Source organism: Temnothorax americanus, unplaced genomic scaffold, assembly GCF_048541705.1.
Source record: "Temnothorax americanus isolate GAGA-0224 unplaced genomic scaffold, ASM4854170v1 Scaffold32, whole genome shotgun sequence".
Lineage (NCBI taxonomy): Eukaryota > Metazoa > Arthropoda > Insecta > Hymenoptera > Formicidae > Temnothorax > Temnothorax americanus.
The window spans coordinates 288,344-343,706 of NW_027509464.1; the positions used below are offsets into that span (position 1 = coordinate 288,344).

Genomic DNA, 55,363 nt, shown 5'->3' on the forward strand with positions numbered 1-55,363 from the left:
TACTGCTATATGTGGTTATCGCTCGCAGATGATATAAATGTTATCAGCGAATAAACTTGTTTTTCATTCAATGGAACAATAAAGCTTATTCATTAAATTTCGGTAAAGTGTTAGTATGTAGGATGAGCAAAGCTCGAATAGATAATAATGAGATATATCAATTTTCTTTCTTTCCCCCTCTCGTTTTTATCCAACAGCCATCGCACGATAAATACACACTATGCATGTAGGTTCCCTTTGATTTTTTTTTTTTTATACAAATTAAAAATTAAAGCCGATTAGAGCCATTAGTGAGAACAGGCCACGCGATGCAAAATTGATCTCACCCCGAAACAGACGACTCCAACAACCGGTTTAAATTTCGTAGAAGGCAAAAATTGGCGGGGATGCGACTACAAAAGAAATCGATATACGCGCAATGGCGCCAAACCAACCAGAACTCGGAAGCCGCCGTTTCGTCCGCGCTAAAAGGCATCACGTTTGTTCCCGCCCATGGAACCCGGCCGATCTACGTCAAAAATGCTGCGACATCCGCGCCTCGTTCGGCCTCATCCCGTATTTTGATCGCGCAAACTACGACGCTGATCATCTTCATGACACCCACCACCCACCACAGTACCACACCGCGTGCGACGGTCTCTATACAGCGTAACGAGGAGCGCCCGTTGCGAGGCTCATGCCGTACATATAAGTACACCAACGGGAGAGATATAGCTCGTGCGGGAGCTAGCCAACGTTATTTCCGAGTCAGTCTACGGCCGTTGCTGGTTGCGGTACGCCGACGTGTTCTGCAACGTTCTGCCGCCACTGCGGTTCCTCCGTCACCCAGCAGTGTGATCGTGCAGATTGACGAACCGCGGGTTCGACAACGTGAGTTATTCGCGTATAACTTCGATAACATACCGTAATTTTCCAGCAATAGTGAAAAATCGGAGCAAAATTGAAGCATTATTCCAGCAAGACGTCGGGACCGTTAAACGTTAAATCGATCATTCGCGATGCAGAATCATCGGGCCACTTCCGGAGCGTTCTTATCTACGGACTTTGGCATTCAGTTCCGCAATATATTTATCTTAAAATGCTTGTGAGTGCGAGCCAGTAATTTTCCAGTCGCAAATAATCCAAGTTCTGAGAATTTGAGAAACTACATTTCGGACATTGCAAGTGAATAACTATTTTTTTTTCAACTTCAACTGAATTCGAACAGAATTTAAGAGCTAGTTGGGAAGACAAAGTTGAAATTTAATGCGCGAAAAGACAAAGGAATTAAAGAATTTGCAGGCAAAGGAAGGAGTGTAAAACTTGTGGAACCTTGCATCTTTTGCGCAATGCAAATTTTGATAAACAATTAAAAAATATTGTAAATAAAAAAAACAAGATAATGTGCGGTCGTGCATAGGATACGTTACGAAAACAACGAACTTTGTGCTGACTGTTGATTAACGTTTTCATTTCTTATTTTTCCTTCTTACCCACGCTCTTCTTACGTTTTACTTATTGCTTATCTTAATACTAATTTTGCACACGCAACTCGTAATGAATAAAGAAAATGTGTCAAAACGAGTGTGAAATTCAGTATTGTTAAAAGGAAAAGTGGTCCGGAATGGCGTTCGAATTTAACCCTAGCTCGCCACATTCCGGTCCAGTGGATCGCCGAACGTTTTTCGGTTTTCTAGTTTTCACCAAATAACATAATTTTCTAGTTTCCTTACAATAAGTTCAGTTTAAATTCAAATCATTTTCTTGACCTGATATTATCACATAAACATTTTATTTAGAGCCTGTATTTCCAATTTCAAGCTACAATACAAGCTTAAAAATATTAATTAGAATGAAAATGACAATGCAGACCGGAGTGTGAAGAATTAAGAACTCGAAAATATAAGTTTGGCTGGTTATGGTTAAAAACGTAGAAAAAATCGTGAAGGAATTTGAAGCGCAGTTCCACGAAATATGCTGCCGCACGTCAGACGTCGAAAACGCGTGCACCAACAATTCTTCACGACGCCGCCGTGTGATTTTCGCGTGCACGTGCGTTACGCGGAAACAGACTTTCCTGAAACCGCACAATGCGCGGCGGTAAAACCGGAAGAGAGCACGGTCGTTGCAGCCGGCAGGGTTGCGGCCGCGACACGGGATCGGGAGGACGACGACGTCACGTCGTTGCCCTCGCCGGTCATAGCGGATCGTAAATAAATCAGGCCCTTTGATCGCGGTGCGTGACTAAGCCTGACAGTGGAATAAACTCGGCGGAAGGCCGAGTTATTCAACGCGGCTCGTAAAACACAGTCGTATTGTACACCCGTCGAGATAATTCTCGCATCCGGTGTATAGGGCTGTTGCTCTTCGACAGCTTCGAAGCTTCGAAATTAACTTCGAACCTTCGAAGTTTAAGCAAGTATCTTCGAAGCTTCGAAGTTTTGAAAAATATATTCGACAAGCGACATATAATTGCATAAATTTTATTCAGATTTGGTCATATAATTTTATAAATTTTATGTGTGTTTATTGTAGTACTATTACGATTTTGATTCTACGAAGCTATGAAATTTCGATCTTCGAAGATTTTAATGCGCATGTCAAACTTTCAAATCTCTGAGGCTTCGAGTATCGAAGCCTTCGAAGCAAATCACCAGCCCTAATTCGGAGTGCGGAATAAAAACGGGACGGAAAAAACACGATCTCGTGAACATTTTTATAAATGTCCATTTCCATCAATGCAGATTAATTTTGGTGGATTTTTATCTTTTTTTCTGGTTCTAAGAATTAAAAAAGAAGGTAAAAAGTAAGTTCGAGATTAGAGTTAATCTAGATTGCTAGAAGTGAATCCACATTATCGAGCCAAACCGCGAACCGAGTCCCGAACCGAATCTCGAGCAGAACTTGCAGACGAACCTCAAATCGAACTCCATCGTGAACCGCGAACATGAGTTAAAATTTTTTCAAGTTAAATCTCGTATTGAAATTTATAATAAAATTTATATAAATTCTTAATACATGTATGCAAAATGCATATTTATATTTACAATCGTATTTTTTAACATTGCAATATATATATTATAAATTTATTGCGTATTTATCACAGGTTTAGAGTATGTTTATGCAATATTAATTCTAAATTTTGTTTTATGGTTTAAAAAGAAATTAAATTTTGAATACAGAAAAATAATAAAAGCACATATACATATATTCACTCACCCCTTTTCCTGTTTCCATACTTTTTTTATTTTTGCTTTTTTTTTTTGCAGAGATGCCAATATAATGTCGTCATCTATTTGTCACTATCACATGTCACTATCACATTCGAGTTCTTTACTTATTTCTTCTTATAAAAAAAGTATGAAAACAGGAAAAGACGACTAAATATGTGTATACATATGCGTGCTTTTATTATTTTCTTGTATTCAAAGCTTAATTCCTTTTCAAACCATAAAACTATATATTTAGAGTGGTTACAACTATATTTAATATTGCATAAACACATACTCTAAATCTATGATAAATACGCAATAAATTTATAATATATATTGCAACGTTAAAAATACGATTGTAAATATAAATATGCATTTTTTTAATTGTTATAATGTTCGGGATTTTTAGCGTCCCGTATATAATAATCTTCTATTTATCATAATCACTAATTAATTTTAAACATTTTTTATCAGACCATTCCATTTTGTCTATCAGTAGACGTGTAGACTGCACATACGTGGATAGAATCAAATACAGCGACTGGGCAATTACTCACGTTATCTTTCATCGTTCATTTTTTGTTTTTTGTCATTATTTGTCTAGCTCGAAGCTTAACTACCAGTCTACCACCCGACAAAGCGTGTAATCTGATCATAAATAGCTATTATATAATAGCTATTTATATAGCTATTTATGATCAGATTACACGCTTTGTCGGGTGGTAGACTGGTAGTTATGCTTCGAGCTATACAAATAATCACAATAAACAAAAAATGGATTATAAAAGTTAACGTTAGTTATTGCCCAGTCGCAGTATGGGATTCTATCCACGTAGGTGCAGTCTACACATCTACTGATAGACAAAATGGAATGGTCTGATAAAAAATGTTTAAAATTAATTAGTGATTATGATAAATAGAAGATTATTATATACGGGACGCTAAAAATCCCGAACATTATAACAATTAAAAAAATGCATATTTATATTTACAATCGTATTTTTAACGTTGCAATATATATTATAAATTTATTGCGTATTTATCATAGATTTAGAGTATGTGTTTATGCAATATTAAATATAGTTGTAACCACTCTAAATATATAGTTTTATGGTTTGAAAAGGAATTAAGCTTTGAATACAAGAAAATAATAAAAGCACGCATATGTATACACATATTTAGTCGTCTTTTCCTGTTTTCATACTTTTTTTATAAGAAGAAATAAGTAAAGAACTCGAATGTGATAGTGACATGTGATAGTGACAAATAGATGACGACATTATATTGGCATCTCTGCAAAAAGAAAAAGCAAAAATAAAAAAAGTATGGAAACAGGAAAAGAGGTGAGTGAATATATGTATATGTGCTTTTATTATTTTTCTGTATTCAAAACTTAATTCTTTTCAAACCAGTAAAACAAAATTTAGAATTAATATTGCATAAACACATACTCTAAACCTGTGATAAATACGCAATAAATTTATAATATATATATTGCAATGTTAAAAAATACGATTGTAAATATAAATATGCATTTTGCATACATGTATTAAGAATTTATATAAATTTTATTATAAATTTCAATACGAGATTTAACTCCAAAAAATTTTAACTCATGTTCGCGGTTCGCGATGAAGTTCGATTTGAGGTTCGTCTGCAAGTTCTGCTCGAGATTCGGTTCGGGACTCGGTTCGCGGTTTGGCTCGATAATGTGGACCCTCCTTTAGACGCACAATTTCGTAATTGCGTCGTACACAACGTCGTACGCGAGGCGACTACGTCACCGAATGTCGGCGTCGGTGTCCCATATAAATAAGTTGTACCGATTTTGTAAGGGATAGAAGAAAATAAGTTTTATGTCAGGAGCGTCTTCCAAGAGCCAATTATTCGACGTCTCCTTGACCTTCATTTCTAAATCCAGCTAGACACATTATCGTCTCTGACGAGAGCGCGAGGGCACGCGCGCGCGCGCATTCTCGTATGTGTGTTTATTAGTCGTAATTCACCGACGGACGTCGCGGATGCTCGATCGAACATCGAACACTCACACGGCTGAAGTTCAATGCGCCGCATAAGATTTCCGTAGTGGCGCATCGCGCATGCGTGTCATGTAAAATTCTGGAACGACTATCGTTCACCTTGGTTGTTTATTACGTACGTTCTATAATACACGTGGCGATTCACACGTGGCGATTCACGTCTAAGGGCCACGTGTAATCGTCGTCGGAGATTTCAAAAGAAATGCAAAAAAGATGAGAAAAAAATAGAGAAGAAAAAAACGGTCTGTTTCCTTTATGAAAGAAGACTTCCAGGAACATTCTAAATGCTGTAAAACACACATGTTGTCATAACTCGCGAATATGACGAAACGCAGAGCTACGAACAATTCTTTTGACCTATCAAAAGAAGAACATATTAAGATACCTAGACAGCACGCATGTCTAAAATCGAAATATATAAGACTTGAAGATATTTTAAAGATGTCTTAAAGATGCTCTCCGGATATTTGCAAGTGTCATTTTTTTCTGCACAATGTAAAATTGGTAACCACGCTTTCGAGCGCGCGAAACTTCATTGTCCTCTTTTCTTCTTCTTTGAATTTACGTTGACACTTATTTTTCTGTTCGTTTGCTTTCAGTTAAAATCATTTCTTTCCGCCCGCATCGTTTCCCCGTCGATGCCGAACGACTCGTTGTACCGCAAAAAAAGTATCGCGTGATGACAGCTGCCAGCTGAAGATAAACGTTCTCGAGAACTCCGGTGTGGGAAAATCGTCATGGACCTTACTCCAGAAAACAACCTAAATGGAACCGATAACGGCGTCCACGAGAGTGCGAAAGATGCCTTCAACAATGGCAACGGCACTACATGTATGTCGTATCTCTCCAAAATGGCTGCGGTGGATATTGAATTCAATGATGTGACATTTTCAGTGCCGAGCTCTCGGAAAGGTAATAAATCTTTTTTTCTAAAGGGGATGCTGGATTGACGGCCGAACTTTCTCGATGTCGATAATGTCAACATTTCTAATTTTGTTTTTTCTATAACTGTCTTTGTCTAACGAAATGACATCTGTCCTTGTTCGATTGCTGCGCCATCTCTCGCTACACGCAACTTTTTGGACCATTTTTGTAATAATGTGAGAACAGATGTGCAAAGAGATGTACAAAGCCGCGCGTTTTCAGTTCAAACTTCATAAGAAAAAGTATAAAGAGTATCGAAAAGTTGCTCTTTAAATATGTATATATTGTATATGCAAAGCTGAGTATTTAATGGTTAAGCCAGAATAGTTTCGTATAAGTTTCGTTACGTGCGGAATAGTCAATAGCCAACGCGGTATAGTCTTCTTTTTTTAGGAATCCAGTAATCAATCACGTTTCAAGATTAATACATGATTGGCATGATTAATGCTGAAGGTCTTACGTTATTTACTTTATAAGGTTGAATTTTTTTTGCATGCGCGAAATCTTTATATTTTCATAACGCAATATACTCTTCTTTTTTGGAATTTGATAACCAATCACACTTTAAAAATATCGTAAACTAATAGATAGATTTATTGAATTTCAGCTATACAAAGCCATGAAATAAACTTGGTTTACAATATACCTTAAACACACTCATACCAACTTTTTTAACTTAACGCGTAACACTGTTAATTCCTTAATCTATACTTTTTTAATTTTTTCTGAAAAAACCACCCCTTAAACCCTACACGCCTAAACCCATTATTTGCACGTTAAACTCACAACTTAAACTCATGCAGTAATACTTGATCTAGTCCGCTTCGGCAGTATCAAGCCAAGAAACGAATATTATTCACCTATACACACACACACACATACCTTCTTACCGCAACGCGCAACACTAATATTCCCTATATTTCTTTTATTTCGAAATTCTTCCCAAATCTCCTTTAGACTCATATCTCGCTTTGTCTCTAAAATAACATTCCTTACATCCTAAAACTTATAAAACTTGAATTCTAAATCAATGCATATTTTCTATAAACTTAATAATCCAAAACCTAATTCTCTCTTTTTCTTTATCCTTACCTTTACCTTAATATTACGACCATTTTCCTGTTTTTCAATCACATCTTAATATATTAATAATTATTTACCTTTACCTTCAAATATTAACGTAACTCTCTCATCTTACAATACATATAATAAACTTGACTAATAACAAATCTCTTGCTACCTAACTAATGCTATCCTATGTCCCCAGCTTTTCCAAACTTATCACACCTCCCTATATGCACCTACCCCTCCTCTTCTTTTTCTTCCAATATATTATCTTCTTAATCTTCCTGATCTTTTAGATTCATTTCTAATTTAACTCGAATCACTTCTATGCCCTCGGATCGCTCCATTCCTCTTCCTTATTTGCCAAATTTTTCGACACTGCTCCTCCTTCACTCCTAGTAAATTGCCTCCCAGCTCTTCTTCTCTCGTTCCCACCGAAGCAACATTTATTTCCTTCTCGCATGCGCGTTCTCTAGTTATCTTCCCATGCCTCCTATCTACCGTTGCATAATTAATATACCTGAATTCGCCTCCGTGTCATCCAAAGATTCTAATATTTCCAGAAAACTGCTGCGTCCTTTCAACTGTAACGTTCATACCTCCTAATTTTTTCTCCTTCCGCATTTCCTCTTCTCTTCTTCTTCTCTTCTTCTTCTTCCTTTCCATATCTCACTAAGCCTTGCGTGTCCTTTTAACTAATTTTCCTATTTCCATCTTCTTTTACCTTTTCTTTCCTACAACGCAGACAAGCTTCGCCAATCCTTGTTCCAGGAATACGCCAATAGCTTTCCTATAACTTTCTTTTTTTCATCTCATCTCTTCTTCATCGTTGGCTTAACCTTTCCTCAGCTATGCTTATCTTCTTTTACTTTCCATTTCCTAGAACACCTCTAGGCCCGCCCATCCTTGTGTCCTAGCTTTATTTTACCTTTCTTCTTTCTATCTCCATTGACCCGGAACTCGAGATTTTTGACTGCTTTTACTTCTTCCTTCTTCAATAATCCTCTTCACATTTAATCCTCCCTTGTTTCGTATAGCTTCTTCTATAACAGCGCTTTTTTCACCTACCTCTTGTCCTCTCCTCTGTTTTCTATCCTCTATCTCTTCTATCTCTTATTCTTATTCTTGATCCTATATTTCCTAGTCTAAAATTTGTCCCAATCTAAGATTTACATGTGTTCTGAGTTCAACCTGTCATCTTTTCAACTATCTTCTTAACCTATACTTAATTTACGGTCGAAGGCTCCTTAGCTAATCATTTACCATACAACCCTTATGAAAAAGTAGTACTAGTTTTAATACTGGAAAAAGTATTGGTGAAAGTACTGAAAACATAAGTACTCAAAGTACTACTAAATTTGACCATACTGACTTTGTCAGTACTCCTTCCCAGTACTCATTCAGTACTCATCCAATACTCATTTAGTACTTCCTCCAGTACTTTCTCCAGTACTCCCCCAGTACTCCCTGCAGTACTTTCTTCAGTACTCCCCCAGTACTCCCCCCAATACTCTCTCCAGTACTCTTTTAGTACCCATTGAATACTCGTGGAATACTAACGTATGGCACAGGCGCAGTACTTGCGCAGTACTTTCCAAGTAAAACAGAAAGTTAAGATTGTAGGCTTAGAGTTTAGGAACTCTTGCCTTAGGCGACTAGCGCCCGAAAATATCTGATTTGGTCCCGTAGGGGGTCTCCTCTTATACAAATCGGTGCAGAATCTTGAACTCGAGAGAATGCTTGGGCGAGGCGACGCCTAGCGGCGTCGAAGCGAACTGCCCATTTTACTAGTGTTGCCGCGCGGGCGTGTATCACTGGTGGCGTGACCGCCACACAGATAATATCAAAATAACGTCATATTGACAGTTTAGTGTGTTAATTTAGTATTTTATTAATTTAGTATTTTTAAGATACGTGTTACGAAAAAGTAGTACTAGCAATCAGTATCTGAGTGATCAGTACTCGTAGTATTGACAGTATTAGTATATTAATACTCATGAATATTGCAGAATGGTCAGTACTGTGCCTATTACTTCTAACAGTACTGGCAGTACTATCATGATAATACTCCGAATATTAATCTGATAAAGTACTGACCACTTCAATACTTTGAAGTACTAATAAGTATTATTGCTTGTAGTACTGCCAATACTGTAAGCACTGACAGACACAGTACTGACCATTTTGCAGTATTCATGAGTATTAACATACTAATACTCTCAATACTACAAGTACGGATCACTCAGTACTGAGTACTGATTGCTAGTACTACTTTTTCGTAAGGGAATCTTCTTTACAATCATCGATCGAAACCTTCCTTATTTTACCTACATTACCTTTACCGCCTTTTCCGCCTAACTGATTCGTCACCATAACCTCTTCCTACCACGTTCGCTAAACATTTCTATACTACTTTTTTCTACTTGCATTCTACTATCTCTCTTCATTCTCATCGCATCCCCTACTTACACCCTATCTTTCCATTATCCCTACTTGCTACATACTAATCTTTAAACCCAGAAACAAAGCTAAAATCGCACAACGCACTTTCACCGCTACCATTCACACACGCGCCATCTAACCAAGTCCTCGTAAACTAATACATATTTAGTAGATAATTAATAAATAGATAATTAAAGATCTTAAATTATTTAATACTTGATAAGAATTGTTTCTTGTCTGCGGGATAAATAGTTTCGCGACGCGGCATAGTTTTTTTTTCTGGGAATCTGGTAATCACCGATTATATTCCTACAATTACTGATAAAATAAAAAGTAAATTTCAAGAGATAAATAACACATGACAATGCGTTATGCAATATAGGTAAAAGAAAATTGTTGCAAAGTATTGTTTTGCGCAAAGGTATTTATTCTGTACCCTAAAGCAATCTCAGATTGCGATTTATATACCACAGACAATAATAATCGAAACATTCGATTGCATTCATTATATCATTAGAACAATTATTTCTAATAAGAGTGTACTAATTATAAGAAACGCTGACGGCCATACTTCCCGAAGTGATATGCTTCATATTAATATAAACATTTATATATATATATATATAAAAACGGCAATCTATTCTAATTAAAGAATAGCATCTCGCAATTCATGCACTTTACAGCAACATTTCAGGCATGCAGTATTTGTTTTATATTTGCCAAATTGCTATTATCTCGCGTTGTATATTTTTTTGTAAATTGCAATTGCTTAAAACTATGTTTCGCAACTCGTGTACGAATCATCGCGTCACAATTGTAATAATAAAATATCACTACTTATTACTTTGTTTTTTATCAGGAAAAATGAACTGAATGTCATTGTTTTCGATAATATGATGATTGAAATGTATGAGAGATATGTAATCGGGAGATATTGCGTAGCAAGTATTACATAGTATTATCAAACTATATAATTACAGATAGCTGCCTGTCAATTAATTGATGAATGATTTGCCTGAACAAAGTACAGCGCAATTTTCAATTTGCAATAAAAAAGAATTTTCATGCTCTACATCGGCGAGCACGTCTAGTTTTAGCAATTTTTTCAAAATCAATATTGCAATATTTCTTAATTATTAATTAAACATTGGCGAGAATATTAAAGAATAAATGTAATTTTCTGCAGAATATAAACTTAAACTCCTTTGCCGCAAGTTTAAATTATTTCAAAAAATAACCCTTCTGCAATGATGGACATATAAATAATTACCTGAAAATTCTTACTGTCCTGTTACTGTCTATGAATTAATGCTATGATAGATTAACGCGTTTCGATAATCCATTTCGAATATTTAAAAATATAGAATTCTCGATCAATGTCATAACTGAAAAAGAAAAGCAAAAACAAGTACGCACATTGAATTGCCACGTTAGCTTGATTATAATTTCAAAGGTCGCCAGAACAAAAGTCAAGTCAGTCGTTTCAATAAAGACGCCGGCAGGTGAACAAACGGCATCCTTGATAAAGTGAGATAGACAATCATAATTTACATTGTAAATGTATTTTAGGTCATGTATCGCATAAGGAACGCACATTGCTTGCGTCACGGCGATGCTTGATTTTTTTTTAACAAAACAATAAACTTCGTGTGTTACAAAAAGTATAATAAAGAGGTATAGGAGCATACAAGTCAACCATGTCGAAAAAAAGGAATGCGTAAGTTTTACAATCTGTTTTTAATGTTAGTTTCAGACTCTACACGTGGTGCTTTTACCTATTAGAAGTTAGCCCTCCACTTTTAGAATTAACATATTTTCACGGTTGTGCTGAATTGTGCTAGGTTTGTGCTATATTGTGCTCGAATATTATAACCATAATATGAAAAATACAAAAGAAAATTTTAAAAAACGAATTTTTAGGTCAGCCCCCTACTTTTTGTTTTTTTCAATTTTTTCGATTGTGCTGAGTTGTGCTAACACACATTGTGCTAAAATATTATTTAAAAAAAATAATAACAAAAAAAGTTACGATAAAAAAATCAGCCCCCCACTTTTCGTTTTTTTCAATTTTTTTGATTGTGCTGAGTTGTGCTAAGTTGTGCTAACATTGTGCTAAAATATTATTAAAAAAAAAATAATAACAAAAAAAGTTACAATAAAAAAATCATTTTTGGATATAATTTATTTTTTTATCGTAACTCTTTCTGTTATTATTTTTTTAAAATAATATTTTAGCACAATGTGTTAGCACAACTTAGCACAGCTCAGCACAATCGAAAAAATTGAAAAAAAACGAAAAGTTGGGGGCTGACCTAAAAGTTCGTTTTTTTTAATTTTCTTTCGTATTTTTCATATTATGGTTATAATATTCCAGTACAATATAGCACAAACCTAGCACAATTCAGCACAACCGTGAAAATATGTTAATTCTAAAAGTGGGGGGCTAACTTCTAATAGGTGGCGCTTTTACTATCGTATATTACTATAGAAGAACGCAATTTGATCTTTAATCGCATTTTTGTTCCAAACTCATAAAAAATACTTCAGTTGTTCAGTTGAGTTATGCTAACAATAAATAGCCAAGTTAATTGCATTTTTTGCTACCATTCTTTTATTAGATTTTTTGCGATATCGTAATTCGATTACTTGTTTACAATCGGATTCGTGTCCTGATATAATCGCAGATCGTGTAAATTTAGCTGCATTGGACATCATTAACTTAAAGATATGACATACAGTAGCCCAATGGAGATACAACAGCTCGATTAGGTTAAAGTGGCGGTCTATCGAAATTCAATATTAATTTAATATTAATTCAGTATTATATATATATATATATATATATATATATATATATAAATTCATTTCTCTCAGATTCAGTATTCGATTCATTTCCCTCAGATTAATTGATAGAAATGACTGATTGAAGTTATTTTTAATCGCGGCGTTTATATAGCGCGTACATTGTACAAAATTATCTCTAAGCATATCACTAACAAGACAAGAAGTTAACTTTTCCGTTAGAATATTAAGTCGTTAAATCGCGTGCGATTTATCGCAACTTGCGCAAGAAAAGGAATTGCAGCCTTGAGATACTTCCATTATGTTGTTATGCATCTAAACCGTTCATTTTCTGACGATTACATCATATCATATACCTAAAACTTAGTCAGTCAAAAGAAGACCAATTAAAACGAATCATCTCCTTGACCGCGTTATTTTCAAATCCGCGGTTGGATAAAATTTTCAAACCAATCTAATCGAATTTAACCCACGCGAAGAAAAGTAATAGGAAAAATAATAAGATACTTATTTTTTTTCTTAGATGTCTTTTCCTATATCACATTGCAGTCAATTAAACCATCTGATATAAAATTTTCAATTCTCCCACTTCATTTCGCTCAGCCATTTTACCGAATCTCATTATTTATAGATTGATTTTGTGCTTATATTTTTTTGGCTTCTGTTTACATTCGTTTATTTTTACGTTCACTATATTACGATCTGTCAATTTAAGTTCTCTTTTTTTTTCCTATCCACCTTCCGATTAAACTGTTTTTATATTTTTTTTCCACAGCAGCTTTGCTGGCGTCTCATTCTTTTTATGTTTACAGATTTTCCATTTTTTTTAATGCTCTTGGTAATTATCCGGAATCAAGTCTCATCATATGTAACTTAGTTGTATTAAAAAATATATATGTTTTTTCCAAGCAGCTACACGTCGAGTAGTTAACTATGCAGACTTTGTTGAGGGGGATCGACTTGAAAGATATCACATTAGATATGTTGTAAAATCAAGACACGTACCACTACGTGGTTTCGTCGGTATTCCGCTTGCTCGAGTGAAGAATGTAAATTTTCATTTGTTTTCCATTCAACTCTTGCTCTCAAGAGTTTCTTGTTCCTCTCCTGAAGATTCCACGTTTTTCAGAAAAAGCGTGGTAAAGTCGATGCCTACAGGCACTTCATTGACGCCCCTTTTCCGCGATGCTGATTTATTCTTTCACCGTAGGCTACACTTACCGCTACACCCCACGTACATGTTTACGTATGATGTAATTTATGTCAAGATCATTTCACGCGGAAAATATTCTTGCCGTAATACAGGTATCTTCGCGCAACGAGGCGTGTAATGGAGTAGGTCATATGCGTTAAGTAACATATAGCACGGGCGTGCATTTCAATGATGTTGAATCGATATTTATCTGCATCGACAATTCTCTGGACGGGATGTATCTTAAGGCAATGACTCCTTACTCTCTCGACGTCTAATTAGATATCACGCGAGAACAACCGCGAGCAATGCCATAACTGACGAGTAAAAAATTACTTCGCGTTCGCAGTACAGAGAAATGAATCTATTACTTTAATGACAAAGATATATTGATTCACACTTGCGTCTGTGGCAACCTTTCAACTCGTAAATTTGAGACGTAGGAATTACAGGGAATCTTTTTCGCCCTAAAAATCACATTCGTATGCGATAAAATCGGATTCGTAAAAATGTTGCGAAGATATTATGATATATAGTTTTTCCTTTTGTAAGAAATTCCGCACAACGGTGAGACGTCGCGCCGATTGCGCCGATTGCGGTCTATAATAAAAATCCGTAATGCGATTATAATTTGTAACATTTCGCTTTCTATACAGACGTAATATTCCCGACGTTTCTCTCACAGATATGGTAACCTTCACTTGATCTGCTGTCAATGTAAGATAGCTTTATTAACGAAATATATTATTGCTACAAAAAATGTCATAATATGTCATTACAGCATAATGATTGATTTCAGAAAAAAACATTTGTCTAAATCTTGTTGGAAGAATATAATGTCATAATCTTTTAAAGCAGGGGGTGTAAAAGTTTGTGCCGTAAACGGAAATCTATAAAATATGCTTTGCTACCTTATTTGAGGTTGAAAGAAAAACTTTATACAAGGTTATATATTGTTTTATATAGGATTAGATTAGGTCTGAAAAGTCCCGAGACAGCGAAATATCTTGAAAAATATATATAATTTTTTCAGACAAAAGTAGTAAAACTTAAAAAGATCTATTTACTGGCCTTATGAGTTTGACTTTGGATGGTGTCGCCAAGATCAGTTCGAGATTATCATAAATTTTTTAAACGGGACTCCTTATTTTTTATCATATATTTTTATAGCTCCTCACGAGACCTTTTCAACACAAATTTTAGGATCTACCGTTTCGATGTTATTGAGCTTTTTTATGGTAATATTACGGTGATTGTGTGTGTGTAACTAATAAAAATATAGAATAAAGAAGAAAATAAGTTATAAAGAATATATAGAACAAAATAATAAAAGTTAAATAATAAAGAACAAAAACAAAATTAAGAACCTCGACCTTGGAAGTGCCATCTAAAGTCAAATTTATAAGACTAGTAAATAAACCTTTTTAAACCTTACAACTTTTGTCTAAGAAAATTTTCTATACAACTTATATTTCTCAAGATATTTCGCCGTCCCGGGACGTTTTGGACACCCTGTATAACTATGTATTTAGTATACTGTATAACTTTATACAATTATGTATATCAGGATGGGTGGTAATTTGTAGTACAACCGAGAACAAGGTGATTCTTCGTGCCAAAATAAGTCAAAATTGTACAATAATTTTTTTTCGTACGAGGCTTTGTTTTCGAAATAAACAACTTTGAAAATCTATGAAGTATACACGCACTTAACTATATATCTCGACTAACGGATCTTGCTACAGACTTCTATTCAAGATTTATTAAATCAACGAATTATGGATTGGCCGCGGAAGAGTATCTTTTAGTCCCTAAAATCGTCGGATCTACTCCGCTCGATTTTTATTTACGGTCATGTCAAAAGTTTAATTTACGCCATAAATAGTCAAAATATTGTTGCTCACTTAAGAGAACAAATTGTAGTAGCATTTCAAAAATTACAAGCTCAACCCACCTTGGCAAAAATGCATGAGTCTGTGATTAAAAGAGCACAGCTTTGTATTCAACAAGAAGGCCAACAGTTTCAACAGTTTCTTAAATGAATTTTAAAGTAAGAAATTAAAAGATTTTTTATTATTACCGGTGTCCCCAAACAAAAACACGAACAGAAATAGTAGTATATATAGCAAGACGAACTTCCTTGAATTCTTCCTTAAATCCTTTGGAGCGCTCCGGGAAAGCGCGACGTACGAGTGATCATTGTTCTCGGCGAAGAGCCAGAGGACACATCTCCGTCGCGTTAAAATCTCTCGAAAAATTGTAGAGCAAAGTTCGACGCTCGGTGATACGTTGTGCTATCGAGCGACTATGTATATCTATCGTTAAAACTTTATATTCATAATAATAATGTAAGAAAAAAAAACAAGAATTCTCCAAAGTGATAGTTGCGCGGTTAGTATATCCTACTGATTAGTCTCATGTACTTGATATAATATCTCTAGGCAGTATATAAAGTTTTGCGGGAGTTCTTCTAGAATATAGATAATAAAAATTATTTGAAACTTTAGAGACCAAAGTTATCGCGTAGAAATAGATAATTCTATATATCCTTGTCCGTTTTCGTCATGTTATTCTGCGATTCTCGTCAGTGAAAATACGTATTCCCAAAACGACCGAGTCAGAATCGTCATCCGATCTCTTTTTAGAAAAACGACCGGATGGAATAAGTAGTTGCTTATGTAGTAGTTAGAAGTCGAATTTCTAAAAATCCCTTCTTAGTGGGTGCGTCATGGAAGGAATATACTCCCCGAATTTCATGTTTCTAGGTTTAAGGATTTGGGCTGGGCGTTTGATGAGTCAGTCGGAACATTCGATTATATATATATATATATATATAGATATAGATATAGATAGATAGATAGATAGATAGATAGATGATTAAGGCAAAATCTTGAATTATGTTTTTAAGCACTTGTATGGGTAACCTTTGTAAGCAAAAACCAAGTCGATATCTCATCGGGCCCAAGAGATATTGAGAAAGTCGTGAAAACTCATTTTACCCCTTTTCACCCCCTTAGGAGTCGAATTTCTAAAAATCCCTTCTTAGTGAGTGCTTACGCCATGGAAAAAATATACTCCTCGAATTTCATGTTTCTAGGTTTAGAGGTTTGGGCTGGGCGTTGATGAGTCAATCGGGACATTGAATTATATATATAGGAGATATAATCTCGTACTTACTTATTCGCATTTCCGTTAACACAATATCATATATCATAAAAATACAGATGAGATGTAATTATCTAAAAAACAACGTAATATCTGTTAGAAGATTTTCATAACTTGCAATTAATAACACATTTTTATCGACTGGTTTATTAGAAATAATATCTCTTTCGCAAAAGTTCGAGATATAAACATTGTTAAAAATCATTAAGGAAAATTAGTAATTTAAGATTTACAACGTTATAATTGTTATATTCGAGATAATCGTGAATTGCAAATAGCAATAACAGTATAGATCGCAGTATTTCTCATTATAATCTACATATGTTTTTTACTGATTTAATTGTGAAATGAAAGATAACATAAGTTAAAGATAATACAAAGAGTCAAAGTACCGATAAACTGCATTATGTTAATTATTCGCTAATTGCGCATCTACATAATGAAGCGTCAACAAACATTTTTTTAATCTATACTTCTCTCATTAGTGTTCAGGCGAAGAAGAATAACTGTCAGCTCGTAAATAATTACAATCAATTCCTTTAATACCAATCATTCCTTATGAAGGAGGAAAAGATACTTTAAAACAGAATCGCTAGTGTTCCTTCTTTTTCGCAATTTCATACACATAAGACTTTGGCAATCAAAGCCGTTAATAAAAACAAGTTACGTAGCTCCTACAATCACAGGCACATAGATTTAATATAAGCGATTATCATGAAAACCAAGTGATCAGTGATGTGTAATTATACCGAGAATATCCGGTCAGCTTTTCCACATGCAAATTCCTTCTGTCGAGGAAAATAACGGAAAAATATTGCTGTTTGCAGTATTCTGTTACAGCGAATAAAAACGAGCTGATGATAATTGAATGCGACGCGGATAAAATATAACGCAATGTCGCGTTCGCCAGAGAGATATGTCACGCGCCTTAATTACAAATTTCCTCACGCAATTGCGTGGCAATGATTCACGGACATCTGTTTCACGCTTATACGGCGCGTGTACCAATTGGACCCGAACGATTATCGCTTCCTGCCATCGCGTCGCGATGCACACTATTCGCTCGTGCAGATTGAAAAAACATTTTCGTCGAAAATTACATCGAACGTATCTCAATCTTAGAGAAAAAAAAATTGTCACTATTTCATGTTCAAGTATTCAGCAAAGGACAGTTACTTTAATGAACTAGTGACAGTAAACGTAGTTCTAATACGTTGTTGGTTGCGGCACAGTTGTTACTGTGCCCGTCTGATTTTTATTATATTGGCAATTTTTTCTAATTTTATTATGTTCTTCAATCTTTTCTACCCCTATTTCATATATAATTTTTTAAAGTTTAGTTGATTAGTTCTTGAATTATATATAAGCGAAAGAAATGTGCAAATTTCTAATTTGTACACTTTTTCCTATTACGTTAGCAATTTTTTCTAATTCTATTACATTCTTCAATCTTTTCTACCCCTATTTCATATATAATTCTTTAAAATTGATTAATTCTTGAATTACATACGTTAGAATTTGCTAGGAATACGTAAATACATAGAAGCCTAATACCAAATCTTAAAGTATTATATATGAAATAGGGGTAGAAAAGACTGAAGAATATAATGGAATTAGAAAAGTTGCCAATAATTAATAATAAGCTACCTAATGACGTATTAATCATTACTCTATGATTACTAGTTTCGAAGATATAAGATAACTTCAAAACGTAACGATAGCGCGGTGCGAGGGCGTCTGAAAGCGACATGTACATTTTTCATGATCTCGGTGCGCATCGCTTTACTTGCGGTTGATGCATGAGTCGGCAGTTTCAGGTCAAGAAACCTTCTTTGTGATTCTGCAAAGGATAACGATTGAAGCGTGACTCACGTTTTCGCGAGACGTGTTAGATGCATCGATGGGAACACACGCGCGAGTCGCGGTCGCTTTTTCTTCTGCGCGGAGACAAAGCGAGGGAATGATAGATGGATGCTGACATACTGCCAGTTAAATATGACAGCGCGTGACAAACAAAGAAGAATAGCCGTCTTGTAAAAATCACGCGCAAATTGTATAATTCGATCACGGTCAGCTGCTGCATAATGCAACCGCGTTTGCTGTTTGTGCAGCTCTTCGTGGAGAAGCTAAGACCTTGGACAAACTCACGTGAAATGCTCAAAAATAAAGATAATGAGAGCTTAGCGGTATACATATCGTTATTTCAACTATTTAATAGAGCAACCTGCCGAGGGAAATGACATAAATGAGGCAAATTACTTGAATGCCGACTGCCGACAGTAGAAGAATACATTCATCTGAAGTAAATCAAGCAGAACATTTTTACTGCTTATTTTAGTTTGAAACATATTACACTCATATTATTATTTTTACGTTAATATAAATTACTTTATTTTTATATACAATTATAAATTATCGCACTACGCAAAAACGTAAATATTTCCTCAGTGTTTTCGTTAATCTAATCATATTTACTACAATCAAAGCGCAAGTATACACGTTACAAGTATTTGTGCGTGTGTGTTATGTAGCAGAAAACGATAAGAGAATGACACTTGAGAAATATATGCTAATTTTGTGTTCTTGTTGCGTAACTCAGTTGTTCCGATAACGTCAATAACAAGTAAGACCGTGAACTCGATTATATACGATTAAACGCACAAAGTATACACTGAGAAAAAAGAATACTTGGGCCGATGTTCATTATAGTCGGATCTTATAATATTTCAGACTGTCTTAGTTACAATCTTAAGATATCATTAACCAATCACAGAGCCGTATATTAGCATCTTAAGATATTACTTAAGACGATCTTGAAATAAGATCTATAAATACCGGCTTTAAAAATTTATTTGTGGAATATAAGGTTTATATTTCACAGAAATAAATCTCTTATTTAAATACGGTGAAATATTTTATTTCTAATAAATAAACCATATATTTTATTTTTTTTAATAAGTATTATTTATTGTACATTTCCTCGGCATAAAAATTATTTAATTGCAAATATCGAACTTTTTAAATTTATATAAATCGAGATATTTCTAATTATAATAAATTATATATGTTTATAAAAATACATTATTAGACATAAAAAGATCTAAATGACATGTAATTTTATATGATTATGTACAATAAACATTAGTTTTAAGAGATTTTTATACACGATATGATATAGTCACTGTTTTAATGATCAATCAGCACGAATAAATTATCCAAAGTTGAGTTCTTTATTGCTTGTAATAAAGAATTCCGGTAATATATGCCTATAAAAAGAGAATGTGTCTTCGTGACCGAGTGATACAGATGGTATCGCTAATGAGCTCAAGGAGATGCGCAAAGGTCTCTTTTTCGCTTACCTCATACATCTTATGTAAAGTCAGAGCGATGACACTATAATAGCTTCATCACCTATACATCGCCTTACTAATAAAGTCTATCGACAATTAACTTTTATAGTCGTTTATTAAAATAAGGTTGTTATGGTAATTATCTCCATCCGGCAGTGCGTTGCCTTGCACATCAAATGTTTCCGATACTTTAATCACAAAAAATCGTTGTTATTTGCGTAAAATACCGCTTAACTTTCTGTTAAATTTATAGAATCGAAGATGCTTTTGAGGGGACTCAGCGGACAATTCAAGTCGGGCGAGCTGACGGCGATTCTGGGTCCATCCGGTGCTGGGAAATCGACGCTACTCAACGTTCTCGCGGGATACAAGTCAGTATAATAATCGCAATTTTAATAATTATTTAATCGGATAGCAAATTAAATTGGTTACTGATAATAAAGTTGATAATAAAATTGAGTATAATTGCATGATTAAAAAATTATAGTCGGGATATGCATTTTTATAGTGAATTCTCTTGTAATACTAAGTAATATAAACTAATAATATAAAATACTATAAATTATATTGTAATTATAGAATTTTCAACTATATTTTTTAATCGGTGTAGTCTTATTATTTTTTCCAGTGATCTAACGATCAGGATTTTGTCAATGTAAATGTCAGAATAGTATAACATTGTTTTGGTTTTACATTTTCATTCGGATATAATATTCTTCTCAGATTCATTTACCGGAGATTATACTAACCGGGATTAGTTGTCTATGTCAGCATTCATGCGAGGTTTCATCGGATAAACACTACAGTCTGCAAAAAAACTTTTTTACTAAACTTCAATAATTGTTGACCTTGTTGAATCGACCTGTGACATATCGATTGAATAATCAATGATATTAAAATTAATGCAATGCGTTACTACAAACTGTATCCTAATACAAAAGAAGTGACAAGCGGCAAAAAGTTTTCCAGCGTTTCACAAAAAACGTGCGACGTTTTTCCTTTTCTCTTTCAATATATGTATATGCAAATAAAGTGAAAAAAATCTGCTCCGGTTACAGATGCACGGACATAGGTGGCTCGATAAGTATAAATGGACAACTGCGGGATATGCATGAATTCAAGAAGATGTCGTGTTACATCATGCAAAACGATCTCGTACAACCAAATCTCACAGTTTATGAGGCTATGTCCTTCGCCGCCGACTTAAAGCTCGGCAAAAGGAAATCGAAATGCGACGCTGTAAGTAGAGATCTCGGCCTTTTATATCACAGCTAGGATACTGGAAGACGAACGAATTGAGAAAACGCAATTTAATAACGCAATGCGTCAGACTATTGTAAAACTAAAAGTGGCAAGCGACGACAAATTTTCGGCATGCCATAAAATCATACGATTTTTTTTCTACAGCAATAAAATGGTTTAAAATTCGAAGACAACACGAGAAAGTAATACACAGCGAAATTGCACACAAGTTAATGACGTGTGGATAGATAATTCTTAAAATAAAATAACATATCAGCTATTTTTTATGCAACTCGTGTATAATCATCTCTCCCTCTATCTTCTGCGATTAAGTTTTTTCTTGCAATACTGCTGCGTAATTCTGTGCTGATAATAATGTAGTTTAATTTCAATAATTCGCTCAAAGAAATTTAACCTGAAATGCTAATCCCATGCATTGGAGAACCAATAAACTATTGTTAGCCATATCGTTAAACGTACATCCCACAACTCGTAAAATAACGTATTTTACACTCGTAAACAAAATTTCGATAGAATCGCAATCAGTAAAGGAAAAGAAGCCAAAAAATTTTCCACAAGTCAAATTCGGGAGTGAATCGTAGTATTTGATTACTTTATAAATGTTCTTTTTTTTACGCCTTTACGAGTAAAATTGCGTAACGTCCGGCAGTTCAGTATGTTTTTATGTGTAACATTGAGTGATCAAAAGCGCTTTTTTTTTACGGCGCAAATTGCACGCAAAATAAATCACGAAGATACATTTCGCATAATATCAATAATTGGTTTCAGATAGAGGAAATCTTAAGTACTCTCAGATTAACCGGAACGCGAAATACAATCACAGACAGGCTCTCCGGTGGTGAAAGAAAGAGGCTGTCAATCGCACTAGAGCTCGTAAATAATCCGCCTATCATTTTCCTCGACGAACCGACCACGTAAGTATTAATCGCAATTAGAACTGATTATCTTAATTTCCTAGTTACATATATACCTCAATAACTTATACCATTCATAAGAGGATCATATATGTCAGTTCGTATCATAATAGCTGTCAATATATTATGCGAATATATGATTGATAGATTAAATATCCGACAAATACAGTTCGTATCTGTTGACGCAGTTTCAAACTCTCTACACGGAGATAATTTTCTGTTATATTTTACTGTTAAATTCACTATAAACTTGGGACAATTTGGCAACAAAGGAATTTTTGAAATATACAAAAAATATTTTACAAACAACGTGATAAAAATTACCAAGCAGATTGGTAATTTTTGAAAAATTATTAAAATTTCCTACATATATTTTAGTAAAATTAATCAAACATATTTTATATTTTAATGTAACAAATATTAATATTTTTTATTATGGTAGATATTAATCAGAATAACGCATAAAATTTTTCGTCGTAATATGTTGTCCCACAACTACCATAATCTCAGGGTAAATTCTAAGAAAAAATTATCTCCGTCTATGATTACTTCGAAAAATAAAAGCAATACTTCAAGTATACTCAAACCTGGACGAAATGGATTCCAACCCTTCATGAGTATCTCGAAAAACAAAAGTGTTACCCAAATAGACCTCGAACCTGGATCAAATATGTTATTCGAACCTTTTATGAGTACTTTACTAGAAATTTAATGTGTGAAGCGTAATGTGTGTGTATACACACAAATATCTCTTTATTAGGGGAAAGGGGGCATGAAAGAGCTAGTATTTTTCAAAATATTTAAAAAAAAATATTTAACCTGGCGTTAATGAAATAAAACCGCTTTCTAACTTGAGCGTATTTATTTATCTATAAGATAAATTTAATAAAAATATTATATTTAGTTATTAACAGATTTTTGTCACCTTTTTTTTAAATAGAGAATTTGGCTCTTTCAACAGTTTCAACACAACATGGCTTTGAAAAAGGCATCACCTGTTTCGAGAGAGCCGGGTACTATAAATTACTTAAAAAATATCTGAAAGATAGAAAATATAACATTTCTAATCAAAAACACTTATTAGAAAAAAAAAAATGAAAATTTTCCGTATTGCTATATATGAGTTACGAACTCAACCAGTCAACTTGCACTGACAGCAGTCTTCATTTATCTTACAGAATAATCTTTTGAATGGACACAGCAGTTATATTGTCGTTCTCTCAACACCGGCTCTTTCATAACATTATGTGTCAAAAATCTAACCACAAAATATCTAATAAACCAAAACAAACAAAAGAATTGTAGGTAACTATACGTTTTTAGTTAGGTTAAGTTAGTGTGCATAGCATTCGACTAAAAAAATACTTTTCTCCTAAAAGCTAATCGCAAATAAATATAAAAGACATGAAAATTTAACTCAAAAACTTATCTTTTGTCGTAATAATCTTTCACCTCTCACTATACGGCAATGCCGTTTTGACGTTGACTTGACTGTCAAATGTCTATATATGGATGACGTAGTTTCAGTGTTGCTCAAATTAAAATATTTTAAAATTTTTTGCTACATTCAGTTACTGTGAATGTATAGTCAAATATGCGATGGTTCTTTTAAAACATGGTTCTTTGGTCAGTATTCATGGTCGGATATTATTTCACGATCGTATTTAAAACGGTCTTAAATATAAGATCCGACTATGAATACCGGTCTTTCATACCACTCTCCCCTTACAATTTTACATTATAATTATGATAATATATTCGAATACTACTTATAAAAAATTCTAATTTTTACGATAGAAACTGCTTACAACTTACAAGTACATTTTGAATTCTGCAGGCACTTATTCTAAAATTCGAAACTAACTAATCGGGATTTGATTACTTCATTACATATATATATGTATATACATATGTATACAAGGTGTCCGTCATTAATGTCCAAGCAAATATCTCGAAAAATATGGAAGATATGGAAAAACACTTTAGACCAAAAGAAAATAAGACCAAACAAAATAAAACCAATTTTCAAAAGAATTAATTTTTTAAGGTCACATAAAGATCATTGCCATTTTAAAAAATGGAATTATATGATTTTTTTCATAACATGATTTTTCTAATTACTTTACATATTTATATAAAAGTATTAAAAGGTACATTTACCAAAAAATTGATGGTTTACGAGATATTTCATGTTTTATTCTGGCACATTTTGACATCTATACTATTATTATAAAGCAACAGAGTTTGTAGCTTTTTTTTTGTTTGCTATGATCTCGAAAACCAATGGACCGAATTTTTACTAAAAGTATATGAAATAGGGGTAGAATTTCCCGAGGAGTGTTATAGAGTGTATAGTTTTTTGTTACCGATTTTCTGGAAACCGGTTTTTTTAATTCTTCTAATTTTTTGAGAAATAATTGACCGAATTTTAAAAAATTGTATATGAAACAAGAGTAGAATTTTCCGGGAAGTGCCATAAAGTGTATAATTTTTCGTTACCGATCTTTTTGGAAACCGGTATCAGAAGTTTTTCGAATTTTTTGGGAAATATTTGATAGAATTTTAAAGAATTGTATATAAAACAGGGGTAGAATTTCCCGGGGAGTGCTATAAACTGTATAGTTTTTTGTTACCCATCTTTTTGGGAACCGGTATCTTTTTGGAAATCGATTACGAAATTTTTCTATACTATCTTTACTATTATCTTTACTATTATAATAAAGAGGCAGAGTTTGTTTGTTTGCTTTGATCTCGAAAACCATTTGACCGAATTTTTACCAAAAGTATATAAAATAGGAGTAGAATTTTCCGAGGAGTGTTATAGTTTTTCGTTACCGATCTTTTTGGGAATCGGTATCCAAAATTTTTTTAATTTTTCGGAAATAATTGACCGAATTTTCTTGTGATGTTATTTTTTGACCCGGTATTTATTATTTTTAAGTAGAGACTAAATAAGTTGTTAAATTCATATGTTAAACATTAATAAATTAATCAATATTGAAAGTCGCTTTCGAGAAACAATTGACCAAATTTTCCTGTAATGTTATTTTTTGACCCGGTATATTTATTCGTTTTGAGTAGAGACTAAATAGCAAAAGCTATATACGCATATGAGAGCCATGCATATGAAGTTGCGAGCGAAGCCGCGGGGCATGCTAGTAAAACATAAAGTATCTCGTAAACTATTCATTTTTAGTAACTGTACCTTAACACTTTTAGGTACAGAATAATAAGATGCAATTAATATGTTTTCTTTACAGTAATTGATTCATCTTATTATTCTGTACCTAAAAGTGTTAAGGTACAATTACTAAAAATACATATATATATATATATATATATATATATATGTATACAATGCGCGCGCGCGCGTGTGTGTGTGTGTGTGTGTGTGTGTGTGTGCGTGCGTGCGTGTGCGTGTGTGCGTGTGTGTAAATAACGATAAAAACTGATAAGATAGATAGAGAAACAAATGAATCATACTTCTACTTCCTAAATTCTATCTTGTTGCTGTTCCATCAAGGATTTATTACTCTTTTCTATCATCACGCGAGTGTAATAAATAAGAGAAATTTTGGAGCTATTGTTTTAATTAAACAATGGTTACATATATAACAAAAATCACTGTACAATTGCGAAATGTGTAATGTCACAGTGATGCCTCGGTACCTCGACAACGCGAATATCTGCAACTGCAAAAATCTAAAATGCAGGAGAGAATCGATAATTTATTCTAAATCTATTGTCTAAATACGTATTATTATTCGCTGAATTATTATATCCATTTTTATTGCTATTCAATTATCTACTAATTGCTAATCGGGAATTAAATTTCGATTATGCTAAGATCATTCTGTCGTCTTAACTCTGCTTCGTTGAACTATAAATGCATTCGAAGAAGAAGAAGTAAAAACTGATCTCAAGAGACCGCCTATTTGTCATGAAGCAAAAATTGAAGAATATAAATACATAAATGTTTTATTATTCATCCCATCACGTCTCTCTAACAAGGTTTAAAAAAGCGTCTCGTACGTCAATAGAAATCCGTCGAAAAGCGTTAAAAATCACAAAATCATTAAAATGAATTTTAAAAATCGATTGCAGATAGGATCATCGATTCTCCTTCTTGTAGTTACGGCATGCATGCTAGATGGACGGAACCATGCAGGCGCATAAATATAAGCACACACGCGCATAAAAGAAAATTATTTTACAATAAACGTTCGAGACAGCAAACATTTGCTCGCGGTAAATATTTTTACATCTCACTCGGACTATGTTGATCGCAGATACTAATTATGCACTTTTAACGACGACATCAAAGAAGTCTCGCGTGGAGAGACTCCGCCATCAGATTATTCAGCGATTCATCCGCTCTCGAAGCGTATTGTCATCACAGAAGTGTCAAAAAGAGATATTTTTTTCTTTCTTTCAGTGGACTGGACGAGATCGCTTCTGCCCAGTGCGTTGATGTTCTCCAGAGGTTGGCGCATTTCGGGCGGACTGTCGTGTGCTCGGTGCATACGCCTAGCGCGAGCGCGTTTCAGAAATTCGACCACGTTTACGTCATGACCGACGGACAATGCGTTTACAGGGACACCGCGAGCAACCTAGTGCCTTTCTTGCGAAATGTAGGCCTAGAATGCCCGACACATTACAATCCAGCGGACTTTAGTGAGTTAATTATACACTACTGCAGAGAATTTTCTCTTAGAGTTTACCCTGAAAATCATGATACATAGTTATGGGATAATATCTATGTATTACGAAGAATTTTATGTGCAAACTATTCTGATTAATATCTACCCTAATAAAAATATTATTTATTACAATAAAATATAAAATATGTTTGATTAATTTTACTAAAATATGTAGTAAAATTTCAATAATTTTTCAAAAATTACCAATCTGCTTGGTCATTTTTATTACGTTGTTTGTAAAATTTCTTTTGTATATTTAAAAAATTTCTATCGTTATACACCGATAATATTTGATTGGTTGCCAATTGTCCCAAGTTTGTAGTGAATTTAACGGTAAAATATAACGAAAAATTTTCTCCATATAATCTCGCATAACCACGCATAACTCGAAAACTCTGTCGCCTATGCAATCGCGTTTCTCGCTTCGCGAAGCCACACGTGTGAGATAATGATGGACATCTGAAGGATGAAACTGTAGCCCCATTGGCTAGGCTTTAAATTATACTTCTAAGATTTACAATTTATGATATTATAGTTTTATTATAGTTTTATTTGCATCATTGAGTAAAATGTAGGCGAAAAAAGCATTATCTAAAACTCCGAGACCTCTTTTCATAAATAATGCAAAGAGAAGGATTATAAAAATTAAGAATTAATAATTTAATTTTAAAAAATTAGGAATTAATTAATTATGGATTTATATGTAGTTCGATTTCGATCAAAAACGATTTAATTCCATCGAGCTCCGAAATCTCTTTTCATAAATAATGCAAAGAAGATTATAAGAATAAAAAATTAATAATCTATATATTAATTTTTAGGAATTAGGGATTAATTAATTAAAAATACATAGTTTGATTTGGATAAAAACAATTATGTTAACAAAATTACATTAACGTCGAATATTCATTTCAGTAATAGAGATCGCGTCGGGTGAATATGGTTTCAATTGGATCGACCGGATGGTTACATGTGTCAAGACGAAGCAACCGCTACTTCCGATTCCTCGATCGAAGAGCGAGTTAGACCTCGTCCAAAAGATCCCGAAAATCTCGTGGATCTATCAATTCGGCACGCTAGTGAGGAGAATGATGCTGCAGCTTTATCGAAACAAAGTAAGATCGGCGTATTTTACATATCTCTCCAGAAGCGGGATTCTGTAACTCCTTAACGACAGTTTCAGTATAGTTGCACAGCTTTTTTATCACATATAATACCTGACAGAATCCCGCTACAGGTAGTAAAATCTGTCGAAAATAAATTTTGCAAAGTGTCTGCTATAAATTTTGTCGGTAAAATGTCAGCAGAAATATTATAAAAAGAATCTCTGTCATTTCGCAATGATATATATATTTAAATACGGCTGCTTTATATCCATTTAAATGATAGATTCTGTTTGGTTTCTATTGGCAATCTATTATCAAATTATATTGACTAATAGTAGAACATGAGCTTAATGTAAACGCAATGTGATGCCAATTTGCATCGCAACATTTTATTCAAATCTGCTATAGCAAACTATACTAGCATATTAATTGCTATCATTTTGTTTACTAAGATTAGTAGTATGCTAAGTATCAAGTGATTTGTATTATGAGAGAATCCACTAACGTAAGAAACGATACTGAGTGATCTCGAAGCTATTTTGTAAATGAAAAGAATAAAGTAGACATACACATAGTATATCCGATAAGATATACTTATTGGTCAGAAAATCTCCTCTGAAGACGCGCATAAAGAACAGGTTTCTTTGTGTTCACAGAATTATATATACCTGAAGATATCGCTCCACATCTTTTTGGGGCTAGTGATCGGCGGATTATTTTTTAATATGGGCAACGACGGCTCCAAGGCCCTCTTCAATTACGGCTTTTGCTTCGCGTGCATCATAGTTTTTCTGTACTTACCTATGCTACCGGTGCTGCTGCAGTGTAAGGAAAAATTCTCTGCGCGTAGAAAATTAGAAACGGTGCATAAAAAAAAAATAAAAATCAATGTTCTGACTGATCGGAAATTTTACCTATCAATTTTATGTTCGCGGATATTCCTTTGATACGGAAATCTCGTCATAAGAAAGCACGTTTGTCGTACAATCGAAAAGCATAACACGATTTTATGATATTTGTTTGTCGTATAAAATTGCCATAATTATATTCAAAAATTAAATCTCTTTTTTTTTTTAAAGGCACGATTCGTAAAGACACAGAAACGATTAAAGACATTACTTTTCAAGACATCAGCTCAAAATTGTATTTTATCTCGTTATTTTCTCATTGCAGTTCCTTCAGAAATCCAGATGATGAAACGGGAACACTTCAACAGATGGTACAATTTTAGCGCATATTATTGGGCTTTAACAGTAGTCAGTATACCTTCACAGGTTGGTCTTCTGTAAATTATATAATTTGTCTTTTATATGGTATGGATATTTTATATATCTTCGATGGCGTCCGAATAAAAAATTTTAACTTCCTGGAGAAAAATTGTCCCACGTGAACTATAGCTTCTGGTTTCGTCAATTGTAATTTTTATGGAAAGAATTTAAACTCTCCTTAGCAAAGAGAATTACATCTCATTTTTACTTTAAATCTTGATCCTAATCTGTTTATCTATCCAAACGTTTTAAAAATTATTCTTGGTCTTTTCCCAGATATTTTTCGCTGTTTTATATCTCTCAATGGTTTATCTTATCACGGGGCAACCCTTGGAGTTGCAGAGAACTTCCATGTTTTTCGGCACTTGCTTCGTGTGTGCCTTCATCGCGGAGAGCATAGGACACAACATTGCCAGCGTGTTTAATATCAAGGTACGTTCAAAATTGCAAAAAGAAAGGAGAAACTCTCCTAAGATCCATTGTCCTTTTACAGAATAGTGTATTCACTGGACCCGCGTTAAGTTGTCCCTTGATGCTAATTGCGGTGCAAGATTTTGGTGAGTCAATCGTTCCTCGACCGATCTACCGAACAATTCTAATGTATATGAGTTATATCCGGTACGCATTGGAGGCTCTCACAGCGGCCATATACGGTTTCAATAGACAGAGACTACCTTGTCCAGTGGAAGAAGTTTACTGTCATTTCAGCTCGCCTACAGAACTCATGCGAATCATAGGTAAGAACCTACTGATCGGTTTAGTCGCTCTGGTACCCGTTTTAGGAGGCATTACGCACATCACGCGTTATTTCGATGCTAATCTGTAAATATCCAAAGTGTTTAAGTAAATTTGTCTGTGTTCCAGGTATGAAGACAGTTCCGAATTTCTGGTTGGATTTATCCGCCCTTTTCGTCATCTTATTTATTTCTAAGGGAATCTTATATTATTTGCTGAGGCAAAGGGTGCAACCAAACAAAACTTTCCAGATGCTCCACTTAATAGGAAAATTAATCAAAAGCCATTTCAACATGTGATGCTTAGTTACACATATGTTTCATTTTCGCTCGTATCATGATGTGTCGACATTATACGCGTGCTCTCTAAGTAAATAAAACGCATTCTAGAAATGTGATCTTGAAATGTATTTGCTACGAAGCATAGGTACAAAATTGTCGATACAACGATATGTCGAACGTGATATTAATTATGACTAAAATGAAAAATTAAAGCTAAAATTATAAAAGACAGAAAATAATATAATAGTATAATTTGTAAAAATAAAATAAACAATTATACAATTTTTGCTAAATAAAAAGAAAATAAATTATGTGCTCTTATTTTTGTCATCATACCGTCAAAGCTAGAATATTTCATAAGAATCGCCTCAAGGTAAGTTTTTAGATAAGGTTTTTTTTTATACAAAAATATATAACTATTACAACGTCGAATTCGATTTTGCATAAGACACGTAGAGTTTGCGTTAGAATACCGGTCTAAAATATAGAAAAATTATTCTTTCACTGTAAACGATTATTATAAGAGATCATGATAAGAGATAGCAATGCCATCTAATACCGTTGCTATCAATTGCTATTGCGCATATTCGATTACACGTTTACAAGAATTTGTCTAAGCATCTAGCTTGGCACAATGATAATATGACTATTACTTATCATTAGACACACGTCACATACGTCATACGTCGTAGAGCAATAAGAAAAACGTCTGGCGATAAATATAAATAAACGATGTTAGAAGATCTGACGTGTAGTCATAATCTACGGCCGTTTAATTTAATTCCAGCAAGCTTTCGCGCGTACACTCTTTTATTATTATATACACTATAATTTTAACAATATTTTAAATAGAATGTAATAATATTCTCAATTATAAATGCACTCTTTGAATTAGCGGTAATTACTTCTCAAATTAGAAGCAATTATATCTTAATTGTTTAAATAATAAGAAATGATTATTATTACTTAGATATTTAACGCAATTCATAAAAAGATTATAAAAAGATACATCACAATCACAAAAGTTATTTCTCTAAAATTTATTGTACCAAGCTTAAATTATTTTTTACAAATTATATATATATATATATATATATATATATATATTTTGTATAATATTACATAAATAAACACAAAAATGTTTAGTGTAACGCTTGTGGTTAAGAATATGCACTTTATTAGAAACATTCACGTGGCAGTGGTAAATACAGGTGCGCTTTCATAATGCGGCCGCTCGAAGAACCAGCGACAAGATCAGGTAGAAAATACTGCTGTCCGAACAGACAATGTAAAGAACGGTAAAGATGGTGGTGGTAGTGAAAAAGGTGGGAGCGTTAAGTGCCTTTAATTCCGTTGCTCCCTCGGGTCAGTCTCCACTCTCTCTCTCTCTCTTCGCATAGAACAATTTCTCGCTTCCCAACAGAATGCGCAAGTACAGCATAGCGTCGTGTATTGTCTTGCTTTATCTACTGTGCATCACGCATGGGTGAGTAAAACGATGTATGTACATCTATGATGAAGGCGTCAAAATAAATTGTTTGAAATATTGTGTAAATATCATGTGGCTCATTGGGTCAACACGTTAATTGAAGATAAAGTACATTTGCGTTAGCACCTGCAAACGTACGCACGCAAGTGTCAACAAGTGTTACTAACGCATTTTTCAAAGAATTCTACCGATATCTATCGATATCTACCGATATTCTATTGATATAGCGCACATATCTATAACTTTCAATTATTTTAAATAAGTCACACGCGAGACAAGCTATTCTTTGGCTCAATCAAGAGATCACGTAAGCGTTCTAATTGACCCATTGGACTTTCCTGGTATGCAAGATCTAAATCAATATATATATATATATATATATATATATATATATATATAGATATATAGATAATTTTCAATTTTTAAATATAATTCTAATGATTTAAATTTTAAATAACATTCTACGAATAATTGTATTTGTATAAATTGTAATTTATAATGTACGACTTTTATTTATCTTTAATAGGAAATACTTTAATACAAGAGGGTACAGAAAACAAACGTCCAATGAATTTGACGTCCTGATATTTACTCAGCAATGGCCGTTGACAGCTTGTTTCGTATGGAAAAATAAATCCGACACACGCAGCTGCTCGTTACCCAGGCACGACGAGTGGACCATCCATGGAATTTGGCCCACGAAATATAACACATTAGGCCCACAGTTTTGTAACAAGTCGTTGGAATTTAATCCAAGCGCTATAGCGCCTATAGAAAGTGAATTAAAAGAAAATTGGCTCGATATCCATAAAGGGTCTAAACCTTATTCGTTCTGGAAACACGAATGGGATAAACACGGCACTTGTGCAGTCACGGTAAAAGCTTTAAATAACGAATTTAATTATTTCGAAGCGGGACTAAAATTATTCGACAAGTACAATATGATGGACGTACTTGCGAAAGCAAATATCTTGCCGGGTAACAAATATATGGTACAAGATATGTTGAAAGGAATTCAAAAGATATTGAATACAAGAGGACAAATAATGTGTGTGACTGACGACGTAAGTCCAAAAATTATTTCAAGATAAACGTCGTTTAAATCGTTTTTTTTTCTTTTGTCGGATATAAAAAAAATATAGATATATATAAAAAAATTAACATAATAGTTTTTACTTCAAATGTATACTTTTTTTCCAGAAAACGCATGAGTCATATGTGATCGAGATGAGGCTTTGTTTTGACAAAACATTACAATTGGTAAACTGCGATGGTATATATCATTTCCCTACGAACTGTAGATCCAAAGAGATAATCTATCCTAGTCATGTACCACATTATTATGTGACGCAGACATAACGGTAATATTAAAATCATTATTTATGCATGTGTGTGTGTGTGTGTGTGTGTGTGTGTGTGTGTGTGTGTGTGTGTGTGTGTGTGTGTGTGTGTGTGTGTGTGTGTGTGTGCCTGTGTGTGCCAGCGAGATAAAATTTAATAGAATTATATCACATATACACAATATACAGATCATTTCAAATTTTATGATATAAAAAAATCAACACTAAATCTTTATAGAAGTTAAATAGTATGATTCGAGTTTTTAATCCAAGTTTTAATCAATACACGGAGAGAATTTTTCGTTATATTTTATCGTTAAATTCACTACAAACTTAAGACAACTTGGCAACCAAGAAATTTCTGAAATATACAACAGACATTTTACAAACAATGTGATAAAAATTACCAAGCAGATTGGTAATTTTTGAAAAATTATTAAAATTTCCTAGATATATTTTAGTAAAATTAAACACATTTTATATTTTAATGTAATAGATATTAATATTTTTTATTATGGTAGATATTAATCAAAATAACTCGCATAAAATTCTTCGTAATACATGTTGTCCCACAACTACCATGATTTTCAAGGTAAATTCTAAGAGAAAATTCTCTCTGTGTAGTATTAAAAAAATAACATCGGAAATATAGTTCAGATCGAGATGTTATCATAATTTCTAGATTAAATAATGTTTGTAAGATTTTCAAAGAAACGTGAAAACAAGAAATAGTAGAAACAGAAGGTAGTATCGTTGAAAATTATAAATATTAATACAAGTCTCAAATGTTTCATTATTTAATTTTTAATCGTAACGTTATTTTTTCAATTGCGATAAATTTATAATTTTTGTTAAGAAAAAGCAGACTACAAAGAAATCAGTTTCAGAAATCGAAAAGATTCGTATATCACACACAATGAGTTTGAATCTATCGTTTATAATAAAGAATATCATTATATTAGATTATCATTATCTTATAATTAATCTGTATGATAATATACATTAGTATTTTTTGCTTACAAATTAGGGCATTACTGGCTACATCATTCCACCTTCTTTTGAACGATCACGACTGCTGAGGGTACTAGGCCTGTAAATAAAACAAGAATATACTTTATGCAGTTTCCAGGAAAAATACTTATATATATGATAAATACGCACATCGTAATTACAACCGATACAATTGCTGATACAGTTACAACTTGATGTTATCACATTACGGTTGATAAAATTGCATAAATAATTAAGGGAGGTTACATCCCTTCAAACTAGGTCAAAATTAACGAATTTTTATTGTGGGTAAAATTATGTTTTATTAACACTGCGCGGACACCGTGGGTCTTTTAAGGCGATTTTCACAGTCAATTTTTCATTTATGATTCCTACAAGAATGGCTTCAAAGCACGTATTTTCGGAATAGATGCCGATCGGAATTATTCCGTTTTCCCTAGAAAACACAATAGAAATCTAGGAAATAACTAAACAATTCGGAATCCATTCCGAAAAGTTTGGTACTTTGCATGGTATTTTGGAATACCATCCCCGATAGCACCAATATCCTATAAATATTCATATAACGTCCATAGGCATTCTGGACATAATATGGACATCCATAGGATATTGTGTGCTGTCTGGGATGTATAAGAATTTTCAACGTGTCATTTCTCGCTTCTGATGTTACGATTCCAACATGGCCGCGGCGAGTATCCAGGAGCCTTAAATATCAGTACCAGAAATATCTCAGAAATTAGTGATTTATATAAAGATTTTTTCGATTAAGAACCTCAGCACTCTCGTATGATAACGTAGCGCAACGTAACGTGGGTCAACGCAGGAGAAACGTATCGGTTACAATGTTATACGTTTCTTATGCGTAGACCTACGTTACGTTACGTTACCATATGATAGCCTTGTGCGGAGGCTCTTATTTATTCCTTAGTTTTTTTTATAAATAAAAGAAAACCGATTATTATATAGAATCACATTTTTTGCTACAAATTGTTGCCATTTTTCAAAAAATAAACATTTTCAAAATCGGCTATGACAAAAACTAGTTTTATTCATCTAGTTTAACGGAAATTTTTGTTTTTTGTTTCACATGAAAGAAAACGGAGGTTTCTCTAGTACCGCAAACGCCATTTTTACAAACACCATTCGGAAAAATAGTTGCCAGGACTCAATTTATGATGTTTTTTAATTGAAATTTTCGGGAGATATTCTTTAAAGACCACTCTACAAAACATATATTTTTATTTTTTAATAAAACAATTTTACTCACAATAAAAATACGTTAATTTCTACCTACTTTTAGGCCTGCCAAAGGTATGTAACCCATTAATAGAATTCGTTGCACCGATAAATAATAATAATTATCGCGTATATATGTATATATATGAATATAATAACTAATGTGTGTATATATATATATATATATATATATATATATATACACACACATTAGTTATTATATGTATATATGTATATATATATATATATATATATATATATATATAAAAGAATAAATTATCAATATACAGCATACCTAACACGTCCAATGGCGTATCGTAATCCTCATCTGTAAAGACTTTTTTGGGAAATGTGGTCATTAACTGGAAGGGACCATTACCATCTGTCCTATTCATTTCAATAAACAGTCTTACTGCAGACAATTGTTCCTTACTTCCGAAGCTTTGTGTCAAGGTTTGCCCGTTGGTAAGCCTAAGCTAAATTGCAACTGTTTGAAGAAAACATGGTCTACATATTTTTACATTTCATTCATTATATTTATATTAATACCTGAAGCCTGGTTTCAGTGTAATCCTTCCTATGATGCGCAGACGCAGATGAAGATATTGCGGGTAATGGGGTCGAAATAGTATTAACTGATTGAGCACTGCTTTCAGCAGCTGCTTTAGCTCGCCTTGCTGCTTTGTCGGCTTCGATTTGTGCTCGAACTCTTTGCCTAGCTTCCTTCTCCTCCGCCTTCTCCCGTTTTCTTTGCTCCAGGAGCTTCTGCATCTCTAACTCTTCCAATCTGTTACATATATATATATACACATACGTATATATATGTATATAAATATATAAAATATAGAATTTGCATACAATCTCTGTTATCAATTTCATTATTTTGTCCCTTACTTCTTTCTGGCTTCAGACATCTCCTTTCCCGATCGTATCCTATTCTTTTCCCTTTCAAATGCATTTTTCTTTTCCTGCTCCTCTCTCTCCTTCCTCTTCTGCCTCAACTTCTCCTCCAGCATCTTCAGCTGCTCCCGCTTCTCTTCCTCACTGAGTGGCTTCTTCTCTTCCGTGCTTTCCGAAAATCTATCGTGCCCGGACTTTGTGGCATGGTACTCAACTTCCAAGTTAGATTTGAATAGCTTTCCACATCTGTAAAGATAGTTTTGGAAAAAGACATGTATGCACTCTGGCAAAATTCAGCGATATTCCATAGAAGAGCGTAACGTGTCAATGTCGACGCTTAAGCAAGCGTTCATATTCCACCGTTTAGGAGTCTTATCCTTGCAATTCAACGTACACGTCGCACTTCATAGACTTGGCCGTTTCAGTCGTAGATACCGATTGGCTGCTAGCACCAGCGACGTTGTCCTGTATCGGTGCATCGGCAGGCAACGCCGGGGCACTCTCGCCTACGACGGGTTCTGGCGTGGACTCGGCCTCGTCCGAGTGGGCCAGCAGCCTAAAATGAAAAATCGATAGCGTCACAACGCGACGAGAGTCGTAGCAGCAACGTTCGCGTACCATTCCATCGCCGGCTCCACGCCTTTGTTGCCGGTGATCTCCAAAGCCTTCTCGCTGCAACAAAAACGACGTCGAAACGTCAACGTAGGTTAGGCCCCGACGGCGCGACGTTTATCTACGAACTTACGCCTTGGACATGCTGAAACCCATGTCCACGAGGATGTCTATCACGCCCGACGACATTTCGCGTTGCTCGCTGCCACGTTCGGCGAATGTACCACCTCGAAAAAGCCGTTCACCGCGGAGCACCGCCGTCCAAAAGTTAAATGTCACGTCGAATCGACGCGCTACTTAAAACGCTATGAGACATCAACGCAGGCCCGGAGTCGTTTGCGAGATGGCGACAGTAGATTCAAGAGCACCGATTTCGAATTCGCGATCCGGGCAAATATTGTGAGACTTTTTTGAATCTCGATCGGAATCGTTCAGTCCTTCGTCCTTTCCTAGATTTCTATCGTGTTTTCCCAGAAAAACGGAAAAACTCCGATTTACTGTTCATTCCGAACATTTTCTTCGTACACACTTGGGCAACGGGATTGTTCGGTAACATTTCGCAAGTAACAAACGATACGAAATTGTAATATTGATCAATAACTTTTCGTGAATATCATGGTAGACAATAAAATCCACTCATTTATGACTATTGCTGTATCACAAATGTACAAAAGGATATCTCACAGTAGATGGAACATGAAATGTCGAAAGTTCAAAGAGATCTTTCTACAACGAAGTTTTATTTATATCTAAAACTGGGATTATACACACCTGCGAACTGAACTTCAAGTAAGGACGCAATGCTATTTATTTTTGCTTAAATATCGTTTACATTCAACAAAAACATTCAAGCGCTTTCGCAATACATCTTCGAATCTTCATTGTTAATAAAATACCGGAGAATCAAAATAAACGAGAAGCTAAAGATAAAAAAAATAAAGAAAAATATATGCAGAAAGAATATAATTGTAACAATAGTTTTTAAATAATATAATTGTATCATAAATACATCACACATGTATGAACAAAACAGTCACAATTAATAGTATGGTCTTCGAGAGAGGAATTTACGATTCCGTTCAGCACTGTAACATCTTTAACCAAAACACAATTATCAAATACATTTCGTCAAGCAGCAATTATACTTTCAACAGTATCAAGGACAGACGCGTCAGAGAGCGTGAATCTAGCTCAAATATCTCCATAAAAATACAATGAAAATTCTTGCGAGTGGTCGTGATTAAAAAAAAAAAAGAAAGGAAAAAAACGTTCGCAGATTTGAATTCGTGAAAACGATGGACTAACAAAGAAACCAACGTGACAATGTAACGCGTTTGTTATCAACCTCCGCATTTTTTATCTTCAGAACCGTATAATCAGTCCTATCATACGAGTTTATAAGGACATTCGTTTCTTTTACCCCGGTTTCACGAAACAAAGGCATCTCTCTATAAGAGTTACGGTTAAAATTATAAACGTGTGATAATCTAATATTCCTGCGACGCTTTGTCGCCCTTTCCGGAGCCGCCGGAGCCGGTCTTCTTCGGCAGCAGGACCGCTTGGATGTTAGGCAGGACTCCACCTTGAGCAATGGTCACTCCGGACAACAATTTGTTCAGCTCCTCGTCATTACGAATGGCCAATTGCAAGTGGCGTGGGATTATCCTGTGGAAAAAATAGGCATTTATACACAATTTCAACTTGATACATATTAAATAAACATTAAATACAAAAAAAAGCAACAACGTTACAAGGTATCGCGAGTCAAGATGATATTCATGCTAGCTATTGATATAATCTACAAATTGTTCCATATTCCTATATAATAATAAGGAAAGAACGAGCCTTTTTATTTGTTTATGTTCGAATAAGCTAGGCAATCCACGTTGGCGAAGGTTAAACACAAAATATGCCAACGTCGATCACACAATTTGCAAAAATTCAAACGCAAAGGCAGACTAATAAATAAATATATAGAATTTACGAAAGAGACAATACAGATTCCTTCGAAAACAAACGAGCGTGATATAACGGTCGCGCTTGCGAGCGCATACCGATTCAAGATGAATAACGCCGAAAACGACTCGAGAAGTAATTTTCTTAAAATGAGTCAGTTAACGGCGGTGGATCTACACTCCCTCTGAAATATAGATTCTCGGCCTGGAGCCGAGGCCCGAGGGTGCGAAGAAAACCGAGCGAGACGCAGACACGAGATAGAAACAGGAAGTCGCGATGAGTGAGAGAGACGGAGCGAGAAAGCGCGCCGCGCGCGCGCGCGCGCGACAGAGAAAGAGAGAGCGCGAGAATGAAGAAGAGGAAGGGCTTGCCTAGTCTTTTTGTTGTCCCTGGCGGCATTTCCAGCCAGCTCGAGCACCTCCGCCGCCAGATATTCCATGACGGCGGCGAGATAGACCGGCGCACCGGCGCCGACGCGTTCCGCGTAGTTGCCTTTCCTGAGGAGACGGTGGATCCTCCCCACGGGGAACTGCAGCCCGGCCCTGCTGCTGCGGGTCTTCGCCTTCCCCTTGGTTTTACCTGGAAAAGGGACACACGTCGAGGAATGTCGTCGCCGTCGCCCGGCGTGGCGCGACGCGACGCGGCGCGAGACTCTCCTCCCTTTTCCGGCTTCCCTTTTTGTCGCTTTTCGTCTTTACTTACCGCCTTTGCCGCGTCCAGACATGTCTCGCCGTTAAGTCAAGTCGAGCGCGTTTCCTATTTCCTTAATCCTTGCACGACTGCACGAGGGAGGAACGAGGGAGGGAGCGCGAGATAGTCAGATAGACAGAATGATCAGAATGATGCACGGGACCGCACGCCGACACGTAGACACCGAGCGCTGAAAGCCGAATGAAGCGGCGCGGCCCGCGCAACCGTGACGCTCGTGCGCATGCACGCATGCACGTCGGATATTTTGGCGCTCATTTGCGCGGGAACGGCCGCGCCGACGGCGCCGGCCGCGCGCCGAGCGCCGATCGCGCGCGACGCGACACACTCCCACGTCCCGCCCGAAAGTCCCTGCCTCGCCTAATTGGTTATCTCACTTATCTCGCATCACTAGACACAAACGAGAAATGACGAATGGACGAGAATTCGGCGCGAGTCTGAGAACTCCGGACAGATATATATTCGCGTGAACGCTTCGCCAGAGGTTTCTCTCTGGCTTCGCGAAACATCCCTCTCGGCGCACTAAAGGCGATCGAACTACGATTAATATATCAAGTATAACGCTTATATTTTACTAACATTTTATTTAAATCACCAATTTTTTTTATCATCAGAGAACGACTTTGATCAAACTTTGATTTTAATTCAATCGCGGCATAAATTTAAAGTGAAATTTCTAGCTTATACAGGATGACGCAGGAAATACTTGTACATAAACTTTTGAAACTGAAGTTCTTCACACATAAACAAGAAAAAAATATCATGTATACATATATATATGTCCGGAAATGCCTTATATGAGTTATAATCGGAAGCGCCCAGTCTATCTTTATTGCTCATTACATGTTGAAAAAAGATGGAATATGATGCTTTCAGCACGAAAGCACCCAAAGCGAACGTACGCAGCCTTAATGATGACACATTCGACAAAAACTGACAGAATACATCTACAATAGACGATTTTTGGCGTGACTCTGATATAATTGCAACGTACCAAAGTCAAAAGTGTACCAAATTGCACACCAGCACAAAAATAGCAATTTTGGTATATGTACCAATTAAACCATACCAAACAATCACCAAAAATCGCCTAATAACACATGATTATCCAGACAACACGCATGTCTCAAATCGGGACATATGACGTCTTAGAGAGGTCGATTTGAGACATGCGTGTTATCTGGGTAATGTAATCTTTAGTTCGATTGTTTATCTACTTATAATTCACAACAAATGCTCAAAATGTCTTCCACCTGGTTCAATGCACGTATGAACACGTACGTCGGATCACGGACTGTCGCATCCTTTCAAAGATCTCATGACGGTTGCTGATGGTTTCGCAGGCATCTATGATGCGTTGGTAATAAAAGCATCTCTTTATTTGTAATTCCAGCATAAACTAGGACTTTTAAGTGTCTCCACAGACGAAAATCTAAAATGGATTTAGGTCAGGCAAATGTGCAGGCCTGAAATGTAAATCTTTCGATTATAACTCATAAACCAGGCATTTCTGGACATTATATGACATTTTTTTCTTGTTTATGTGTGAAGAACTCACTCCCAAAGTTTGTACAAGTATTTCTGAATCATCCTGTATAAGGTGGTAATCTCTTAATAATCTTCTTTTCTACACGAAACGACAAAAGAGTGATTCCAGACAACACGCATATGTCTCAAATCGAGAGATATGACATCTTAAAGACGTCATTAAGACGTCTTATCTCCCGATTTGAGACATTATGTTCACTGGGATAATTTTCTTCCCGTTGACAAGGTAATTATTAGGTATTACTTGACTTGAGTATTACTTAGGTATTAATTGCCAGTTAACTTATCTTGTTTGCGACAACATTTCTACCTATATAATTCTTTCTGTGTACCAAACAAGGAATAAATAATTTTAGCCGTGTTAATAGAATGATACAAGAATTACTGAGCAAATGTAATCGCTGGTCGAGTTAATCGGAGCTTGATCGAAGTCGCTCCAACACGTGAGAAGAAAAGCTTAGATTATGGATGACGATTTGTACAATTTTACCGATTGAATTAGTCGCCAATTAATTTAATTCAAGTTTGGTCAAAGTCGCTCGTTTTTTTTTTTTTTAATATACATCTTATCGCTTACGTAAGGATAATTTGTAAATTTCTTACTCGAGTGCTCTACTGCTCTACTACTACGTTTACGCAAGCGTTACCTCTGTAGTAACTTACGATAATTTCACTCGTTTACGCGAAGGAATTATCGTAAGTTACTACAGAAATAACGCTCGCGTAAACGTAGTATATGTAGAGTATAACAAGAACAAGGAAAGGATATTTTAGAGTAGAGAAAACATTTGATTCTCCGACGAGCTTGGAATAAAGGAGATCAAATATACATTTTCAGATGTGTATAAACGTCAATTATTGCGAAATCTGATTTAATCTTGTCCTTGATTGGACACAATCGTAGATTATACATTTAGACAATTGAGTCGGTATAGAATCGAATTAAAAAAATATATATGTGTACAGTTGTCTACAGCGTATAGCATCGAGTCCCTAGCTAAACTAAGATTTATGCAAGACTAGTTAAGAGTCTACAACAGTCCCAGTTTGTATTTATCTGTCCAATTGTCTTATTTTATTATTATTATTTTTTTTTTTAAGATCACGCATGGAACAGCCATTTCCAGAGAAATCTGTCTTTGGCTGTCACGAAGTTAAAGACGACGTTAACGCAAGTAATATTAATTCGTTCCGACAAATTTATATTCAAATCTGTGTGACACAAGGTAACTATTTTAATAGAGTATGACTGTTATAATGCAATCTATCATAATAGTTTAGCTTATGCAGTTAATTACCGGTTTTAAACTGCTACTATCGTTTGCATCTTGCAAATCTCGGAACTTGTAAAACTTATTTGCATTGTCGTGATTATTGGCGTTGCACTTACGCTAGTAGCTTAACAATAACCGTTAACATATTTCGTTTCTTGTCGAAAGTTAGAACCTCCAATCCCATGGCACACAAAGAACGCCGTCGCTCATAACGGAGTAATAATGAGTAACCCAGAGCATGACGCCCTCGAGCGATGGTGCCAGATCCTTTTTGTGCAGAAGTAGTCGTTCGCAGCACTGTATCATCAGATCCGGAGTAATGCTGTCGTCTTTGTTAAGAGCAGCTAAACCTAATTCCGCGATGGTCTTACGATGAAGTTCTCGCTCCACGTGCTTTATGCTACAAATAATAAGGGCACAAATAATAATAAAGTTCTATATTGATCTAAGTCCAATCAGAAATCTAAGATGTCTTACTTATTATAGTGATATAGTCTTTTCATAGCCTCCTCTAAGTTCTCCGTAATAAAATTTACCAAGAGAAAGCTTGGGCACGACGATGGCACGATGAATTGTCCGGTCGGTGATAACATCAAAGGACCTGCCTCGCTTTAAGATATCATAAAACGCGTTGATCTACTTGCACAAGATTTAAAATCATCCACAAGCAGCAATATTTATACTAACGCTTCGATGACAATTTCGTAAGTTGATAGACTAGCCGGCCAAGAACTCGGATACTTTCTTTTGCCACGATAATCAGAGAGCGTAGTCGTGAGTTGTCGCAGCTGTTGTTCATACTGGCCGACCATTACCTTAGGCATGAATTTCCTGCACATATAGAGCACCCTGAGCCTTACCATAACTCAAATAATATGATGTATTACGCACCGTCGACCAACTTTAATGTCGAGAAGTACTTGGGACACTGCTTTTTCAAACGCCGGCAATTTCAACAATACGGCATCATGCTTTCTTACATTCTTTATTAGCTGTAAAAGACGAAGGAGTTTAATATATGTGGAGGTATCGATAGAGATAAGCTATTTTCAACTCACGTCGAGCCAATTGTGCCTGACTTCCCCAGAATTAAGTATAACATTGCCTTCTAAACTGATACCAGTGTCGTTTGCGAACACGAGAGTGCGATTTCTCAATACCTCCATCGATTCCGGATGATGCTCGGCTAACGCTTGAAAGGCTAATAAACAGCCACGATAATGGGCGATATTCCAACCACAGTCCCATATGATATCCTTCAGACCCAACTCGCTGCACAGTACTTTCTCCAATTTCTCCACCTCCTCTCTTACTGGTCTACATGCCTCCAGTTTAACATGTACTTCATTGATGTGTTTGTCCAGATATGCCCTAATCAAAAACATATATAAGAATATAATAGTAATACTTTTGATAGCAATATTTTAAGCATATCCCAATGTTATATTTACTTCAGCGTATCTGGCTCTGCATTAATCTTGCGTTTCATAATAATCGAAGCATAAATAGGATCGTCTTCCAATTCCGAAAAGTCCATCTTTTCTCCAGAATATGCGCGTTGCCAAAATCTGGATTTGTGCTTTGTGACAGGAGGCTTCTGCTCCTTGATTTTGTCGACAAACGTCGTAGGTAGATCGCATGTTTTTAAAATGGAAAGTATCGCTTGTCTCAGATCCTTTTCTTTCAATTGTATTTTAACAAGCGTAAATTTACCAGCCTTTACATCTTTCTCATCTTTCGATCGTAGGTAAAAGGGCAAAGTGGTCGGCCGTATAGGTTGCTTCTGTTGCAGGGTTTCTAAGATTGAACTTAATTGCTTCAGAGAGTTTTCGTTCACTGTCTGTAAATAATAAATTATAGTCAATCACGTGGACAAATACAAATAATACTTTTAATATACTGTTTGCATTAACATATGTAATTAAGGATGGAGATAAGAAAATAATAGTAACAATATATCTGTAGTATGATAGTAAAGTTCGTGAACTCTTGTAACTCACGGTATAATTGCTATATAAAAAAGTCATACCGGATTTGACCCCGTGTGACTTTTTTATTCCCAAAAATAAAGGAAGCATTGAAAGGAACACATTTTGATGACAAATGACATTAAGAGTAACACAACGGTAGCTCTGGAGGCCATTTCACAACAACAGTTCCAAAACTCCTTTGAAAGGTGGACAAGGCATCGGTGTGTATAGCTTTCTGAAGGGACTACTTTGAAGAGAATCACAGTGGTAATTGGCAATAAGATATGTAGCAATTGTACCGTGACGAGTTCGCGAAATTTATTGTAACATTTGGCCAAACTGTTTCCCATGAATCGTATTCATGAGAAAATGCGGTACAAACATCCAAATATTATCTGACATTGTTCGAATATGATAACGGATTGATCACAATCGAATACCGAAGGATAACGATAAGACGTACTAATTTGATTTTCAACTACAAGCATTCAGATTCTTGTTTTGCTATAGGGATAGACTTTGATCAAGTCCTTTTATCTTCTTCGATAAACAATTGTCATTAACAATTGACTTAAGTAATTATCTTGGGGAAACGGAGTGTATAGTATAAAAATATTTCTATTGATATCCATGCTATTTGAAAACGCTACAACTCGAGAAGAAACTGTTTACGAATCTGCATTCACATGATGTTCTTTCGTCAATTCTAATAGAATATGTTAATAAAAGTTAGCTAAGCATTTAAAAAAATATTTTGTGCAAAGAGATATAAACCTACCTAAAAAAAGAATTACAATAACTCATATATAGTTTTAAAAATATCCGCAGTTTTTTACAGAACTCTCCGAGTTCTGATTTAAATTTCTTCTCGCATTTGATAAAAAAAAATTCTCGCGGTTAATGGTTTGTCAGAATTAAATTGTCACTATTGTTACACTCAAAAATATTTACATGTGAGCTATAAGCCGTAATCAACATATTAATTAATCAGACGCGCGCAGGGCTGAGTTTATCGCGTTTAATCGTCCAATTTCCGAAATAGCGTTGGTATACGGAATAAAATACGATTTTAATTTAATTTACACAGAAAGATTAAAGCTGTTGTTAAAGTTGTACAAAATAGTCTGCATTTTATGAATATAAAAATGTTCTCAATCCAATCTGCCATAAGCAAACATCGCGATGATAATAAACACATCGAGACTCAAGAAAATAGGCTTCGCGAGAAAAAACAAATGTTCCGCTCCGCTACTTTTAATTGCAGTTCTCCACCAATTGTTCTAGGTATCCTTTCTCGAACAGGTAGATCTGACAATGAGATACTGAACGTTACTACGTTTTCGTGACGTATATATACGTACGTTTTGCTATCTCTCGATGCGGCCCTGCTCGCGCGCAAACAATTATCGCTTGATAAACGACACAAACATCTGACTGCGTGGCGGCCGCGGCAGGAAATTTATTCCGATTCGAGCAACCTTGCAGTCCTTGCACACAGCACACGCACGTGCGCGTGTCCAATAAAGATCGCCGCACTATTCCGCCATGGACGGGACAGCGCGCGTCGCGCGTTTTCACGCGTCTAAAAATAATGCCGTTCACCGCATTCGCTCGCGCGCTCGCTATCACGCCACGATGACGGTGCTTACCGGAGTATACCGATCGGTTTGTGCGGCGCGACGCTTTTGACAACGGTCACGCGTGCATCTTGCATGTCTCGTGCCCTTGAAGAGAAATGGATGGTCGACGTAACTCGCGGTAAAAGAGAACGCAAAGCAAATAAAAATGTAATAAACATTGGGCGCAAAAGCCATGCCATTCTTTTCCTTTTAGTTATATTTCTGGCAGACGTGTTATCTCTTTAGGTACTCTCTTCCTCTCTCCAATAAGGTGCAGGACAAAAGCCGTGTGGGTGCAGGACAAAAGCTTTCTAAATGTTCGGGAAAGTGTACGATAGCTCGATTGTCTCTCTGGCCGTCTCTTACATCTTATAGATTTTACATTTTAAAAAATATATATAAATGCACGTTCGCGCAGACTCCGATAGAAAGAGAAAGACTGTATGGAATGAATGTGAATGAACTCAGACAGCGTCTTAAGCATCTTAAGGCATTAAGATGCTAAACAGATACGAGATTCTATTTGCTTCTCAGACAGCACGCATGTCCAAAATTAGGACGTAAGACGTCTTTTAGCCATCGTTTCGTAAGATGCTAAGGGCCATTGCACGTAACAAAATTTTAGTCATAATCGTAAAGGCCGTAAGAAAATAGACCACGCACAGTCGATTATTCTCCTTGAGCTCGAAGAATAATCGAGTGTGATATTGGTCTATTTTCTTACGGCCTTACGATTGTGAATAAAACTTTGTTACGTGCAATGGCCTTAATACTCTGTGATTGGTTTAAAAATGACATTTTAAGATTGTACTTAAGATGATCTTAAATATAAGAACCGACTATGAATACCGGCCTACTGCGATGATATCGCGATCTATCCCGATTTCACACAACACTCGTTCTAAAGTAGGGACGTGTGCTTATTTGGATTCGGGCCGATCCTTACTCTTTGCGTGGGATACTGGCCGAATAGGTCGGGATGAACGGTGAAGTAAAACGGCCGCAGCGCGGTGGACACCTCGCCGGTGCTCAGGGCCCTCACTGCGTCCCTCCTGCAAAAGCTGTCAGAAAGAGCTGTCAGTAACGTCAGTTTCCCGGACGGGCTGCCGACGTTTACCACGGTGAGAGGTAAACGCCAGAATTCCGTGGAGTAAATTCCAATTTTTGGGTTTTCCTTACCATCTCCCGAGCGTCGTGCAGTACATCATTCACTCGCTTGCACCCTCCCTCGTCGTCCACGTCGCCGTCGCCGTCGCCGTCGCCGTCGCCGTCGCCCCGGCAGTTATATCGTCGTCGGTGTGTGCGGCTCTCATGTCACGCGGCTGATCACGCAGCGGACGTGAGACTCGTCACGTCACAGATCCTCTCTCTCCCTTTTACCGTTCTTTCCTCTCACCCCTCTCGGTTGATGCTTTCACACGGGTAGATACCTCGCGACGCCTCGCGTTGCTCCGAGAATTTTTTTTTTTTTTTTCCCCCTCAAAACGTAGGAACCGTTCGACGTCAACGGGTGGACGAGCGGGTCGACGAAGACACATTTATAGCACGCACGAGTACGCATTGGTACGCACCAACGCGCACTGGCCGCACTGACTGCGACGCGCCGAGCGCCGACCACGACCGCCGATAATATACAAAAATAATGCGCGCTGCACGACGCCCCCGATGATAAACTCCGGAGTTGCTCCGGACGGACACTCCGGACGGAATTATACACGTTCGGCCTGTGAAATTGTCGATAAGTTAGCCTGAGAATAATAAAGACTTTTTTTATATTAATTATTTGAATATTACTCCTTCAAAAATTTCCTCGACGTACTCCCAATCGTGAAAAGAATTAAGCCACAATAACAAAAATTAAATTAGCGAAATCAAATGCGGATGGTTTTCATATGTATAAAAAAAAAAAATCCACAAGGTAAATGTTTTAAAATTTAAATTTTAAATCTGAATATATATATTTTTATGTTTTACGTTATTCCACTAGTTTGATTGTAGAAGTATATAGGTAGACGATGAAACCAGAGTTGGACGCGCGCACATTTACGCGTAAAATATATGTATAATAATAATTTACATCCGTGTTATCTGTTATGTAATTCATGGATTATCGAACATTCACATTTCGTCAAAAATATCAAAAATTTATATTTTGTTTGCAATTTTATTTTCAGTTATTGTATAATTCGGACACAGTTTTTAGCACGCCGTGAAGAATTAACAAATCAGATCAGCGCAAATAAATAATATTTCTATATTAGTGTAGTTATGTATCTTTTATGTGTGTCACTGTACATTATATAAATAAATTGTAAGTGAAATGCATCTAATATTTAACCTATACTCTAAAACTGTTTATTATTATTTTTTTTTAACTGAAAATATTTATTTAAAAAAATCAGTTAATTAATTAGTTCATTTATAATTTATAATAATTTAATTTATAATAATTTACATTATGCTCATATTGTCTACATGAAAAAGGTACGCGTAAACATATAATATAAACAATACCAATTAACGAATATAGACGGCGAGCACTGACGACCCAGACAGCACGCGTGTCTAAAAAAGATATCTTTAAAATATCTTTACAACGTCTTTTTTAGACAAGCGCGTGCTGTCTAGGGAGCAGCTGTCCTTCTATGCCTGTAAATATAGACTGCGGTCCACTTGACGCTACAAATGCTTTGGAGCGTTCTTCTTTTCTTTCTTTCTTTATTGAAAGAATCAAGAGAAGAGGAATGCTTCGAAGCATTTGTAGCGTCAAGTGGACCGCAGCCATAATTATCCATGTGTAGATGTATGTACGTACATACTCGATGTATAATCTTGAAATTTACTTTTACGTGGCAATAGTAACAAGAGTAAAAGTAATTAATAGCAATAATTGGTATAATTTAATTGTAATGTGTGACTTAATAGTTATATAATTGATAAAACTTTTATATCAAAATGGTGAAGGACTCTTATCGCTTATCGGTGAAGGGAGAGATCTAATCTCGGAGGCCGATTCTATGAAATATAGAATGATACACTATACTTACTATCTCGCGCTGCCCACTCCGTGATTATCGCCTCTCGACGGATTATCAATTTTATCGTCGCGGTTGCGGATTTGCCGAGCGCGCCGCCGCTACGGCAGAGCTGCCCGTGGCCTCACTCGCAAGGTAAAGCTCGTCTACCGACGTGTATGTACATACATACACACCAGAGCTTCTCTCTGTACACACGTATGTATGTACCAACTACCAACATAGACTGACACAGGTCACAGCTGTCCCAGCTAGACAGCGCGTGAGCACCGTCCCAAGCATCTTCGTCAGGATCTTCCGCCTCCTTCTTCCTTGGCTCGTCCTTCGGGCGGACCGCCGCGCCGCGGCGATCTCACGTGGCTCGATCAACGGACGACGGGACGGACCTCGAGGTCCTCGAGTTTAGTCTCCGCGTGAAGGGGCACCGAGGGGTACCGTGCCACCGTGTCGCTTCCCGTTTGTCATGATGGTAAGTAACCTGCGCCGCGCGCCCGCGGTATCTCGTCGACGTCCGTCCCGCGGAAACCTAACCCGCGGGCGGACTCGGGCTCGTCGCCGACGTGGAGAGCCAGTCGCTCGAACATCCGCTTGAAGCTTGAAGAAGAAAAAGGAAAAAAAAAAAAAACGTTTACTTTCAGCGCGGCTCGCGCGCCGCCGTCGCCGTCGTCGTCGATCGCCGTTGAGATTACTCTCTTCCGCCTGTGGCAATGTAGCCCCCGGTCCGTCGTATCCACGTGTGATGCAAATAATTGCCATGACTCATACGGGTCGTACGAGCGACGCGGGACACGACGCTTCCATATGACTTGCGATAACGAGGACCCTCCGGATCGCGGATATGATCGCGACGCCCCTGTAAGTAAAAACGCCTCCGCGCATCGCACCACGACGGTGCGACCGGGGATATACGCTATACCCTGTGTTCCTAACGGCCGTTGCAATTTCACAGAAGGAACGATACTTGGACGACACGTTTAGGAATCCATGTGTAACAAATATGTACTGACGTGCGCCGCAACGTGTGGAAACCCCGTTGGTATCCGTTCGCTCTGTTCTCCGCCGCTCCGCGTACCTCGCCCACCCGCTCTCCCATTTACAGCAATATTCTTCATGTTGCAGTTAAGGTGACACTTGGTTTTGTCATGCGGAATAGATCAGTCAGTATCATCTTTGGGTCCCTTATCTTATGGGCTGTGGCTACATACTTTTTATTTTTGGATCAACAATCAGTCGGCAAGGATCAGGATAAGGTGAGAAGATCCTTGTGATAAATTACGATCCGTCGTGCGAAGATTTAAGACCATAACTGTAATTGTATCCTTGTTTTTAGGACAAGGACAAGCTATCGAATCAAATAAGCAGGTTGGAGAAGCAAGTAAAACAGCAGATAATCATAAACCAGGAGCTTCTGGAAGGAATCAAGGAGAGCAAACGTCTTAAGAGTAAGATCAGTTGAAATGAGTTTATGTTGTGTCGCACATTTGAGAGAACAGATAAATCAAGTGTAATATATAATTTGTCGTTTTAGAAGAATACGATAGATTAAGCGCTGCCCAATTGCCAATAGATGATACAGAGAAAGATAAACACAAAAAACATGAAACTAATAAGAAGAGTATATTATTGCAAAAAATCGAAAACAATAATAAGTGGAAGGTGTCTCAAAATGAACAGGGGCCGACACAGGATACTATCTTATCTGTAATATATTAATCCATATAACAATTTTATTTGATCGTCTTATTAACTTCAATGATTTGTTAAATATATATAATTTATGAATATATAATCTTTATTTAACTTTTATTTAACTTGTAGTCTCAACAATATCTCGCGTTTTCAATTTTTTCTATTTTCCAATCTCTCGGTAGACTGAGGCAACACACGGTACTCCTTCAAGGCAAAAGCTTCCCGATGGATCTCCAATAATAGCTATTTTGGTCGTTTCTTGTAATCGTATTACAGTAGAGCGGTGTTTAAACCAATTAATTAAGTTAAGACCTAGTAAAGAACAGTTTCCAATAATTGTATCGCAAGACTGTGATCATCGACAAACTGCTGATGTCATAGCGAGATATGGAAACCAGCTGCTACATATAAAGGTAATTTTAGCGTATTGTTATTGATCGTTATCTATATGAATTCTTGACTCTTTCAATTTCTTTTAATGAGATTACGCAATAACTTGTATTCTTATGGTGGAATTATTACAATCTTTATCATTTCAGCAACCTGATCAATCCGATATTGAAATACCACCTAAAGAGAAAAAATTCAGAGGATACTTCAAAATCGCGCGCCATTATAAATGGGCGTTGAATCAAGTATTTCTAAAGCTTGGTTATAATACAGCAATTATAGTTGAAGGTACGATTAGCGCGGCCAAATCTTTATAAGCACAAGCATTACATAACAAATGCGACCCATCTCTACGGGATGTAAAATTTGATTAAAATTTCTTATGATTTTTATATATACGTAGACGACTTGGACGTCGCACCAGACTTTTATGAGTACTTCCTGGGGACTTACCCCCTATTAGTGAACGATAGCTCTCTATGGTGTGTATCAGCGTGGAATGATAATGGTAAAGCTGGCTTGGTGGACGAACACGCGCCACATTTACTTTATAGGACAGATTTCTTTCCTGGCTTAGGTTGGATGCTCACGCGCGACTTATGGTTGGAGCTTGCACCAAAATGGCCCAAATCGTAAGTCTGACTTTATATTTCACTGTAGTTATATTTTATATTATCAATCTGTAAAATATCTGTGTTTTTAATAACACATCTGCTCGTGTAGATATTGGGACGATTGGATAAGACAACCGGAACAGCGCAAGAATAGAGCTTGCATCCGCCCGGAAATCTCGCGAACCAGAACATTCGGCAAACTTGGAGTCAGCAAGTACTTATCCGTATTTTTTATTTGTATATTATTTAAGATTTAAAGATACTGCAGATAGATGTTGTAACTCGAGACTAATCAAATAGTTTGAGTAAATTTAATCAGCACCAAAATTTGTTTTGTTATTTCTAGCGGCTTATTCTTTGAAAAACACTTGAAGTACATCAAGCTGAATGAACAATTTGTGCCTTTCACCAAAATGAATCTATCCTATTTACTAAAAGTAAGGGAGCAAATGTCAGACTTAATCCATTGGCAAGTACAAATATTGAATGCAACGTGTATTTGTAATTGTCGCATCCATTTCCAGGATAATTATGATATAGCTTTCGTCAACCAAGTGTATCAGTCGACAGTGGTTAGTTATTCAGAATTGAAGAGTGGGAATATAGTTGCCCCTGGTCCAGTACGGATACCGTACTACACTCGTCAATCGTTTAAAAATACCACCAAATTGCTTGGTTTAATGGACGATTTCAGAGTAATGTATCTTTTTCATTAATATTCTCGTAATTTATCTTAAACTGTAGTATCCTAAAGTTCCATAATACGGTGTTACAGAGCGGTGTGCCGAGATCAGGATATCGCGGAGTCGTGACATTTTTCTATAATAGAAGACGCGTGCATTTAGCACCGAGTGCAAACTGGAGCGGTTATGATATAACATGGAGCTAACACATGATCATGCTCTACAAAGACTTATAGATTGCACGATATTGCGTGTATTTCTTCTTTGGTATTCAACAGACTATGTGAATACTAAAACAATTGCAAGCTGACAGTGAAATCTGTATTTATGTCTACAGTGTACGGCTATGCTCTGTAGAATTAAGTAGAAGCCGGTATTACATTCCTCATGTAAACGGTTTTGAACGTGATCTTTTCTCGCAGAAACACGTCAGATATATTTCAATAAGTTTACATGTACTTGATTTATGTGTAAATGAATGTTACATGTATATATTCATTTACATACATCACGTATTGTATATCTGCGTTTCTAAAAATTACATTCGTCGTTTTTTAGTATATAAACTTAAATAATTGCTGAAATTGATCGTATCTCATGTACATAAAATGCCGTAGTAATATTGATAAAGCAATACTCTTGATTAATTATCATGTATCTTCCAAAACGCGAATGTGTTGATATATTTTTGCTCATATGCTGCTTTTGAGAATTAATTTTGTTATGAAGTCATGTGACAAATGAAGTATATAATTTTATCGAAAAACCCAATCAAACTCTGCATCTGCATTATTTATCCTACATGAGCTATATATTTCTTAACTCTTTGCCAAAGATCTCTATCTTAATCTAAACTGATTTTTTAACTTATTTTTACAATGTTTATAAATAAAATATTTTCCAGAGTTTAATAATATATTAATGCTTGTATTTTAATATATAGATAATTATATGGATTTTGACATTAAACGTTATGTACAATTAAGGTGGATAAACAATGAGTATATTTTGTATGTTCCGTATTTATATTTGTACAAGGTATAACAACAAGCAAATTATCACTTATTTTGTCGTTAATATGTTTATATTCACAGAACATGTACAATTCTGTTTTCATATGAGAGGAACGTTTCTACGTTGTGCGTGCGTTCAGTGCGCGCACTGAAAATTGCACACGCTCGTTTCCCTATAATTGTCTAGTTACCTGACGCGTCCCGAATCTCAAAAACATATAATCTTTGCAGCACAATCAAAGTACTATAGCAACGTTCGTTGAGAGATTTAGGATTTATACCACAAGCGATTGCTATATTTCGATTTCTCACGTGGTGTGTCGGCTGACAGTCCAGGAGTTGGATCTGGAAACACCGTAGGCTCCTCTTTCGGCGGCCGCGGCCTCGATGTGTTATGCACTTTGGCCTCGCAAAAGTATCCGAAGGGCGGACGTTCTATATTCAAATTCTTGCGAACACATTCGTCCAAGGCAGCTTGCGTCAGTCGGCATCTAAGTGACAGTCATATTATATGATCATTGTCGTAATTAATACAAAGTATCAGACGAGGAATTAACACGGTAGGATATAAAGTAATATATAAACGTACGGCTCTAATTCCAATTTTCCCGTTGACCTCTCAAGGCAGGACATATAGGCGTTAAAATCTTCTAGGCAGTGTTTCTTCATATTTTTAAGAACTTTCATTGCGCAAGCGGTCACGGCTTTTCCCTCATCGATACAGCGACGTGGGTCACGCTCTTCATGTCTGCACAACATAAAGTCCTGCAGAAGAAATAAATCTCTTGCAATTCGAAAGCGACCAATTTAAACCCAACAACAACTCAATTAAAAACTTACTAACTTATCCTACAAGGTGTTTTAAATAACATCAGATGAGAATTTTTCAAGTTATTTAATATCAATTATTAATATATATATTAACAGTTAATAGATATTATAGTTATTAATTAAAGATATATTATTAGCAATTTATTTTTATCATTATTATTTACATAGGGCGCGCATACACGTTAAACGTTATTTATTGCAGAGATTCCGAGCATTATGTAACCCCTTGGAGGGGGACGACTCGACGCGCAATGAACACAGTACTTAGGGACCAGGGGGATTGTTCCGCTGTCACGCAGACTTCTAACTCACATTGTTGTACCATTCACAGGCCTTGCCGATATAAACGGACGCGGTTTGCAACACCGGCCAGCTGACGTTCAGCTCCTGAACGGTTAGCTCGCTCTCCTCCGGCAGTACCGTCTTCGCTGTCGCGGCCATGTTTCCTTTAAAGCAGCACTTCGTCGGGACGACCTGTCATTTACGATCGGGGCCGTCGATCATGAGAGACGTCTCGGCGCGAAACTTCCCCGGTAACTTACAAATCGCAAAGCGCGTTAATGCACACGCGATCATGTAACGTGACAACGTGACGGTAACCTAACCTCAATGACGACTTCGTTATCGGATCGATATTCAATAGCGAACCTTTCGCTAATCGCTCTATCTCGACATTCGATTCACGATTTCGATTGTTGCGACTTCTCAAGTCGATGGTAAAAAGGTTGATGGCAGAGACCCGCGGAGCTCAATTTTTGAATTTATTCGCAAGAAGAACGAGACGTAAGCGCTTACATCTGTTGTGGATGTAAGGTAAGAGCCTGAGCAGAATGGTTGACTTATAATTTTAGAACAACGTTTCATGCTTTAAATTTTCGTTTTTAGTAACGTACAAGATCTGTCTCAAGTGTTACAAATGTTGACATTTCGTACACACGTTCAAGACTTATTGAAACACAAGACATATAATTGTGCGTTACTAAAAACAAAGACTTAAAGTATAAAACA

The 55,363-nt window shown here is 35.9% G+C and overlaps 7 protein-coding genes across 10 annotated transcripts; 3 read left to right on the forward strand and 4 right to left on the reverse strand.

Annotated features, from left to right (window-relative positions):
* Positions 1-614: 614 nt before the first annotated feature.
* Positions 615-30,748, forward strand: LOC143901193 (ATP-binding cassette sub-family G member 1). Its single transcript, XM_077413267.1, has 12 exons — positions 615-870; positions 5,830-6,142; positions 20,424-20,541; positions 21,229-21,409; positions 22,202-22,347; positions 26,783-27,021; positions 27,963-28,162; positions 28,810-28,978; positions 29,327-29,427; positions 29,698-29,853; positions 29,915-30,158; positions 30,286-30,748. Exons 2-12 carry the CDS (start codon positions 5,968-5,970, stop codon positions 30,453-30,455), a joined length of 1,899 nt encoding a protein of 632 aa, XP_077269393.1. The 5' UTR covers positions 615-870; positions 5,830-5,967; the 3' UTR covers positions 30,456-30,748.
* Positions 30,749-31,688: 940 nt separating this feature from the next.
* LOC143901197 (ribonuclease Oy-like) lies at positions 31,689-36,322 on the forward strand. Its single transcript, XM_077413275.1, has 4 exons — positions 31,689-31,923; positions 32,453-32,990; positions 33,127-33,287; positions 34,294-36,322. The coding sequence occupies exons 1-3, from the start codon at positions 31,862-31,864 to the stop codon at positions 33,283-33,285; spliced, it is 759 nt and encodes a 252-aa protein (XP_077269401.1). The 5' UTR covers positions 31,689-31,861; the 3' UTR covers positions 33,286-33,287; positions 34,294-36,322.
* On the reverse strand, positions 33,303-37,347 carry LOC143901196 (UBX domain-containing protein 1). Of its 2 annotated transcripts, XM_077413273.1 has the most exons (7): positions 37,159-37,343; positions 37,032-37,085; positions 36,808-36,969; positions 36,408-36,659; positions 36,063-36,300; positions 35,809-35,989; positions 33,303-34,356 (listed from the first exon to the last, which is right to left on the reverse strand). In XM_077413273.1, exons 1-7 carry the CDS (start codon positions 37,212-37,214, stop codon positions 34,310-34,312), a joined length of 990 nt encoding a protein of 329 aa, XP_077269399.1. In that variant the 5' UTR covers positions 37,215-37,343; the 3' UTR covers positions 33,303-34,309. The 2 variants fall into 2 exon arrangements, with proteins under 2 accessions (XP_077269399.1, XP_077269400.1); XM_077413274.1 differs by lacking the exon at positions 33,303-34,356 and having other exon boundaries at positions 35,868-36,000; positions 37,159-37,347.
* Positions 37,348-37,815: 468 nt separating this feature from the next.
* Positions 37,816-39,892, reverse strand: LOC143901199 (histone H2A). The gene is made up of 3 exons (XM_077413277.1): positions 39,684-39,892; positions 39,353-39,560; positions 37,816-38,690 (listed from the first exon to the last, which is right to left on the reverse strand). The coding sequence occupies exons 1-3, from the start codon at positions 39,703-39,705 to the stop codon at positions 38,513-38,515; spliced, it is 408 nt and encodes a 135-aa protein (XP_077269403.1). The 5' UTR covers positions 39,706-39,892; the 3' UTR covers positions 37,816-38,512.
* Positions 39,893-42,092: 2,200 nt separating this feature from the next.
* Positions 42,093-47,701, reverse strand: LOC143901195 (T-cell activation inhibitor, mitochondrial). 2 transcript variants are annotated; one of them, XM_077413270.1, is made up of 8 exons: positions 47,280-47,701; positions 47,047-47,161; positions 43,963-44,351; positions 43,570-43,882; positions 43,403-43,503; positions 43,199-43,360; positions 42,989-43,120; positions 42,093-42,911 (listed from the first exon to the last, which is right to left on the reverse strand). In XM_077413270.1, the coding sequence occupies exons 1-8, from the start codon at positions 47,306-47,308 to the stop codon at positions 42,677-42,679; spliced, it is 1,476 nt and encodes a 491-aa protein (XP_077269396.1). In that variant the 5' UTR covers positions 47,309-47,701; the 3' UTR covers positions 42,093-42,676. The 2 variants fall into 2 exon arrangements, with proteins under 2 accessions (XP_077269396.1, XP_077269397.1); XM_077413271.1 differs by having other exon boundaries at positions 43,199-43,342; positions 47,280-47,700.
* A 1,637-nt stretch (positions 47,702-49,338) lies between these two features.
* On the forward strand, positions 49,339-53,264 carry Mgat1 (alpha-1,3-mannosyl-glycoprotein 2-beta-N-acetylglucosaminyltransferase). Of its 2 annotated transcripts, none has more exons than XM_077413268.1 (13): positions 49,339-49,604; positions 49,774-49,988; positions 50,085-50,171; positions 50,255-50,385; positions 50,466-50,577; positions 50,664-50,836; positions 51,007-51,237; positions 51,364-51,502; positions 51,618-51,846; positions 51,938-52,042; positions 52,175-52,265; positions 52,353-52,523; positions 52,604-53,264. In XM_077413268.1, the coding sequence occupies exons 3-13, from the start codon at positions 50,120-50,122 to the stop codon at positions 52,715-52,717; spliced, it is 1,548 nt and encodes a 515-aa protein (XP_077269394.1). In that variant the 5' UTR covers positions 49,339-49,604; positions 49,774-49,988; positions 50,085-50,119; the 3' UTR covers positions 52,718-53,264. The 2 variants fall into 2 exon arrangements, with proteins under 2 accessions (XP_077269394.1, XP_077269395.1); XM_077413269.1 differs by having other exon boundaries at positions 49,341-49,604; positions 49,774-49,990; positions 50,085-50,167.
* Positions 53,265-53,497: 233 nt separating this feature from the next.
* Nd-19 (NADH dehydrogenase [ubiquinone] 1 alpha subcomplex subunit 8) lies at positions 53,498-54,972 on the reverse strand. Its single transcript, XM_077413276.1, has 3 exons — positions 54,668-54,972; positions 54,114-54,289; positions 53,498-54,015 (listed from the first exon to the last, which is right to left on the reverse strand). The coding sequence occupies exons 1-3, from the start codon at positions 54,794-54,796 to the stop codon at positions 53,793-53,795; spliced, it is 528 nt and encodes a 175-aa protein (XP_077269402.1). The 5' UTR covers positions 54,797-54,972; the 3' UTR covers positions 53,498-53,792.
* Positions 54,973-55,363: the final 391 nt, after the last annotated feature.

Excerpts from the sequence above, each read along its gene's own strand:
- LOC143901195 (XM_077413270.1), bottom strand. The coding sequence starts at position 47,308 with ATGATGTACTGCACGACGCTCGGGAGATG. Across the intron at positions 47,162-47,279 it reads TGCACGACGCTCGGGAGATG|CTTTTGCAGGAGGGACGCAG; the intron begins GTAAGGAAAACC and ends TCTTTCTGACAG. Across the intron at positions 43,361-43,402 it reads GACATTAAAGTTGGTCGACG|GGTGCTCTATATGTGCAGGA; the intron begins GTGCGTAATACA and ends GGTAAGGCTCAG.
- LOC143901196 (XM_077413273.1), bottom strand. The coding sequence starts at position 37,214 with ATGTCGTCGGGCGTGATAGACATCCTCGTGGACATGGGTTTCAGCATG. Across the intron at positions 37,086-37,158 it reads GGTTTCAGCATGTCCAAGGC|CGAGAAGGCTTTGGAGATCA; the intron begins GTAAGTTCGTAG and ends TTTTTGTTGCAG. Across the intron at positions 36,660-36,807 it reads AAGTCTATGAAGTGCGACGT|ATGTGGAAAGCTATTCAAAT; the intron begins GTACGTTGAATT and ends CTATCTTTACAG.
- Nd-19 (XM_077413276.1), bottom strand. The coding sequence starts at position 54,796 with ATGGCCGCGACAGCGAAGACGGTACTGCCGGAGGAGAGCGAGCTAACC. Across the intron at positions 54,290-54,667 it reads CCTGTGAATGGTACAACAAT|GACTTTATGTTGTGCAGACA; the intron begins GTGAGTTAGAAG and ends TTTCTTCTGCAG. Across the intron at positions 54,016-54,113 it reads GGAAAATTGGAATTAGAGCC|ATGCCGACTGACGCAAGCTG; the intron begins GTACGTTTATAT and ends ACTGTCACTTAG.
- LOC143901199 (XM_077413277.1), bottom strand. The coding sequence starts at position 39,705 with ATGTCTGGACGCGGCAAAGGCG. Across the intron at positions 39,561-39,683 it reads GTCTGGACGCGGCAAAGGCG|GTAAAACCAAGGGGAAGGCG; the intron begins GTAAGTAAAGAC and ends TCCCTTTTCCAG. Across the intron at positions 38,691-39,352 it reads AGGGACAACAAAAAGACTAG|GATAATCCCACGCCACTTGC; the intron begins GCAAGCCCTTCC and ends TTTTTTCCACAG.
- LOC143901197 (XM_077413275.1), top strand. The coding sequence starts at position 31,862 with ATGCGCAAGTACAGCATAGCGTCGTGTATTGTCTTGCTTTATCTACTG. Across the intron at positions 31,924-32,452 it reads CTACTGTGCATCACGCATGG|GAAATACTTTAATACAAGAG; the intron begins GTGAGTAAAACG and ends TATCTTTAATAG. Across the intron at positions 32,991-33,126 it reads TAATGTGTGTGACTGACGAC|AAAACGCATGAGTCATATGT; the intron begins GTAAGTCCAAAA and ends CTTTTTTTCCAG.
- LOC143901193 (XM_077413267.1), top strand. The coding sequence starts at position 5,968 with ATGGACCTTACTCCAGAAAACAACCTAAATGGAACCGATAACGGCGTC. Across the intron at positions 21,410-22,201 it reads GGAAATCGAAATGCGACGCT|ATAGAGGAAATCTTAAGTAC; the intron begins GTAAGTAGAGAT and ends AATTGGTTTCAG. Across the intron at positions 27,022-27,962 it reads TTACAATCCAGCGGACTTTA|TAATAGAGATCGCGTCGGGT; the intron begins GTGAGTTAATTA and ends TATTCATTTCAG.
- Mgat1 (XM_077413268.1), top strand. The coding sequence starts at position 50,120 with ATGTGTAACAAATATGTACTGACGTGCGCCGCAACGTGTGGAAACCCC. Across the intron at positions 50,172-50,254 it reads AACGTGTGGAAACCCCGTTG|TTAAGGTGACACTTGGTTTT; the intron begins GTATCCGTTCGC and ends TTCATGTTGCAG. Across the intron at positions 51,503-51,617 it reads TACAGCAATTATAGTTGAAG|ACGACTTGGACGTCGCACCA; the intron begins GTACGATTAGCG and ends ATATATACGTAG.